Source organism: Coregonus lavaretus (genome assembly GCF_964263955.1).
Source record: "Coregonus lavaretus genome assembly, contig: HAP1_SCAFFOLD_205, whole genome shotgun sequence".
NCBI classification, from domain to species: domain Eukaryota; kingdom Metazoa; phylum Chordata; class Actinopteri; order Salmoniformes; family Salmonidae; genus Coregonus; species Coregonus lavaretus.
In genome coordinates this window covers 88,866-160,954 of record NW_028164026.1, presented here as the reverse complement: position 1 = coordinate 160,954, position 72,089 = coordinate 88,866, and the positions used below count along the sequence as shown (strand labels likewise).

The following is a 72,089-nucleotide window of genomic DNA, read 5'->3' as shown; positions in this document are numbered from 1 at the left end:
GTTTTGAGCGATCTATTTAGTCCTGGGTTCAGTCTTGTAGCAAATGTGAGTGGGGGAATATTGAATGTGGATAACTTGGTTAAGTGTATAAACTTTAAATGCTTGTCTGTACTGTTTTCTTTCCTTGTCATATGAGCCTATAGAACGGAGCAAAGGAGAGAGAGGGGGGCTAACGTGTGCGTGACGTGACGTGACAAGGTGTGACGCAGGCAGAGGATCATTCAAAATCAGGCTAGTACTTTTTTGTCTACAAATCTTCCCATAGGATGTTGGATGCAATGACACTCTCTTAGACGCTTGGCAACGGACTGATCAGTTGAATAAAATTTGCAGTTTGGGGTCTCTGTGCATTACTGGGCTTGATTGGGGGTTCGGTTGGAAAGCAGGTACTGACATTATTCTGTGATATTAAAATACTTGGGTGCATATTAAACAATGGAATTTATTGGTGTGATAGTGTTGTAGATTGGAAGTCCTTGTTGTTTTGATTGCTGTGAAGTTGACTACTGGTATTCACTTTCCGGAGGGGTTAAGGTAAGTGGGCCACTAATTGATAAATTGGTAAAATAGGTGTAGAAATAAAAGATTGGTGTTAATTATTCATAATTATTCATAGTTTGTAATTAAAATTTTAATTGATTATTTAATTAATATTTTTGATTGATATTTTTATTTTTTTAAATTAAAAATAATTTTTGAATTTTTTTTATTTTTTTTAATTGATTCTTTTTTAGGGTTTTTATTTTTAATTTAGAAAAATTTTTGATAAAAATTTTTTGATTAAATTTTTAATATTCATATTATTTGTTTAAAAAAAAAAAAAATTAAAGGGGGGGGGAAGCCATAGGCTATATAGGCTAAAATAAAATAGTTCACAATAAAGGGATATAAAAGAGTAGTTACAATGGGGAGAAAGGATAGCAAGGCTATGAAAGTTATTACACCGGTTAATATAGTGGAACATAGTAATCCTTTAGTTAAGGGTATTGCAAGATTATCCGGCAAATGGAACAAACGTTGGCCTGACATTGAACAACCATGGCCAGTGGAAGGGACTCTGAACCCTGACGTCATCAACATCATGAAAGTGCTTCTGTCAATTTACAAGGCAGATCAGAAGAAGGGAAAACAAAAGGAACGACGTAAAGAGAAGAGACAAAGGGAGCTGGGTGTTCTTAAATTGTTTGAAGATGAAGGACAAAAACTGATGAAAGATACCAACGACAAGGGAAGCAAAGGTATGGAGAAAAGGCTAAAGGAAGAGACGTCGACAGAGAAACTAAGGGTAGAGGTCGGTATACCTTTCTCACATACGGATTCGGCGAAAAGACCCCCACCTTATGAGAAGGAAGTCGAGCTTAGGGATGCTTATCCTCAGCTTCCAGTGATCCTCCAGCAGGGTGATTATTACATCAGAGATGAAGATGAACAAATAATAGAGAGAGGACAAGCAGAAACGACCATAAAAATGCATCCAAGCTCCAAAGGTAAAAAGAAAACGAGAAGTCTGAAAACTAAGGGTGGTATGAGGTTAAGTAGGATGGAACTGGATGAGGACGATGATGATCAGAGTGATTTAGAGGGGATCATGGGTGGATATGATCCTGTCATCAAACGGAGGTTGGCCAGAACGGAGAGAAGGGGTAAGGAAGGTTTGAAGAAGAAGGATACAAGATATTACAGTGCTAAGGAAGGTTTGAAGAAGAAGGATACAAGATATTACAGTGCTGAGGAAGGTTCGAAGAAGAAGGATACAATATATTCGAGTGCTGAGGAAAGCAAAGATGAAGACAGCGATAAAGAGGAGACTGAAGGTGCTGTGTATTCGAAAGGAGTTTATCCTGCAAAGACTGGCACAGAAGAAATAGAAGGAGATATAGACCGATGCTTGTCAGAACTGGAGAGTGCAAGGACTGCAGGAGAGGTAAGAGAGTTAGAGGAAGAACTCCAGACGCTAACCATACAGAAGGAGAAACAGCTGAAAAGAGAATCCAAAAAAGGTGAGACAAAATATGCCTTAAGGTCAAGGAAAGATACCACGAGCAAAATGGTACCAGTTATCATTCGAGGTCAAAACTTTGAATATAAGCCGTTGCAAAATACCGATATGTCAAATATACTTGAGAAGTTGCCTATTCTTCAGAATGGGGCCTATCCTTGGATTTCGAAATTGGAAGAAATTACGGTGGGAACACAGTCCGCCATAGGAGACGTCAAGAGACTGTTGGCTAATCTCATTGGGATTCCAGATATGGAAGAAGTCTTTCAGAGAGCTGGACTCATTAGATATGTAGGGACTGCAGTGAACGATCCTGAATTGTTGGCTGCAAGTAGGAATCGTTTGTGGAGAGCATTGAAAGATACATTTCCAACAAATGTACATCCTGATAATATTCTGATTGACCCACTAGGACAACAAGAAAATCCGAGAGCCTATGTGTCAAGAGTTCATCAAGTGTGGAGAAATATTACTGGAAATGATCCAGATGTGAGTCAAATTGAGCAGTCAATTTTGAGAGCTAAACTGCAAATGGGACTGCCCGCACCAGTAAGAAGCAAACTGGCAGAAGTGGTTGGACTTGGAAGCATGACAAAAGGTGTCTATACAGATCACATAGCTCATCAAGTGGAGCTGTACAGGAAAAAGGAACTTAACCAGAAAGAGCAGGACGAAGAAACTCTCAGAAAACTCAATCAAATACAACTGGGGGAGAATAAAAAGGATAAGAAACAAGCTTTGGTTATGCAGAGTCAGTGTGCACCAAACCAACAATCACTGCCACAGTTTCAACCAGAACAGTTCCAACCGCAATTGTACCAGTCACCCATGGCGGGACCAGTTGATTCATATCCACAGCCAATTTCTGGACAGACACAGAGTTGGAGAGGAAGAGGACGAGAAGGCTTCGGAGAAAAACATAGAGTTAAGTCATCCTTCCAGCAACGTTCAGAAGCATGTTTTACTTGTGGACAGGTTGGTCACTTTGCCCGTGGGTGCAATTGGTCAGGAGGAGACAGAGGGAATTTTAGAGGAGGATACAGGGGCCAGTCAAGATCATCTGGAGGACCGGTGAACCCCTACAGGGGTCCGGAGCAAGGATTCTAGAGGTGCCTAGATGATCCGAAAGGGGGGTGTCAGCTGGTAGCGTCAGGACCGGAAAAAGATCCAACAATTGAGGTGAAAATAAACAACCGACCATTGGAAGTGATGGCGGATAGCGGAGCTGCGTTCACCTGTGTTCGACCTGAAGATGCTACACATCTCCCTATGTCCAATCAACTCGTTAGGACAATCGGATTTGAGGGAGTGAAACAGCTGATTCCTCTTACGGAACCAATTGAGCTATGCTATAAAGATCAGAAAATTACAATACCCATACTGGTATCAGAACATACACCTGTTGCATTATTGGGAAGAGATGCATTGTGTAAGTTGAACTGTACAATAAGATGTACACCAGATGGCTGTCTGATAGAAATGCCAAAGGAAAAGGTTTACCAATTGTCGATGATGACGGAGATGGATTCGTCTTCAGTATTCTGGATTGGAAATCTCAGTGAAGATTTTATGAAGCAGGCTAAGATATGGGAAAGATTTATTGTTGCAAATATGCCGGATGCGAAGCTTCCGGAATATCCATGTCATTGTACGCTCAAATATTTCAAGAATGCTGCTAAACCACACTCAGAGGAATGGTTGAGTCATCAACCGAAGAATGTTCAACTTAGCTCAAGTTGCATTATTTTAGGACCACAAGGAGCAGCTATGAAGATAAACACAGACGATTATCTGAATAGAGAATTTGATATTGAGAAGAGTGTGCCACATGTTACCTTGTTGGTTTCGGAAGGCTATGAGCAAAAGCAAATAGGAGAAATGATGACAGAAGCAGAGGAACTTTGTTTCAGACCAATGAAAGAGAATTTGGCGATCTGGAGAAGTGAAGATCAACAATTTCTTAAAATAATGATTTCGGCTCAAGGACAAGGAGAGCCACAGGCTGTAGGAATGACACATGAATCTATTTGCAATATGAAAATTGATTCAGACCCTATGAAAGAGGAGATGTTGCAACAAGTTCCAGAAGGGTTGTGGTCTCAACATAGTACTGATATTGGACTTGTGAAATCAGCCCAACCTGTGAAGGTTGAACTTCGACCAGGAGCCAGACCTCCATGGAAAAATCAGTATCCATTGAAAGAGGAAGCAATCAAAGGGATTGAACCACAAATTGAAGGACTTTCGACAGCAGGGGTTTTAAGGACAACAAAAAACCCTCGGAGTAACACGCCTTTGTGGCCTGTAAAAAAACCAGATGGAAGTTATCGTGTAGCTCATGATTTGAGAGCAGTAAATGAGGTAGTGATTGACTTTCCAGCAGAAGTGCCAGACCCTCATACCTTGTTAGCTCAAGTTCCTCCGGATGCGACACATTTTACAGTACTAGACTTATGTGGAGCATTTTTCAGTGTTCCACTTAGTGTAGAGAGTCAGGATTTATTTGGGTTCACCTATAAGGGACAGTTCTATGAGTACAATAGAATGCCACAGGGGTACCGGCATTCGCCGCATATCTTCAATAAAGTACTGAAGGAAGATTTGATAGGGATAGATCAGATATTACAGAGCACTGTCATTCAGTACGTGGATGATATAATGGTTTGCTCACAAAATAAGGAAACATGTCATAGGGACTCAATTAAATTACTACAGGTATTGGCAGAAAAGGGGCACAAGGCGTCACAGAAAAAGCTGCAATATTGTCAGGAGAAAGTTGTATATTTAGGTCAAAACATAACTCATGGCCACAGAAACATTTCGGAGAAGCAGGTGGAAACTATTCGTAAGGCTCCAAAACCTAGAACAGTCAGAGAAATGATGACATTTCTGGGTATTGCTGGTTATTCCTCAGCTTGGGTAGAGGATTATACTAGTTTGATGGCACCGTTGAGGGCTATGGTTAGGGGTACTGAGAGTGGTCAACTCCATAGCAATCTTTCCTGGACACAGGAAGGCCATGTGGCATTTGAAACGATCAAACAGAGGTTGCAGGAGGCACCTGCACTTGCACTACCAGATTACTCGAAGAACTTTTTGCTATATGTGTCTACTTCTACTGGAGGTAGATATGCGTGTGCGGTTCTTTGTCAACCGACAGGCACGGGGACGACTCCTCAGCCTATTTCCTACTACTCTACTGCTTATTCAGAGGTAGAACTAGGGTTACCACTGTGCTACAGAGCAATGGTGGGGGTATATTCAATGTATGACAAAGCATCATCGGTCACGATGGGTTACCCAGTGACAATTCTTACCCATCATAGTCTCAGAAATCTTCTGAACTATGGGAAATATACATTGACTATGCCTAGGCTCAGAGACTATCATAGGCTCTTAGAGCAGGAAGATGTCACCCTAGTGAGGTGTGATACAGTAAATCCAGCCGAGAGTTTACCAACTTCAGAGGATGGTGAGCCACATGATTGTGTCCAAGAAGCAGAGAGATATTCGAGGCTTCGATCAGATTTACAAGCCTTTCCATTACGTGAGGCAGACCTGGAGTATTGGACTGATGGGTCTTGCTATCGGGTGGGAGATAAATTATGTGCTGGGTATGCAGTGGTTAGAGGCAGAGGGACGGGATTTGTTGTGGAAAAGGCTGAAGTAATACCACAGCCTGCATCTGCACAACTTGCTGAACTTGTGGGGCTAACAGAAGCATGTTTGTTAGCAGAAGGAAAGCGAGTAACCATATACACTGATTCAGCATATGCACATAGTGTATGTCATCTGTTTGGGGCGGTATGGAAAGGTCGAGGGTTTAAGAAAACGGATGGTTCTCCGATACAACATCATGCACAAATAATGAAACTGTTGCATGCTATGATGAAGCCTACAGAGATAGCGATAGCTAAGTGTGCAGCTCACAAGACAGATAGGTCAAGAGTGACACAAGGGAACAAAGCTGCTGATGAAGCTGCAAAAGCCGTCGCAGGAGCGGATAAATTGGGAAAAGTTTTGCTGGTCACTCATGTAGTGGACTTGGAAGACAAAATTACGCTTCGAGATGTAATTTTGATGCAAGAAGCCGCTTCTATGATCGACAAACAACTATGGCTAGACCGAGGAGCGGTCAAAGATGCTACTGGTCTGTGGAGAAACCATGAGGGGTTGATAGTAGCGCCTCTAGACCTCTTAGGTCTGATGATTCAAGAAGCACATGGGTTAGCTCATGTTGCGAGGGGGGAGGTTAACAGAAAGATCACAAAGGAATATGGTTTTTGGGCTCCATATTTGTTTGAACAAATTGATTATTTGATAGGAAGGTGCACTATCTGTCTTAAAAATAATGTTCGAAGAGGGATACCTGTTCATCCAGGTTACATTCCTACACCAAGGGGTCCTATGCGTGAGTTGGTCATTGACTTTGTTGATATGATACAACCAGTTGATGGGAAAAGATACATGTTGGTGGTTGTAGATAGATTTTCACGATGGACGGAAGCTTGTCCAACCAAGCGTAAGGATGCTCAGTCGGTTGCCAAGTTCTTGTGTAAAGAAGTCATAAGCAGGTGGGGATTACCCGATCGAATATCCTCAGACAATGGAAGGGAATTTGTGGATAAATCAGTTAAATTGATGTTGCAAAAATTGGGAATTAAGCAACGTCTTGGAGCAGTTTATCACCCACAAAGTCAAGGGATGTGTGAAAGAATGAACGGTGTCTTGAAAAATCGCATTGTGAAGATTTGTCAACATACAGGTCTAAACTGGATAGCGGCGCTTCCTTTAGCACTAATGGTGTGTCGCTCAAGTGAGTTACGTGATCTACGTATGACACCCCATGAGTTGGTAACAGGAAGAAGGATGCCAACGCCTTGTTTGCGAACAAGCGGAAAGGGTCCAAGCTTGGCCCTGTTGGAAGATGAAATGAGAGCGTACGTTACATATATGGCCAATTTTCATAAAAAGTTGTCCACATATGTTTCTGACAGGCAAAGACAAGAAGAGGTGCAGAAGGCGCCTGAGGAGGATAAGAGGAATACAGTACAACCGGGAGACAAAGTATTCGTAAAGGTATTCAGAAGGAAGTGGTATAACGAACGTCGTGAAGGACCATTTGAAGTGGTTCGTAGTACTGGAACAGCTGTCCAGGTTAAGGGGTCTCCTACGTGGTATCATTTGTCACATTGTGTTAAAGCGCCTACAGAAGAGGTGCCACGCGTAGAGAGAGAGGATGGAGATAGGGGAGAACAGGAAGAGGGAGAGATTGTCAATGTTGGGGTTAACGTTGATAATGGTGACACTTCTGATGATGCCAGAGATGACTATGCAGGGGATGGAAAGGAAAGGGGATTTGGGGAAATTGATTTCCAATACGTCCCAGAAGCAACAGGGAATATTTCAGTGGGATGTGAAGCAGCAGAGACCACCAAGGGCAACTCTGTTACAGGAGAAGCTAGTGATTCAGTTAGACAAAGTAGGCCTAGACCAGTTAGGAGAAAAGTCAGACCAAAACGTTACGAAAACTAGGAATGTAGTAACAACAATAAAACCAACACGTCAGTCTGTTATAACAACAGTGGGAAACAATTTAACTCTTTCAACATTGATAGTTATTAAAGACATAAATATATCGCATTCGATTACAAGGGAATCAATAGTGCCAGCAACTAAATCAACTACTTTAATGGTAACTTTGGAAGGATTTAATGGTACGACGGCAATAACAAATGTAGGAGGTATGATACCGACACCGACAACAACTTTTCTAAAAGTAAACGATGTAACAGAAATGACTCAGCAAATAGTCATAGAGAACAATATAGGTTCATCTGAAATAGTACATGATAATATAATGGAAGTACAGGATGAGTTCTTTGGGTTCAACCTAACATCAGAAGATACATCTGATCAATACCGCTCGGTAGGGAAAAGAGACGCTAAATGGAAAGCATATGGATTTGATTCGGCTGTTTTGAAAATTAAAGATCAATGGGCAGGGAGAAATCTTTGGTTTCAGCAGTTAACTCATGCTGTAAGATCAGTGAGGAATCTTGAGGGTCCATGTCTGTTGAGAATTCCAGCACCAGAGACGTGGGGTTCAATTTTACAGACGGTCGCTCAACCGTTGTCGGGTGGGTGTCAGGCCTATGCGATGAGATGGCTGTTGTATCATCAACGAGCATTGACAGATAAAGAAATGTCGTTGTCACAACATTTGTTTAAGCCTAGGTATAAGTGTTCTTGGTTAAATGAATTTCCTTATGTGAATATGTTGGATGGTAAAGACAGTCAGGTAACAGCGATCCCTGAAGCATTTGAGGTGAGAGCAGTGAGGGCTAAAAGTTGTTTTTGTTCTAATAATACAGATGAGGTAAATGGTATGTTCATGGGAATATCAGATTGTGATGATTATATGATGACTTTGGATAAACACGGACAAAAGGTTAGAGTGGACCAATATAATGTAACTTTTTATGTACCAGGTAGTAAGAAGGGCAGGACTTTGATGGTGAGAGATCACTTTTTCCCTGTCAATGTAACTATTGGGAATTTTAGAGATATTTGGTGGGTGTGTGGTGATAAAGCATATATATTTTTACCCTATGGATGGAAAGGATGTTGTTACATGTCAACGTTGAAGCTGCCATATGAGGTTTTTACAATTAGAAGAGGAGTAGCACCGAACACAGATCAATCTGAAACTACTGTTGAAAATAGGGTTAAAAGAGACATGGCTAAATTTAATAATATTGAAGCCTACCATTGGAGAATAAGTCTGGGAGAGAAGTGGGGACTTGGTCTTTTTCCATGGTATGGTGTAACATTTTTAGCAGATCATATTGATAATATTACATATACGTTGCAGGGGTTTGCGAATGAAACAATAAGAGGGTTTCACCTTCTGTCAAATACTCAAAGAAGTCACAGACTGACGCTGTTGAAACATGACATGGCTCTTGATTATATTTTGGCAAAACAAGGTGGATTATGTTTGGCTATGAATCTGACGGGGGATGATTGTTATACTTTGATCCCAGATAGTTCCGATAATATCACGAGTGTTATAGATGCCTTGAAGAATATAAGGGATGCATTTGGGAGATCTGAGAAAGCTGGATGGTCAGCGAAGTCTTGGTTGCAAGATCAGTTAGGCCCAATAGGAGCAGTGATGGTTCAGATTTTAGTCGCAGCTCTGATAGCGTTGTGTGTCATGTTTTGCTTTTGTACTTTGTTACTGACCTTTGCAAAAGCTATGATATTAAGATGGGTTGGTGTTGTGATGCCTGGAGACAACACTCAGATGCCGTTGTTGATTGTTCCTGATCTGGACGAAGATGGATGAGGGGGTCTAGATGGACTACTGATGGATAAATATCCTTTTTGATTATTTGATCATTTTTCAATTTTTTCAATATTAGTGTGATTCTTAGTATGATTTTATGAATCAAAGGGGGGAGGAGATTAATGTGATTCATATATCATTTTATATTCTTAGTTGATATCATTTATATATCATTTTTATATTCTTAGTGGATATTGATGTTTAATTTGAAAATGTTGTTTTGCAAAAGATACTGTTGGGTTTTTTCTTTTCTTCCAGAAGCATTTGGGGGAACATGTGGAGATTGAAATACTCAAAACAGGGACAATATGAAGGGACAATATGACTGGAGGAGATGAAACAAGGAGGGTGTGGCCGATTCCATCAACAAATCCATTGGAAGTCGAGACTACGGGGAGATGAAGTGTAGTGGACTACATTCCAGTGTTTGCAATGAAATATAGACATGTGTAATACATAATTGTGTCATATTCTTAGGTATTAATTTTTGTAGAATGATGTTTGATGTTGTTGAATACATGTGAGGATCTTAGATGTTTTTGTTTATTTCGGTGATGTTTAGGGACAGGAGTTTAGGCAGGGAGAGGTTCACTGTAAGGTCCAATGGGTTGACCAGCCTTACAAGTGAATGTTTTTGGATAGGATTTTGTTTGCAGGGGCTTACATATGTATTGAATTGCATCATAGTTTCAAATGCATTTACATGGTTTATGAGTTTATCTGGAGTACCGAAGGTGGTTGCCTGGGGCAGAGGGACCGTGAGAGAATTTTACTGTCTTGATTGATGGATGGATATCTGAAAAGATGGCTGCCGGACAGTTTTTCGCTCTTACACTCCATAAAGATTTGTTCATATTTCATAATAATGTATTCACACTTCATAAACAGTTATTTCATAGAAAGGTATTTACACTCTAGAGAAGAATGTTTTTGGTTTAATGTTAAAGATACTCAATAAGATAAATTGTTACTAGTCATAATCCTATTCTGTTTGTTTTCGAGACGTTTAGTTCGTCTCGAAGGGGGGAAATGTGGTGTATTAACATTATGACTGTTTTGGAACAAAGAATGTTGTTTTATGATCTTAGTTCAAATGTGGCGTTTGGAGGGTGACGCCCCAGGGGAGACTGGTGATTGGCCAGAAGAGGGAGCCACCCACATCTTGGGAGGTTATATATAAGGGGGGAACAACGACGGAGGGGCAGATAGCATTGAGATTTATTTGGGACTGCTTCTCCGGATCTCCGCGGGTCTGTAAACTTATGCTGTAACCTCGTGGTTTTAATAAAGGCCTTTGAACACGATGCAGCCTAAGCAGACTCCTTGATTGACGGTAACAACTACGAATAACCGACACTACAGCAGCTATATATGTCACTGTCATGAGAACATTTCAAATTAACCCCAGAGGTTATTAGCTTTGTTTCATTAGGTTTTTCTTCCTTAATTGCCCAGATACAGCTTTGTATCCTCCTTAGTGTAGTTTTCCTAGTCAATGACTGCTTGGTAGAACAGTGGCAGCTCGTTACCTTCAGAATTGATTGAGTGACATTTGAGAGGCTGCGAACAGAACACCTCCAGGCGGCGATGCCCCAGTTTAAACAGGACAAAATAAGTTATGTCAAAGAAGAGGGGGAGAGAGGGAAAGATAGAGATGGAAAAGGAGAAGGAGAGAGATGGAGAGAGAGAGAGAGATATGAAGAAAAGGGGCTCGTCAGTCCCAGCTGACCGGTGGGTGTTGTTGCTGTGAGGAGGGCTACCTGTCCTGCCTGTTGACATCGCAGGATATGGAGTTTCTGTTTTGCTCGCTTACATAAAAGACCACCCTAGAGGCTGCTGGGTTTTAGAGAATCTTGTCTTCTTAGGTAGAAGCCTCTCCTCCAAGTGGAGGTAAAAGGCTGAGAGCCCCACTCCGTATATTTGTTTACAAGACAGGAACCTTCCCACTAGCCATGATTGGCTGAGATAATGGCTGGGCTGGACTTGCCGAGAGATTAGTTCAGATTGGTCTGCCATCACAGGAGGTTGGTGGCTCCTTAATTGGGGAGAACGGGCTTGTGTTAATGACTGGAGGGGAATCAGTGGAATGGTATCAAATACATCAAACACATGGTTTCCAGGTGTTTGATGCCATTCCATTTGCTCTGTTCCGGCCATTATTATGCGCCATTCTTCCCTTAGCAGCCTCCTGTGTCTGCCATGTAGCACGCTTCTGTCTATAACATGAGCTGCTCAGTATGTGTAGATAATCCTCGCTATCGCTGCATTTTTGAAAAACATAACGTTAGCCATGGAGATCTGCAAAAGTGTTGCTAATGCTCTCAACAACATTGCTGCCCATAATTTATGTGATGGACTACTTTATGCACACGGCCAGTGTGAACCGGAGTGACTTGACACAGCAATGGGCCAAACAATTTGTAGCTAGCTACAAACCAAACGGAAGCATTCATGCATGTATACGGGTAAAGGTCTAGCTACATTTTCAGACATTTCTAATTTTGTCAGAAAGCCATTTGCATTGCTAGTTATAGCCAAATGTGAGCTAGCTAGCTAACATTGAACCTAGTTGCTTAGCTTTAGCTACTTGCAGATTCATACACCAGCATAATGCATAGTGGCTAGCTATGACAATCCATTTCTACTGTAGCTATTGGTTGGGATTATGGTTAATTGTTTAGCTAGCTAGATAGCTAGCTACATGTCTAAACAAAAGACTCCACTTCACAAGATAATGATTACATGACCCATCAAGTTAGCCAGGTGTGTCTTGGGGTGATTACCTTACTCACTCTATTTAGCACATGGCCTCACATGTGAATCCTTAAAGAGATGGGTGAGGCTTAAGAGGGTGTGAATGATGCTGAATAGGTGTAGACAAAGAAGAGCTCTCCTGTAGGTGTACCAAAACATTCATGGGTCATTTTCTCAAATGTTGGGTGACAAGTTTATCAACTTTCAAAGCAGAATTACTTTCCCACTATTCCTCAACTGCACTGTATGATATACCATTTGTAGCTCTGAGTCTCTACTTAAATCACAATTTGAAATGTTGCTACATAACACCGAATCGAGGCCGTGGGTCACATACGTGATTATAAAAAATTACTGGAAAAAATGCAGATGTGTGTCTTTAACGCGTGTTTCTCAGAGGAAGGACCTGACTTGGCCATGGGAAATGATGTTCTAGGTTGGCAGGTGTATAGAGGGCGGCATGTAGCTTAGTGGTTAAGAGCATTGGGCCAGTAACTGAAAGGTCTGTGGTTCGAATCCCTGAGTCAACTAGGTGAAAAGTCTGTTGATGTGCCCTTGAGCAAGGCACTTAACCGTAATGACATAAATGTAGAGGGTGACTCTGTGTACAGTGCATCATAGTTGTGAGTGTGGTAATGAGGCTGCCCAGGAAGTGCTGAATGCTCAAACTCAATAAGGCCATGGCTGAGAAAGAGCCTTGATGCTGTCTCAACACAATAGCCCAATGTTGTGAGACATTATGTCACGTCCTGTCCTAAAGTGGTGCTATATATCTCTTTCTTTTCACTCAGTGTTCCTACTGGATGGATGGTGTGAGAAGGAGAGCTCAGTGGCGCAGCGTATATCAGTGGAGCCTGATCTGTCGCTGAACCGAGACAACAAAGGTGGAAGTGAGGGGGGCGCTGTCTCCTCGCGTTCCCCCAAACAAGTTGTTCCCTCTCAGGAGAAGACAGCAGAACACAGGCGACACAGAGCATCTCTCAGCTCCCACTAATGCTGAATTATTCACCGGAGATGTCGAGTTTTGCAGAATAAGACTTCTCCATTTCACAGGATTCAGAGAGCGAGACACTAACTCAGCTTATCAGAGTGAGAAAAGGGGGCACTCATGTAATATTGAGAATTTTACAGCAAAACATTTTTGATCACATTTTTGGATCTTTGACATCATTGTTCCTGCTCTAAGAGGGGGGCCTCCACTTCCAGAGGTTTCCAGAGTGAACAGCTCAACAAAGGTTCAAACAGGTCACTGAGAGAGCTTCTGTTCTGCTTCCAGCTTTCCTTCACTTTAGTCATGAGATTAAAATGGGATGTTTGTGAGAGAGAGAAGAGAGAGAGGTGGGGAGGATCTGAGATTTGTAGATCTACTAGTTTAATAGTCAGCACTTCCCATCCTTATTTTTTCCGACAATAGTAAGTATTTCAATCCACGTCTGCTTGGCTGCGGTGCATGCATGGCTTATGGGATAATGCAGCACACCGAATGGATTGTGTGTGTCATAAAATAATAAATAATTTTATTGCATTTATTTAGCGCCTTTCCAGATGCTCAAAGCGCTCTAAACTCACCTCTTCCACCACCAATGTGTGTGTTGTATGTATAGGCCTTATGTACCAGGTCTCTCTTGAAAAATTGATTCCTATCTCAACGAGACTAACCTGGTTAAATAAATAAAGAAGGCCTAAATGTGGATGGTTACACATGACAAAATGTTTTATGTATAGGCCTAAATGTGGATGTTATTTGTTTTGTCATGGAGTCAGGGGGTTAGAGTACGGTGGGTTAGAGTGTGGCCGTTGTAGATGCATGCGATGGGTATCCATCATGTGTTGCTTTCATGTACCAAAGCGGATGGATCTGCGAGCCCAGTGGGTTTGTTCATAATAGTCATGGTTACCTGTGTGAGTCAGTGAGGTCACATGGAGGTGCCTGCCTTCATTCATCAGAGTCACACAGTCACCTGCCACCTGCTCCCACTTTGTGCAAGGTGAAAGAAAGAAAGATATCGAGCTACGGATGGACAAACAGATGTGGCTTGTGGGGGACTAGAGACGCATACAGGTCTAGATCAGTGGAAAAGGACATGCTGGTTAGAGTCAATGATGTATGTCCATGGTAAGAGTGTGTGTGAACTGATGACAATGCTACCTAGTCAAGTTGTGGTCAGAGTACTGTCTGGTCTTCTCTCACTTTTCATGAGTGGGGAAGGTTCCAGCACAGTCAGGAGGGAGCTCTGGAACACCATACTGACAGTCCGCATCACAAACACCCGCCTCATCAGAGAGCCAATACTGTGGAGACACACAAGACGGACAACCAGTCATTTGACACACACACAGGCAAAGAATAGTATGTAGTATGTGTATGCTAACAAAAACAAACACCATGTTTCCTTCTACAGTAGCAAACACCACCATACATCCAGTACACACACACACACACACACACACACACAAATCAGTTCATCTGTAGTTTTAGTCGTTTAGACGGCAAAATGCTAAACGTCCTCAGATAACGTAAGCCTCAATCATAGAGCTTTCGGTTGAAATAAAAGTTTGTCAGTCAGACAATAGTCTCTCTGTCGCTGTGTGGTGTCGAAGGCGGGATAATGTTCTGCCGAACGACGGTGTAAAATATTCAGCGCTGCCGCCATTATTAATGGAGAGTGACAGTGACTTCACAAAGACATGGAGACAGAGCGTTGAGTGACAGCTCAGAGTAGAGGTCTTCTCGGATCCTGAAATTGAGATCCAAATCAAATTGGATCCGTGAAATTCCCATCCGACACCAACAGGAAAGTCAATACCCGATCCGTTTCGGATCCGAGATGGACCAGATAGGTCCTAAAATATGTCTGGGATGAGGGAGAATCAAAGAACGTGATCTATCCATTAAACCCCTACAACCTATCCAGAACGCTGCAGCCCGTCTGGTGTTCGACCTTCCCAAGTTCTCTCATGTCACCCCGCTCCTCCGCACACTCCACTGGCTTCCAGTTGAGGCTCGCATCTACTACAAGACCATGGTGCTTGCCTACAGAGCTGTGAGGGGAACGGCACCTCCTTACCTTCAGGCTCTGATCAGACCCTACACCCAAACGAGGCCACTACGTTCATCCACCTCTGGCCTGCTAGCTCCCCTACCTCTACGGAAGCACAGTTCCCGCTCAGCCCAGTCAAAGCTATTCGCTGCTCTGGCACCCCAATGGTGGAACAAGCTTCCCCACGACGCCAGGACAGCGGAGTCACTGACCACCTTCCCGGAGACACTTGAAAACCTACCTCTTTAAGGAATACCTGGAATAGTATAAAGTAATCCTTCTATCCCCCCGCCCCCCCCCCCATAAAAAAAGAAAAAGAAAAAATATTCATAAGTTGAATGCACCAATTTGTAAGTCGCTCTGGATAAGAGCGTCTGCTAAATGATGTAAATGTAAATGTAAATCTATGAGAGAGCCCGCTTTAACATGTGGAGACGGGGAAAATGAAAAGAGTGGATTATTTTGTCACAGCCTTATATGCCCTAGCAGGGCATTGCCACTATGGACTTTTGCATGATGAGCTAATTATAGACAGGCTAGTCGTTGGGTTAGCAGACATGCGTCTGTCAGAATGGATGCAGTTAGATAAAGATCTCATGCTAGAGAGAGCCATTGAGATGGTGTGGCAAACAGAAGAAGTGAAAAAGCAGCAAAGATGCCTGCAAGGTGACACAGTGACAACAAAAAAGGCATGCTCAGTTGATAGAGTTATGCAGAAAGGAAGGCTGTATCAGTGGAAACAGAAATTCCAGCATGAGAAAGCTAGCCATGGAAATGCTAAAGCTAATGACAAAAAGTTGTGAAAGTGTCAACTGTGGCAAAAGCTCTGCACATCCAAGAGCACAGTGTGCAGCTAATGAAGTAGTGTGTCACTCCTGTGGGAAAAAGGGACATTACCAACGTGTGTGTATGTCATTAAGAGCCGTAAACGAGGTTCAAGAAGAGGATGATAGCATTTTCCTAGGAACAATAACAGCAGGAGGTGACCCATGGATGATTGATATTCAAGTGATGGACAGTAATGTGAAATTCAAAATAGACACTGGTGCCGATGTGAATGTTATCCCAGACAATGTGTTCAATCACATTTTTGCAAGAACCAGCAAGCCAGCTCTGCAAAAATCAACAAAACCTCTGCTAGGACCAGGAAGAGCGCCGCTGGACGTGATTGGCATCGCAAGTGTGGTTCTACGAAAGGGAGAAAAGGAGACACCCGAGGACGTGTACGTCATCAGAGATCTACACACAGCTTTACTAGGCAGACCAGCTTTCACAAAGCTTGAGCTAGTTGCTCGACTCGATTTACAAACACTGAAAGAAAGCTATCCAAAGCTGTGCAGTGGTCTTGGCACAGTACAACAACCATATACCATCAAGCTGAAACCCGGCACAGAGCCCTACTCACTCCACACTCCACAGCAGATTCAAAAGTCAAGAAAGAGCTAGAGCGCATGCAAGGGTTCAAGGTTGTCAAAGTTGTCACCAGAGTGGAGGAGCTAACGGACTGGTGCGCCGGCATGGTGGTTGTTCCAAAGAATTACGGGGACGTGCGGGCATGTGTCGATTTCACCAGTCTCAACGAGTCGGTGTGTAGAGAAAAATACATACTCTCCACTGTCGAACAGACCCTTGGCTCACTAGCCGGGGTGAAAATCTTCAGCAAGCTCGACGCGGATGTGGGCTTCTGGCAGATCCCACTAGCTGAGAAGTCAGTTAAGCTAACAACCTTCATCATACCTTTCGGACGTTACTACTTCAACTGACTGCCTTTCGGCATCGCTTCAGCGCATGAACACTTCCAGAACAGAATGGTGACAGGGGTCACTGAAGGCCTGGAAGGTGTAGTCTGTCACATGGATGATGTGTTAGTCTGGGGCCAAACACAGGAGGAGCATGATGCAAGACTTCATGCCGCATTGCAGAAGATGGAAAAAGCCGGATTAACTCCGAACATAGACAAATGTGACCTGTCAAAGCAGGAAGTGAGTACAGCCCGACCCGACAAAAACAGAGGTTGTCAAGGAGATGGCGGAGCCATCCAACATCAGCGAGCTGCAGAGTTTCCTAGGAATGGTGAACCAGCTGGGAAAGTTCATTCCCCAGTTAGCTGAAAAGGACAAACCTCTCAGAGACCTACTCTCAAAGAAAAACCACTGGTACTGGGGGGCCGACCAAGTCAGAGCCTTCAAAGAGCGGAAGGAGGAGCTGACATCCACACCCGTGTTAGATCTGTACGACCCAAACAAAGAGCTCAAGGTGTCAGCTGATGCGTCTTCGTACGGACTAGGAGGAGTGCTGCTGCAGAAGTGGAGTGAGGAATGGAGACCTGTCGCCTACGCTTCCCAGTCTCTCACACCGACCGAGCCAAGATACGCTCAAGTGGAAAAATAAGCTCTGGGGCTGACATGGGCACGTGAATGATTCAGAGACATTCTCATTGCTCAACAATTTCAGTTGGAAACAGATCACAAACCTCTCCTGAGCCTTCTGAAGAACCAACACTTGGACATCCTTCCCCCACGAATCCAGCGCTTCAGGATGAGACTTATGAGATACTCCTACACTATTGCTCATGTCCCTGGAAAGAGTCTGTGGACTGCAGATGTGCTGTCATATGTGCCAGTCAAAGCCAAAGCTACTGCTGCAGAAAAGGAGCTCATGGAGAGCACAAATATCTATGTGGACGCCATCATGGAACAGCTTCCAGTGAGTGTTTCCTACATGGACAATCTGAGAGAACCACTCAAAGCTGACAGTGTGTGCTCAAAAGTCATGACAATGTGTCAAGAAGGATGACCTGAGTTCAGCGGATGTGAAGGACCACTGAAACTGTACAGGGCAGAACATGCTTTTCTCACAGTGCACAATGGTCTCCTGTTGAAAGGAACAAGACTTGTTATTCCATCAGCCTTACAAAATGATGTCCTCACCAAGCTGCACGAGGGTAATCAAGGTGTGGTAAAGTGCAGAGAACATGCACAACAAGCTGTGTTGTGGCCTGGCCTCTGCCAGCAACTGAATTAACTTAACTGGAGGACATGCATCAAAGCGCTCACAAACCACACAGAACCACTCATACCATCACAACTTCCAGAGAGACCCTGGCAAAGACTGGGAGCGGACTTGTTCACTCTGAAAAGCACCACCTATCTGCTAGTAGTGGACTATTTCTCAAGGCATGTGGAAATCGCAAACTTGTCACTAACAAAGTCTGCGGACGTCGTAGTCCATCTGAAGCCTATCTTTGCTCTCATTGGGGTACCTGAGGTCCTGGTTACGGACAACGGGCCTCAGTTCTCCGGAAGACCCCTTTCCGACTTCGCTGCAGAGTATGGATTTTTCCATGTCACTAGCAGTCCAAAGTTCCCGCAAAGCAATGGAGAGGCGGGACGCACCACTCAGATGGTGAATAACCTCCTCAAGAAAGCAGCCAACCCTTACCTTGCTTTGATGGCCTATCGGTCAACTCCACTTCAGAATGGCTTCAGCCTGGCACAACTGCTGATGGGACGACAGCTTCGTACCACAGTGCCAAAACTCCCATTGCTGCTAGACCCATCACTCCCAAACACAGCAGTGATCAGCTCAAAGGAAAAGGAGAGAAGGAGTGCGGATCAGCAATGCTTCAACAAGCGTCACAGAGTCAGCAACCTCAGCAAACTCCAACTTGGTGACTGACTCAAAAGTCACAGGAACAGTGCTGAGGCAACATGCAGCACCACGATCCTAAATGCTGGAAGTTCCCCACGGGACTGTCTGCAGGAACAAACATCACCTCATCCCTATGGATGAGAACAACAGTGTTACGCATGAGAAGATTCAAGTGTCTTCACCGCATCGCCAGAACCACCAACACCCAAGGTCTTCACGGATGTACCTGCTACACCCAGAACAAGGTCTTGGCGAGCAATTGTTAAACCTCAAAGACTGGACTTATAAGTCAAAGCAAACAACAACAAAAGACTGAGCTCTATAAAAAAAGAGAAAACAACAGTTGTCAAGTTGTTACAGTTCTAGCTTACATGTGAGGTAGATTTGTGTTAAAATAAATGAGAGATGCATTTTGGTTTAAAGTTTACAGGAAATATTTTAAGTTCATGACTATGTTGAAATGTTCCCAGAAGAACTAGTCAGGAACAGACCTACCGACATAATGGCAGAATAATCCCTTGAGGTCTATTGAGACAAAGGCAGTCTACCCTTTGTTCTCTGAAAAGGGGAGATGTGGTTTTATTTGGATATTGCATCCTGATTGGCCAAATGCTAATGAGGGCCTGTGGGAATTTAGGGGTTCATGAGGAAAGCATCTCTCGCTCTCTCATGTTAAGCAACGTCAAGCTAGCAATACATTTGCCTTCATAAAGATACATTTTTTATTTATTTTAGTAATTTAGCAGACTTCCAGTAGTGAGTGCATACATTTTTCATACTTTTTGTCTGTACTGGTCCCCTGTGTGAATCAAATCCACAACCCTCGCGTTGCCAGCGCCATGCTCTACCAACTGAGCCACACAGGAGTATTTTTTTTTTACACTGTTAGAAGTTATTTTACTCATGTATAGACAAGTCTGATTACACGACAATAGTTACTTACTGTATTTGAAAAATAAGTAGGCTAAGCACCGCGCCTCGATGTGAAATAGTAACATATTGCTGAACAGTGCTTGACTTGGGCAGGAGCTCACTGGAGCTGAGTACCGGCACCTAAAATCTTGTTCCTCTTATAGAATATTAGCTCAAAACTATTGTGGAGCTTCTGCACCTAAATATAAACAGTACCGCCACCCAAAATGAGTGCCGGCACCTATTTCAGTCCAAGTCAAGCACTGTTGCTGATCCCATATCTCCAGTGGAAACGTCATAAAATAGGCTACCTGAACACTTCTCTCTTGCTCAAATACAGCTGTGTCTGTTCTGAGCTCATTGGTGGGGGAAACAGTGAGGGCCCAGTTGAAACAATGTTGCAAGTTCACTATAGGGACAGCTCAAGCCAGACAGAGAGAGAGAGGCAGACAGGTGGAGGAGAGATTAATGTTTTTGACTGAACCAACTGCCATGCGTAGCAAATGTGATTATTTTCATCAGGATAATGATTTTCATCAGGATATTTTATTCTTCAAATATCATTTAGGATTTGGTCGATATTTCCCATATTTTCAGACAGATCCGAGGTCCGTGGACACCGAGCGTGATCCGACCCCCAGATCTCGGGTAATCGGGTTAGGGTATATCTGTGAATACCTCTAGCTCAGAGACTGCTGTCAAAGAGACGACACACACACACACACACACACACATACACACTTGGCCAGAAGAAAAACAAAAATAGAGGGAGAGATAAAAAGAGAGAGAGAGAAAAAGAGAGAGAGAATCTTTCACATGAAACAGAGAAGGAAATCAAAAATAATTATCAGAAAAGACGCTGAAAACCTCCTGGCGCACAGGAACGCTATGACAACGTACACGTAAACGTTCTGACAACGCTATGTGACAGCCAAACTAAATGTGTGGCAGGAGAATGACAGGGATAAACAGGTTGCTATGATGTCATATTCATCATATTCAGCATCTATATTCTATATTCCAAGGCAGCGCTAACATCAACAGCTATCAGCTACTCTGCTACTCACTATTCCCCACCATCACCAGTTTAAATTGTCATACCGCATCAAAACCCAAAATATACGCTTGTTTGACTCCTTTGTTTGTAAACAGTGTAGGCCTTATTGTAAATAAACACTGTATAGCCTCAAAATATGGTAATAACCATACATTTTGATCTCATGGACGGTCAGTCCTTGCATCCATAGAGCTGTCTATGAATTTGAGAGTGGTTACATTCCTCCAACCCCCATTCCTCAGCTATTTACCAAAACACTGGATAGGGTGACCGCTTTGTTGTTGTTTGAACAACAGATTGACCTTTTAAAGCCTGCAGGTATAATGTGTTATTACATGTTATAAGCACTATAAGCCTTTATAACGTCTAATAAACTGCAGGCTACTGTTGCAGTTCATCATATTTCCTACACCCATGTCTTGATTCTTTACCAATGGTTCTGTGTCTCTAGAGCATTCAGTGCTCCCACTGATTCAAACTAATTAATTCTTTAAAAGGGGAGTGCAGACAAATACAACAAGGCTGATTATTCATTTCTATAAATATTCTCAAAGCAACAATTGTCCATTTCAGTGGGGATTTCATTAGGCATCCACAAAGAAGATACTAGTAGAGAGGGGGGTATGGGAGAAAGATATAGAGACAGAGAGAAAGACAGAGAGAAAGAGAGGGAGAATGACAGAAAGAGAGAGAGAGAGAGAGAGAGAGAGAGAGAGAGAGAGAGAGAGAGAGAGAGAGAGAGAGAGAGAGAGAGAGAGAGAGAGAGAGAGAGAGAGAGAGAAAGAGAGAAAGACAGAGAAAGACAGAGAGAGAGAGAGAAAGACGGAGAGAGAGAATGACAGAGACAGAGAGAGGGAGAAAGATAGAGAGAGGGGTAAGGGAGAAAGATAGAGAGATGGAGAGATGGTTAATAAAGGCATCAGCATGCTTCGGTTCGGCTGACGACTAGCCGAACTCGACTAGGCGAACCGAACGAGTGTACTCCCTTAAAAGACCTTCACTTGAAAAATTAGAAAAAAGCGGCAATAGTACTGTTTGTTCATCTTGAGATGCCGTAGCCTCAAGATAGTCCCAATTAATCTAAGATAACTCAAGAAATCTGTCATTAATTCTGAAGTTTTTGCAGAGGAGATCTTAGTCGCGCAATTTTACATCTAAATAAGATGTTTGGTGCAGTGTTTCTCAAGTGAAAAAATGTGCATGAAAATGATTAATCCCTACTGTTGACCAATCACCAACGAAGTGGCCTAGACTTCGGCTACCGACTTCAGCTACCGACTTCAGCTTCTGCACAAACAGCCGAAAAAAACCTTGCCAAAGACCAAAAACGAACAAAAATGTCACAAAATGTAATCATAATATATGCACAAACTGTTAAAAACTTTTTCAGATGGAAAGCATGCGGACCTAAGGTAGCTAGAGGGAGAGACAAAAATAATAGATAAGAGAGAAAGACAGAGAGGTGTAAGGGAGAAACATGAACAGACAGAGATAGAGGGGTAAGGGAGAATCATGAACAGACAGAGATAGAGGGGTAAGGGAGAATCATGAACAGACAGAGATAGAGGGGTAAGGGAGAATCATGAACAGACAGAGATAGAAGGGTAAGGGAGAAACATGAACAGACAGAGATAGAGGGGTAAGGGAGAATCATGAACAGACAGAGATAGAGGGGTAAGGGAGAATCATGAACAGACAGAGATAGAGGGGTAAGGGAGAGAGACAGTGAGAATGATTTATGGAGAGAGACAGAGACAGGGTTTGAGAAAGAAAAGGGACAAATACATAGGAAGAGGGATGTGGAAAGAGAGGGAAAATGTAGAAGAGTGAGAGGGTGAGGAATTTGGTGCAGGGGGTGTGGGGGGGAGAGGAGGGCTGACAGGTTGCTGATGGGAAACGAGAAGTGTTTGTGTACAAGTGAGAAAGAAAGACAGAAAGAAAGAGTGAGTGAGAGAGGGAAGAGGAGGAGGGATCAGCATGAGAGGGTAGGTGGGGTGAAGGGTGAATTAGGACACAGAATGGTCAGGTCACAGAGTGGTCACATGAAGCTCAGACACTACAGGCCAGGATCAGAGGGGATCACAAGGACACTTAGGAGAAAACAAGACACAACACACCCTGGGGACACGACAAAGAGAGATGTCTAGTAAATCAGTAAGCTACAGGTCTACGTACACCTTCCATAGAAAGTAGAGACCCCACACATTCACATGACCAGCCCTATTGACACACTCACACATTAATAGCAATCCCTACAGGTGTGCACTTTGCAGGGTGTCACAGAGTTTGTTGAACCCCTAAGGAACTAGGCTGAAGCACGGGAAAAAACACTATCTTGCTATTGGCAAAGGGTAAAGCAAGGCAACTTGAACCCCACCCACCCTACTCAGATGGGTCACTTTGATAAAATGCTTTTATGTTACCAACTACGTTTTACTCCCATTACCACATGAACTATAACTGTCCTCTCTATCCTGTCTACATAAATCTGTAGAAATCTGCTGCACTACAGAGCTCCATAGCACCAGGAGACCCACAACACCCCATCAATCAGGGATCCTGTTGGGCTGGGCGATATGGCCAAAATAATGTTATTTATTTATTTAACCTTTATTTTATCAGGGAGTCATACTGAGACCAAGGTCTCTTTTACAGATGAGCCCTGAATTACATAAATTACAGAAAATATAAATTATCAATATAAATACAAAATGCAAGCAGAAAGAAAGAAAAACACGGTCATAAAAAAAAAAAATACATTCATCATTAATGAGGTCCTCAATCAGCCTTCTGAATTGCCCTAGAGGCACCAGAACATCAAATAAGAACATTTTGAAGATTGTTCCACAAATAAGGTGCAAGATAACAACTAAAAGCTGATTTACCTAACTCAGTAGAGAGACCAAAGGAATTTCCAGAGTTAGCCATCCCTGAGACTGGGTGTGGTAACTCGTATGTCTAAAGGTTAGAAATGATGTTAGGTACAGTGGGATCTTTTGTAAAAGGGCTTTATAAATGAAAACATAGCAATATATTAACCTAGATATCAACATATCACAACATTTTTCAAATGTTTCGACTGTATGGCAGTATTTGTCGGTATTATATGTTTCTGAATAATACAAGTTCTAAATATGTTTTATGAGTAATGCATAACTCTAGGATGGCAACAGATAAATTCTAATTGGTTTAATGGGCTTTCTCCTTTCTGATTGTTTTATACTCAACCAAACTTGGACAAAACTGACTTTTCATTTATTTAGCACTGTATCAACATATCGTTATAGACGGTATTATAAAAAATCCATATCGGTATACCTTCAAATATGATATATCACCCAGCCCTAACTTAATGTCACCAGTGTATTGACCAATGATTTATATCTATGCAGTTGACAGAGCAAACAAACACTGACTATGCAATCCAGGGGAGCAGTGTTATGGACAACCAAACAGGGTCACTGGTTGGTTTGCTTTCAGTATTGAAAAAGTAATATTATACCATCCCAATGTAACCGGTGTGAAATGGCTAGCTAGTTAGCGGTGCGCACTAGTAGCGTTTCAATCGGTGACGTCACTCGCTCTGAGACCTTGTAGTAGTTGTTTTCCTTACTCTGCAAGGGCCGCAGCTTTTGTGGAGCGATGGGTAACGGTGCTTCGAGGGTGACTGTTGTCGATGTGTGCAGAGGGTCCCTGGTTCGAGCCCAGGTAGGGGCGAGGAGAGGGACGGAAGCAACACTGTTACACCAATACTGTCCTCTCTCTTTAGGCCTCTTTGCCTTTATCCATCGCTGTCTCTGTCTCGCTCTGGGCACCATGTGGTGGTTCTTCATTAATTCATCCCCCCTTCAGCCTCCCTGCCGTCCTCCTTTTTCCCTCTGGAAAATTAACCCACATCCCCCCACACCGCTCTCTCCCTCCACTTCCCAAGCCCCCCCCTCTCTCACCCATGCTCGCCATCATCTCTCCCGTGTCTCACAGTCTATCCTCCCAGTACGGCTGTGCATGGTGGGGGGGGGGGGGGGGGGGGTTAATTTTCCAGAGGGAAAAAGGAGGACGGCAGGGACGCTGAAGGGGGGATGAATTAATGAAGAACCACCACATGGTGCCCAGAGCGAGACAGTTTTGTCCAAGTTTGGTTGAGTATAAAACAATCAGAAAAATAAGCACATATGCAAATATATATAGAACATGTTTTCCCACCACCCAAACAAACACACACACCAGTCTGATGCTGCGTCTTCCATTTCAGTTTCCATGAAAAAAACACCACAGACACAAAGACACTAATCCTTACATAATCCCCTTCTGCAGCCAAACACCAAATTCTGTCCATATCAACTCTCGCTCGCTCACACACACACACACACACACACACACACACACACACACACACACACACACACACACACACACACACACACACACACACACACACACACACACACACACACTGCTTAACACCAAACTGTGTTCATCATAAATCTTTTTTTCTTGGAAATATAAACCTATGTACCTGTTTCTTTGTACATAAATGCCATTCACACAGCTCAACATTTCGTATTTTCCAATAACGGGACTTTAAGTAGGCTAGGTAATAGTCCCTGGTAATAACCCACTCATTCCCTTTATTCATCAACAAATTAGTTGATCAGTCTAGATCAGGATCGTCACTACCACAGCCACAATGCCATAAACCCCACTTATTTTTACAATTTCTCTTCTTAAAATGTGATTTTAACACTAACCTTTACCACACTGCTAACCTTATGCCTAACCCTAACCGTAAATTAACACCAAAAAGCAAATGTATGTTTTCATACATGTTTATGATATAGCCCATTTTCTACTGTGGCTGTGGTAACTAGTGGGAAACCTAGCTCAGGGCCCTCTTAGATAGGGCAACATTGACATCTACTGGTAAGAAATGAGACCACAGCTGAATGGAGAAAAGAAGACAGTCTTGCTTACCTCACAAATGAGGCTACAAGTCATTTGAGTTCTGTTCATTTAGGCACCAAACGGAAGAAAAATGACTGAAACAGCGAGGGTATTACTTGGATTGAACCAATATGAAACGCTTAATTTTGTTCACCATAGCAAACCGTTTTAAAATGTGTTCTGTTGCATGCCCTAGTGAACATGACCCTGAGAAAGAGATGTTTAGAATGGCGGCATCAGGGTTGTTTTCATTATTACCAAACGGAAGAAAGACTGAAACAGGGAGGGACTATAAGAGCTTGTCCAATAAATAAATGCTTGTTTTCATTTTCCGTTGCTACATTGTGCACTAATGAATATAACCCAAAGAGGTTTTGTCATGTTTTCTCATAAGAGTCAAACAGACACTACCTGTCACTAAAACTCGATGATCCAAACCCCACTTACATAGAGAATGAGTAGAGAACTCGTTAAAGGCCATTTTAATGAAAAACGATGTGTTCAAATGCTGGGAAAGTACTGATGCCAGTCTATATGGTAAAGCTGTTCAACTTGGAGATCAATTATGAAGTGATGGAGGGGTTTTCAACATAGATATAATATATCAATATGGATGTATCTCTGTGCTTTCCAACACAGGCACAGCACATTGATGGAGTAGTCACCTAGACCTGTAGGACTACTATTAGAAGAAAACATGTTTTGTCTAAGTAATTTATGTACTAGTAGGTTTCTTATGTAGTAGCCTTGTAGTGGATCAGGTTTAGTGTACAGTAGGTGAGAGTGGAGGTTAGTGTTAGGACTTTTAGCTACTTCTCCAGTTGGTACAGTAGGTGAGTGTGCATGGTTGTCAGACTGACTAGCAGACTTACCCAGTTTGTATGTGAGAACGTAGGGCGGCAGTTAGCTTAGTGGTTAAGAGCGTAGTGCCAGTAACCGAAAGGTCGCTGGTTCTAATCCCCGAGCCGACTAGGTGAAAAATCTGTCGATGTGCCCTTGAGCAAGGCACTTAACCCTAATTGCTCCTGTAAGTCGCTCTGGATAAGAGCGTCTGCTAAATGACTAAAATGTAGATCGTGGTCCAGGGCGTCCCAGGTACTGACAGCAGCTTCCGCCACACCCTCCAAGGATGCACAGCGTCCGACCAGACCCCCTTCCTCCCCTCTGCCTGGCCCCTCAACAGCTCATTGTACAACATGGGGTCCCCCTACACAACCAGCTCTGAATAATACTGAGTGTTGCTGGCCTATTACTGTCAAACCACTTAAAATGGGGTGACTGGACACTATACGGTACAAATATAGCACTGTACAGGAAAAACAAATATTTGTTCCGATGTAAAAGTGGGGTGGGGAGCATTTAGTAGGGTCTGAGATCTATTTAAAATGTGTCAGTTAAAAAACAAACAAACTCTATTATACTTTCATTCACTTCAGTCCTCCATTTCATAAAATGTTTCGGCATAAAACGTATGGTCTAACATCCTTTATGATACATTCATTCATTGCAATCCCTCATCGAATAAATCCATTGAATTAGTGATGGGCACCGATATGGAAAATCTACACTGAGTATACAAAACATTAAGAACACCTGCTCCTTCCATGACATGGACTGACCAGGTGAAAGCTATGATCCCTTATTGATTTCACTTGTTAAATCCACTTCAATCAGTGTAGATAAAGAGGAGGTGACAGGTTAAAGAAGGATTTGTAAGCCTTGAGACAATTGTGACATGGATTGTGTATGTGTGCCATTCAGACGGTGAATGGGCAAGAAAAATATGTAAGGGTCTTTGAACGGGGTATGGTAGTAGGTGCCAGGCACACCGGTTTGTGTCAAGAACGGCAACGCTGCTGGGCTTTTCATGCTCAACAGTTTCCCCGTGTGTATCAAGAATGGTCCACCACCCAAAGGACATCCAGCCAACTTGACACAACTGTGGGAAGCATTGGAGTTAACATTGGCCAGCATCCCTGTGGAAAGCATTCGACACCTTGTAGAGTCCATGCCCCGACAAATTGAGGCTGTTCTGAGGGCAAAAGGTGTTCCTAATGTTTGGTATACTCAATGTATATCGATATCAGTTGCATTTTTCGATTTGATATTGATGTTATATCGGTTTGTAGAAAATACATCGCAAATGTGTGAATATGCACTTTTCTATGAAGTCTAGATAACTGACAGCGGATTGCCCATTGGGCCAGATGTGTTCTGGTGGTATAAACCTACCTAACCAGTTTTAATTGAATGAGAAGCCCATCCACAATTGATGGCCCATCAGTAGGCAATTCTTTATTATAAGCAGCCTGTTTTGTTTTAGTGTTCGTTTTTTAAAGTATGCTATGCAGCCTGTTAGGTCTGTGAGAGGACTTTGTGCATGCAGGAACAGTCATGTATGCTTTTTTACAGAATAGTGTAGGTTAACAGGAAGATTAAACCAATATCACAATATGCCTTGTTCATATCAATATCAAACGGTATCGATATCATATCAAATTATCGATAAGGGTGCCCACCACTAAATGAAATAAATAACACATTTATATTGAAATATAATATAATTGTTAAGCATATAGCTTCATTTCATCAGTCTGCTGTATCATTCAAGCTTAAAACCATAACTTCTTTCAACTAAGTACATTTACATTTTACATTTAAGTCATTTAGCAGACGCTCTTATCCAGAGCGACTTACAAATTGGTGCATTGAACTTAGGATAGCCAGTGGGACAACAACCCAATATTTATTTATTTATTTTTTAATGGGGGGGTGGGGGAGGGGGGGTAGAAGGATTACTGTTATACTATTCCAGGTATTCCTTAAAGAGGTAGGGTTTCAAGTGTCTCCGGAAGGTGGTCAGTGACTCCGCTGTCCTGGCGCCGTGGGGGAGCTTGTTCCACCATTGGGGTGCCAGAGCAGCGAATAGCTTTGACTGGGCTGAGCGGGAACTGTGCTTCCATAGAGGTAGGGGGGCTAGCAGGCCAGAGGTGGATGAACGTAGTGCCCTCGTTTGGGTGTAGGGTCTGATCAGAGCCTGAAGGTAAGGAGGTGCCATTCCCCTCACAGCTCCGTAGGCAAGCACCATGGTTTTGTAGTAGATGCGAGATTCAACTGGAAGCCAGTGGAGTGTGCGGAGGAGTGGGGTGACATGAGAGAACTTGGGATGGTTGAACACCAGACGGGCTGCAGCGTTCTGGATAAGTTGTAGTGGTTTAATGGCACAGGCAGGAAGCCCAGCCAACAGCGAGTTGCAGTAATCCAGACGGGAGATGACAAGTGCCTGGATTAGGACCTGTGCCGCTTTCTGTGTAAGGTAGGGTCGTACTCTGCGAATGTTGTAGAGCATGAACCTGCAGGATCGGGTCACCGCTTTGATGTTAGAGGAGAACGACAGGGTGTTGTCCAGGGTCACACCAAGGTTTTTTGCACTCTGGGAGGAGGACACAACAGAGTTGTCAACCGTGATGGCAAGATCATGGAACGGGCAGTCCTTCTCCGGGAGGAAGAGCAGCTCCGTCTTGCCGAGGTTCAGCTTGAGGTGGTGATCCGATATCCACACTGATATGTCTGCCAGACATGCAGAGATGCGATTCGCCACCTGGTTATCAGAAGGGGGAAAGGAGAAAATTAATTGTGTGTCGTCTTCGTAGTAATGATAGGAGAGACCATGTGAGGATATGACAGAGCCAAGTGACTTGGTGTATAGAGAGAATAGGAGAGGGCCTAGAACTGAGCCCTGGGGGACAGCAGTGGTGAGAGCACGTGGTGCGGAGACAGATTCTCGCCACGCCACCTGGTAGGAGCGACCTGTCAGGTAGGACGCAATCCAAGAGTGAGCAGCGCCGGAGATGCCCAACTCGGAGAGGGTGGAGAGGAGGATCTGATGGTTCACAGTATCAAAGGCAGCAGATAGGTATAGAAGGAAAAGAGCCGAGGAGAGAGAGTTAGCTTTAGCAGTGCGGAGAACCTCCGTGACACAGAGAAGAGCAGTCTCAGTTGAATGACCAGTCTTGAAACCTGACTGGTTTGGATCAAAAAGGACATTCTGAGAGAGATAGCAGGAGAGTTGGCTAGAGACGGCACGCTCAAGAGTTTTGGAGAGAAAAGAAAGAAGGGATACTGGTCTGTAGTTGTTGACATCGGAGGGATCGAGTGTAGGTTTTTTGAGGAGGGGTGCAACTCTCACTCTCTTGAAGATGGAAGGGACATAGCCAGCGGTCAAGGATGAGTTGATGAGCGAGGTGAGGTAAGGGAGAAGGTCTCCGTAAATGGTCTGGAGAAGAGAGGAGGGGATAGGGTCAAGCGGGCAGGTTGTTGGGCGGCCGGCCGTCACAAGTTGCAAGATTTCATCTGGAGAGAGAGGGGAGAAAGAAGTCAAAGCATAGGGTAGGGCAGTGTGAGCAGGACCAGCGGTGTCATTTGACTTAATAAATGAGGATCGGATGTCGTCAAACTTATTTTCAAAATGGTTGACGAAGTCATCCACAGAGAGGAAGGATGGAGGGGGATTCAGCAGGAAGGCGAAGCTGACAAAGAGCTTCCTAGGGTTAGAGGTAGAGGCTTGAAATTTAGAGTAGTAGAAAGTGGCTTTAGCAGCAGAAACAGAGGAAGAAAATGTAGAGAGGAGGGAGTGAAAAGATGACAGGTCCGCAGGGAGTCTAGTTTTCCTCCATTTCCGCTCGGCTGCCCTGAGCCCTGTTCTGTGAGCTTGTAATGAGTCGTCAAGCCACGGAGCAGGAGGGGAGGACCGAGCCGGCCGGGAGGATAGGGGACATAGAGAGTCAAAAGATGCAGAAAGGGAGGAGAGGAGGGTTGAGGAGGCAGAATCAGGAGATCTGAGGGAGAAGGATTTAGCAGAGGATGATAGGATGGAAGAGGAGAGAGTAGCGGGAGAGAGAGAGTGAAGGTTGCGACGGCACATTACCATCTGAGTAGGGGCAGAGTGAGTAGTGTTGGAGGAGAGCGAGAGAGAAAAGGATACAAAGTAGTGGTCGGAGACTTGGAGGGGAGTTGCAGTGAGATTAGTAAAAGAACAGCATCTAGTAAAGATGAGGTCAAGCGTATTGCCTGCGTTGTGAGTAGGGGGGGACGGTAGTTTCCTTTCCGATAACTCATGTAAAACATAGTATTGCATGCCATTGTGAAAAAGTGTATTCACATTGCCCTCTCATAAGACTGCTTTAGAGAACAAGCACACATAAACACCACAACTGCTACTGTTTTTTAAAAGGCATTCATCATGAGTCGACGTAAACACTATTATTTGAAATGGTAAGAATGAACCCTCAAAATTGTGCCTCATCTGACAAAACACACTTCAGCATATCCTCTCTTATTTTGACATCAACCACTCCAGTTACATGCTGCTCATCTGATTCAGTTGTCATAGAGCTTACAATATCCTCATCTGATAAACCTCTACCACAACTTTCTGTCTCTAAGTGGTAGTATTCATTCCCAATATCTTGGGTGTCTGAGATTTGATTGGGCTGCACCACTGACACCATCATGTCAACACTTGCCTACATCAGGATGAAGATCAGAAGCAGGATCTTTATCCTCAAAAGTGTGTATATTTACATATTATTTTGGCAGTATGAGGGTATTCTCTGAGCAGTTGACATTCCTTAATTTAAACTCTCCACAGGCAATAGGTTTTGTACCTGAGCTTCATTTACATTTTCTGTTTGTACCATTTAGTTTGATTTCACCTTGTTGTCACAAGTAATATAATGTATAAATGTTCTCTCTATTCTTGTCCCACATATTCCTAAGATTTTTGAAACTATGTTTAGTGACAATGGGTTTTCCAATTGGCCATTGCAAAGTTTTGGCAACTTACTCCCAAAATGTGAAATCTAATTTTTGATTATGTTGCAAAACTGAATGTATTATTATATTATTATGGTGGGGGATTGTAATACTGTTTTAAATAGCTCAATGGACCGTAAAATAAATCACGCCACAAACAATCACCCACATGCTCTTAAGGAAATTGTGAATGTCATGGATACATTAGAACTAGTAGATATATGGAGGCTTAAATATACTGATCTAGTGAGATATACATGGCGGAGACTGAATCAAGCTAGTCGTCTTGACTTCTTTCTTATCTCATTCTCATTGGCACCAAAAGTAAAAAAAGTGTTGATAGGGGACAGAATGCGGTCGGACCATCATATAATAGGCATATACATTACTCTTACTGAATTTCCACGTGGGCGAGGATATTGGAAATTTAATCAAAGCCTACTGGATGATAATTTATTTATAATTAGAACAAAGGAATTTATAACTGACTTTTTCCAACATAACATAGGTACAGCGAATCCCCTTATTGTATGGGACACCTTTAAATATGCCTTTAGAGGCCATGCAATTCAGTACTCATCTCGAAAACAAAAGCAATTTAGGTCAAAAGAGTTTATACTAAGAAAGGAAATAGAAAGTCTAACAGAACAGATAGATGGCAATAAAAACTGTAACATAGAGGCTCAGAATAAATTAGAGGAAAAACAAAAAGAAATGGAGAAACTTATTCAAGAAAGATCAAGTGTAATATATTATAAAAATAAAGCAAACTGGATGGAATATGGGGAAAAATGCACAAAATTCTTTTTTAATCTTCAACATAGGAATGCTACCAAAAAGAACTTATGAAACTGGTTACAATTGACGGAGTCACCCATAATTCACGAAATGATATTTTGAAGGAAGAAACAAAGTACTTTAAGCATATGTTTTCTTTTCAGTCGCCTCCATCTCCTCTAACTGAAGCTAATTGTAGAGATTTTTTTTCTATTGATAATGTCAAATTAACAGCCACAATAGAAAGACTCATGTGAAGGTGAAATTACAGAGGAGGAACTTCTGGATGCAATTAAAGACTTTAAGTATGGGAAAACTCCAGGGTTGGATGGCATACCAGTCGAGGTATACCAAACCTTTTTTGATATACTAAGAGGACCGTTATTAGCATGTTTTAACCACTCCTATGTAAATGGTAGATTATCTGACACTCAAGAAGAAGGTCTGATCTCATTATTACTGAAACAGGATACAAGTGGAAAATATAAAGATCCAATCCATTTACAAAATTGGAGGCCCCTTACACTTCAGTGTTGTGATGCAAAAATCCTAGCAAAATGTATAGCGCATAGAATTAAAAAGGTATTGTCGGATATTATTCATTCTAATCAGACAGGTTTTTTACATGGAAGATACATTGGAGATAATATAAGGCAAGTATTGGAAACAATAGAACACTATGGAAAATATGGGAAACCAGGCCTGCTATTCATAGCAGACTTCGAAAAGGCATTTAATAAAGTTCGACTGGGGTTTATATATAAATGCCTGGAGCATTTCAATTTTGGAGAATCTCTTATAAAATGGGTCAAAATCATGTATAGTAACCCTATGTGTAAAATAGTAAATAATGGCTATTTCTCAGAAAGTTTTAAACTGTCCAGAGGAGTGAAACAAGGTTGTCCACTTTCGGCATATCTATTTATTGTGGCCATTGAGATGTTAGCTATTAAAATCAGATCCAATAATAATATCAGAGGATTAGAAATACAGGGCTTAAAAACAAAGGTGTCATTGTACGCTGATGATTCATGTTTTCTTTTAAATCCACAACTAGAATCCCTCCACAGCCTCATAGAGGATCTAGATACATTTTCTAACCTCTCTGGATTACAACCAAATTATGACAAATGTACTATATTACGTATTGGATCACTAAAAAATACAATTTTTACATTACCATGTAGTTTACCAATAAAATGGTCTGATGGTGATGTGGATATACTCGGAATACATATCCCAAAGGAAATAAATGATCTCACTTCAATAAATTTTAATAGAAAGTTAGCAAAAATAGATAAGATCTTACTACCATGGAAAGGAAAATACCTGTCAATGTGTGGAAAAATCACCCTGATTAACTCTTTAGTATTATCCCAGTTTACCTATTTGCTTATGGTCTTGCCTACGCCTAGCGAACAGTTTTTTAAATTATATGAGAAAATAATATTCAATTTTATTTGGAACGGCAAGCCAGACAATATTAAAAGAGCATATTTATATAATGAATATGAATTCGAAGGACAGAAATTATTAAATATTAAAGCATTAGACCTATCACTAAAAGCTTCAGTCATACAAAAGTTATACTTAAATCCGAACTGGTTCTCAAGCAAATTAGTAAGATTGTCTCACCCAATGTTCAAGAAAGGCCTTTTTCCCTTTATTCAGATTACAACCTCTCACTTTCAGTTATTTGAAAAGGAAATAATCTCCCAAATGTCACTATTTCTAAAACAAGCCATAGAAAGTTGGTTGCAATTTCAATTTTTTCCTCCAGAAACGACAGAACAAATAATGCAACAAATATTGTGGTTAAATTCAAATATACTAATTGACAAAAAACCTTTCTTTTTTGACAGAATGTTTAAAAAAGGTATAATCTTCGTAAATGATATCATCGGTAGGACTGGTGGAGTTATGTCGCACATGCAGCTGACAAAAACATATGGAAATGTCTGCTCTACCCAAAATTACAACCAAATAATTGCAGCCTTACCGCAAAAGTGGAAGAGGAAAGTGGAAGGGGGAGAAAGTAAGGAACTTGTCTGTCGGCCTTGCATTAAAGAACATAATTGGTTAAGGAAAACTGTGATAAATAAAAAAGTATATCAGTTTCACTTAAGGACCAAAGGATTGACAGCCGTCCCATATAGATTGCAAAATAGTTGGGAAGAGATCTTTGACGTACCGATCCCATGGCATAGTGTTTATGAACTGACACACAAAACGACACCGGATTCAAAAATTAGAATCTTTCAATTTAAATTATTATATAAAATTCTTGCTACCAATAGAATGTTATTTATATGGGGGATACAATCTTCCCAGCTCTGCAGATTTTGAATCATTAGATCATTTGTTTTGGTTCTGTCCATTTGTAGCTTGTTTTTGGACACAGGTCCAGGAATGGCTAAAGGATTGCAATATTTACCTGGAACTAACCTTGCAGATAGCATTACTGGGTGATCTGAAAAGTCATAGTCAATCAATCAATAATATAATAATACTTTTAGCAAAAATGTTTATTTTTAATTCACAATCTGTAGAAGCAATGAGAATAGAAAGGTTCAGAACTTTTGTAAAACATCACAGTACGGTTGAAATATATATGGCAAATAGAAATCCTATATGGATGGTGTTAAGAGATAGATGGAAGGTATTGAATAGAGTTGAAGGATGGGACTAATAACAAATAACAACAAATAATAACAAAGATAGCTAATAATGTAAGCATACTGTGTCCATAATAAGTATATAGGTTGTATGTTGGGAGCTTTTGGGAAAGAGCACAGTTAGAAAGATATGGCATATAGAAGCAAACCGGATGGACATCATGAAAATGATCGGAGAGGTTAAGAGTAGAAGAAGTTCAGGAGCAATAAAAAAACAAAATATATATATATATATATATATATATATATATATAATAGAATTATTGTAAAATTAACTCTGTCCATAAGGTGTAGATAGTAAGTATAGACCGGAAGTAGAGGCCTGGGCATTGTTGTTCACTAATTTACTCCAAGTAAAAGGGAGTATATATATATATAAAAAAAAAACTAAAAAAACATGGGGGATTGGAAGTGATGCAGACAATTACATTGATAGAAGATACAGTCTATCTGCAATATTAAGCTGATCCATTCCCCCCCCCCCCCAAAAAAAAAAAAAAAAAAAAAAAAACTGAATATATTACCATTGAAATAGCATGGTAATCCAAAAATGTATTTTCCCAAAAAAATGTTATGTGATTCTTAACTTTCGGATCTTCCCCAACATCCCTGCCACTCCCATACAATTTATGTTTTAGATTTGATGGTTCAACAGCATTATTTTAGTTCATAATATGTTGTGTGAAATTACTCTGCTCTATGCATTTATAAGTACGGTCAACTCCACAGTTAACTCTATCACCACAGACAACAGCGTCACTATCAGTCCACCCTTTATCAGTCCCTCCACAGATAAATTGCATTTTCTGGACAAATCAAAAATGATTTTCAAAAAAAGCCTTTGACTCACCTCCTGAAGTGTGACTGTACACAGCACAACCATTAGTTAGCCAGCACAAAAAGGTTTGCATCAGCAAGAGCAGGGCAGGCCAGGGCTCATGATTGGGATATCCATTGCAGTGTGTAATGCATTGTAACCTAGTTTTATTTACACCATCCCAGCAGCACAAAAACTCAGCAATGAAGTAATTAAAAATATATAGAAAACTTTGCCCTGTGCTTGTCTGAGCATGCTCTTCGTATAGCCTAGGCCTGTAGCCCATTCAAAACGGGGTTGTTCGAGCCCTGAATGCTGATTGTCTGAATGCTGTGGTGTGTCATACCGTATGACAAAATAGTTATTTTTACAGCTCTAATTACGTTGGTAACCAGATTATAATAGCAATAAGGCACCTCTTGGTTTGTAGTATATTGCCAATATACCACGGCTAAGAGCTGTATCCAGGCACTCCATGTTACGTCGTGCCTAAGAACAGCCCTTAGCCGTGGTATATTGGCCATATACCACACCCCCTCGGGCCTTATTGCTTAATTATAGGCTATGGATCATTTTAATTGAGACCATACTAAATATAGGTGCACCAGCAGAGAATCAGGGATAAGGCACAGCACATACATCGGCATACATACATTTTACTTCGACACCTAGAATAGTTTTCTCTATTTAAGCAAATATGTAATTTATTGACCTATAGTGTATTGAGACCAATGGAGTGGGTGGTGTAAAAAGTGTTGCTGGGCATATAGATCTCAGTCCACCATGACATAACACCATATATATATTCTACAGACTTTACTGAGTATTCCCTACAATACTTTTACTGTGGCATTCATTTGACCTTGGAACATGTTTTAAAACCCACATTTAATGCAAATGTCACTTAAATATGAACAAATATGAATCATTGTTAATGTTTAGACAAGTATTTTTTCATATATCATGAATAACTACAGTTTATTGACACGTTTCTACTATTACTTGGGGGACTTTTATTGTGAAAAGTTCCGATATTCCGTGACCCGGAAGTACAATTTTAGTGTTGCTGACGAAGCGCCGATAACAGGTTTTCCCTTTCCAGTATGTAGATAGCTAGCAAACAACACAACTATCAAAACTGATTGCACTCAGATTAATGTTTTATGATATAATATTTATACAAATTCACCACCGAATTTGCTAGCTATTGGCAAGCGCTGATACTTGTTCTGAATTGGTAGTATGACAGCGTTAGCTTGAGTACTAGCTATTTGACCATGCATGTTTATTGTTTTTTGCTAGTGCTATAACTAGCCAAGTTACCGATACAGTATTATCAGTTTAGCCTGCTACTATCTAAAGGTCAAGTTTGGGGCGTAAAATGATATCTACACTATCACATATGTTATACATTTAATTAAAAGGAAAATGAACATTCTTGCTTGTGAATAAAGCATGACAGCTGTCTGATGCATCAGTATGCAAGAATCTATACTGAACAAAAATATAAACGCAACATGCAACAATTTGAACGATTTTACTGAGTTACAGTTCATATAAGGAAATAAGTCAATTGAAATAAATTCATTAGGCCCTAATCTATGGATTTTACATGACTGGGCAGGGGTGCAGCCATGGGTGGGCCTGGGAGCCAGGCCTGCCCACTGGGGAGCCAGGCCTAGCCAATCAGAATGAGTTTTTCCCCACAAAAGGGCTTTATTACAGACATAAATACTCCTCAGTTTCATCAGCTGTCCGGGTGGCTGGTCTCAGACGATCCCGCAAGGGAAGAAGCCAGATGTGGAGCTCCTGGGCAGGTGTGGTTACACGTGGTCTGCGGTTGTGAGGCCGGTTGGATGTACTACCAAATTCTCTAAAACGACGTTGGAGGCGGCTTATGGTAGAGAAATGAACATTAAATTCTCTGGCAACAGCTCTGGTGGACATTCCTGCAATCAGCATGCCAATTGCACATTCCCTCAAAACTTGAGACATCTGTGGCATTGTGTTGTGTGACAAAACTGCACATTTTAGAGTGGCCTTTTATTTCAGCTCATGGAACATGGGACCAACACTTTACATGTTGCATTTATATTTTTGTTCAGTGTATAATGTGCTTCTACCACTGAGTGTCCTTCATTTAATACATATACTAAAACCCCAAACTATTTATATTGAGGACTATTCCATTTGCTCATTATTTAATATTTATGTACAGTACCAGTCAAAAGTTTGGACACACCTACTCATTCTTTATTTTTTACTATTTTCTACATTGTAGAATAATAGTGAAGAAATCAAAACTATAAAATAACACATATGGAATCATGTAGTAACCATTTTTCTTTGAAACAAATCAAAATATATTTTATATTTGAGATTCTTCAAAGTAGCCACCCTTTGCCTTGATGACAGCTTTGCACACTCTTGGCATTCTCTCAACCAGCTTCACCTGGAATGCTTTTCCAACAGTCTTGAAGGACTGAGCACTTGTTGGCTGCTTTTCCTTCACTCTGCGGTCCAACTCATCCCAAACCATCTCAATTGGGTTGAGGTTGGGTGATTGTGGAGGCCAGGTCATCTGATGCAGCACTCCATCACTCTCCTTCTTGGTCAAATAGCCCTTACACAGCCTGGAGGTGTGTTGGGTCATTGTCCTGTTGAAAAACAAATGATAGTCCCACTAAGCGCAAACCAGATGGGATGGCGTATCGCTGCAGAATGCTGTGGTAGCCATGCTGGTTAAGTGTGCCTTGAATTCTGAATAAATCACTGACAGTGTCACCAGCAAAGCACCATAACACCTCTTCCTCCATGCTTCACCGTGGGAACTACACATGCGGAGATCATCCGTTCACCTACTCTGCGTCTCACAAAGACACGGCGGTTGTAACCAAAAATCTCAAATTTGGACTCATCAGACCAAAGGACAGATTTCCACCGGTCTAATGTCCATTGCTCGTGTTTCTTGGCCCAAGCAAGTCTCTTCTTCTTATTAGTGTCCTTTAGTAGTGGTTTCTTTGCAGCAATTCGACCATGAAGGCCTGATTCACAGTCTCCTCTGAACAGTTGATGTTGAGATGTAGCTGTTACTTGAACTCTGTGAAGCATTTATTTGGGCTGCAATCTGAGGTGCCGTTAACTCCAATGTACTTATCCTTTGCAGCAGAGGTAACTCTGGGTCTTCCTTTCCAGTGGCGGTCCTCATGAGAGCCAGTTTCATTATAGCGCTTGATTGTTTTTGCGACTGCACTTGAAGAAACTTTAAACGTTCTTGAAATGTTCCGTATTGACTGACCTGCATGTCTTAAAGTAATGATGAACTGTCGTTTCTCTTTGCTTATTTGAGCTGTTCTTGCCATAATATGGACTTGGTCTTTTACCAAATAGGGCTATCTTCTGTATACTACCCCTACCTATTCACAACACAACTGATTGGCTCAAACGCATTAATAAGGAAAGAAATTCCACAAATTAACTTTTAACAAAGCACACCTGTTCACTGAAATGCATTCCAGTTGACTACCTCATGAAGCTGGTTGAGATAATGCCAAGAGTGTGCAAAGCTGTCATCAAGGCAAAGGGTGGCTACTTTGAAGAATCTCAAATATAAAATATATTTTGATTTGTTTAACACTTGTTTGGTTACTACATGATTCCATATGTGTTATTTCGTAGTTTTGATGTCTTCACTATTATTCTACAATGTAGAAAATAGTAAAAATAAAGAAAAACCCTTGAATGAGTAGGTGTGTCCAAACTTTTGACTGGTACTGTATGTTTTAATATTTATTGTTTTATGTACAGTGGCAGTCGGAAGGTAGACAAGGTGACAGATACAGAGGGACCATGGTGGAATTTGGAACCCCGTCACCAGCTTGCATGTGTGGTCTGGACTCTGCAGGACTAACACGAGACCAGACTCCGGCACTAATTTGCTCATGTTTTCCGTCAGTGAAATGATCCCCTCTCTCTCTTCCCCATCTCTCCTAGGCTGATCGACCCATTTGATCAGCTCCTGGCGGACCATCGTCATGACCTGACGAATTGTCAGTCTCCTATTGAATCATGAATGACAAGCTGGTTTTCCTGGGCCTCCTGTACTTTGTGCAGGGAATCCCCTATGGGTTGCAGTCCTTGTTGCTCCCAGTCTACCTCCGTGGGGCGGGCCACTCCCTCACCCACATCGGCTTGACCAAAATCCTCTACTTTCCCTGGGTGCTCAAGGTTCTCTGGGCACCCCTGGTGGACCGTGTGGGCACCAAGCGGCGCTGGCTGGTGGCCACGGTCTCTGGCCTGGCGCTTACCTGTCTCTCCAGTGCCGCTCTGGCCCCAGAGGCCCACTTCTGGGGTGTGGCGGGGACTCTGCTGGCCATGAACGCCCTGGCGTCGGTTCAGGACATCACAGTGGACGGGGCCGCCGTGGGCCTGCTGAAGGGCCGCAGTGAGCTGGGCCTGGGCAACATGGCTCAGGTAGTGGGCTACAAGGCCGGCTCGGTGTTCGCCGGGGGCGGGCTCCTTGCTGTGATTGACGTGGCAGGGTGGGGCCCTATGTTCATGCTGTTGGCCTTTGTGTACTTCGGGGTGGCACTGTTTGTGTGGGGGGCCCCCGTGCTGGACAATGAGCTGTTGAGGGGCCAGGCAGAGGGGAGGAAGGGGGTCCAGTCGGACGCTTTGCATCCTTGGAGGGTGTGGCGGAAGCTGCTGTCAGTACCTGGGACGCCCTGGACCATGATCTACGTTCTCACATACAAACTGGGTAAGTCTGCTAGTCAGTCTGACAACCATGCACACTCACCTACTGTACCAACTGGAGAAGTAGCTAAAAGTCCTAACACTAACCTCCACTCTCACCTACTGTACACTAAACCTGATCCACTACAAGGCTACTACATAAGAAACCTACTAGTACATAAATTACTTAGACAAAACATGTTTTCTTCTAATAGTAGTCCTACAGGTCTAGGTGACTACTCCATCAATGTGCTGTGCCTGTGTTGGAAAGCACAGAGATACATCCATATTGATATATTATATCTATGTAGAAAACCCCTCCACCACTTCATAAGACTATCTCCACTTTGAAAATCTTTACCGTATAGACTGTCCAAAGTTGTCCTGAGTTGCGTCAGTACATTCCCAGCATTTGAACACATAGTTTTTCATTAAAATGGCCTTTAACGAGTTCTCTACTCATTCTCTATGTAAGTGGGGTTTGGATCATCGAGTTTAAGTGACAGAAGAGTTTTCAATACAGGCAAAGCTCATCAATGTGGTAGTGTCTGTTTGACTCCTATGAGAAAACCTCCTTGGGTTATACTCATTAATGCACAACGTAGCAAAACATTTTGCAACAGAAAACGAAAACAAGCGTTTCTTATTGGACAAGTCCTCATAGTCCCGCCCTGTTTCAGTCAGTTTTCATCCATTTGGTGCCTATTGAATACAAGCCTGATGACCTGTAGCCTCATTTCTGAAGTGGGTGGCAGGTAGCCGAGTGGTTAAGAGCGTTGGGCCAGTAACCGAAAGGTTGCTGGTTTGAGTCCCTGAGCTGACTAGGTGAAAAAAAAATCTGTCTGTTCCCTTGTGCAAGGTACTTAACCCTAATTGCTCCTGTAAGTCGCTCTGAATTATACCGTCTGCTAAATGACTAAAATGTAAAAATGAAGTAAGCAAGACAGAATCGTCTTTTCTCCATTCAGCTGTGGTCTTATTTCTTACCACTGTTCTTACCAGAGCTACAAAGTAAAAAATGGGCTATATCGTAAAAATGTATGAACTTAATTTAAGGTTAGGCATAAGGTTAGCAGTGTGGTTAAAGTTAGGACTAGGTTTAAAATCACATTTTAAGAAGATAAATTGTAGAAATAGGCGGGGTTTATGACTTTGTGGCTGTGGTAACTAGTGTTGACCCTGATCTCGACTGATCATCTAGTCTGTTTTTATGGAATGAGTGGGTTATTATCAGGGACTTGGTAGTGAGTCAAGAACCTAGCCTACTTAAAGTTCCGTTGTTGGAAAATATGACATTTTGAACTCTGTGAATAGCATTTATGTACAAAGCAACAGGTACATATTAGGTCTAGTGAGATGTTAGAGAAAAGGTTTTATGATAAACACAGTTTGGTGTTAAGCAGCGTGTGTGTGTGTGTGTGTGTGTGTGAGCGAGCGAGAGTTGATATGGACAGAGTTTGGTGTTTGGCTGCAGAAGGGGATTATGTAAGGATTAGTGTCTTTGTGTCTGTGGTGTTTTTTTCATGGAAACTGAAATGGAAGACGCAGCATCAGACTGGTGTGTGTGTTTGTTTGGGTGGTGGGAAAACATGTTCTATATACATTTGCATACATGTGCTTGTTTGTGAATGTGTGTGCCATTGTTTTTCCTGTATGTGTTTGAGAGAGAGTGTGTTAGGGGTGGCACAGTAATTGGATGATCCCAGGCAGACACTAGACAGGACAGTAAGACTGGCTGCCCCCCCCAATCCGTTTGAGGGGTTCACCAGCATCATCATCATCACTGTCACCATCTCCATAGAATTCATTGTCATCATCGCCATTATCGTTAACATCCTCATCCTCATGATGTTATCAATATTAACATAATAATCATATCTAATATAATCAGCATTTACAAATAACCAGCTTAGTTGTCCGCTCTTTAATTCAGAATAAAAAGGTCAGACTGTTTGTGTTTGTGTGCAACTGTTGGGTGAAACTCAACAATCCGTGTGAATATGAGACTGTATTATGTATGTGCAAGGGTGTGTGTTTGTGTGTGAGATTTTGGAGTGAAAGGTCTGCCTTAACCCCCCCCCCCCCCCAACACACAAACACACTCCTCTCATCTCAGACCCCTCTCTCCCACACACTCTTAATGAACACAGTGAGTTTGCTCTGTGTAGAACTGCACAACCAATGAGAGGGAGCCGTTTGGATGACCCCTGTGGCATCTGATGTCACGGCCATGGGACTTGCTGTCTGGGCAGAATCCCAGAGAGAGAGACGGGGGCAAAAGGGATAGAAGGAGAATGAACCTGTGTATTGTAGTCCAGGGAACACTGATGGGGGGATAGGCTGGTATTGGTAGATGGGAAAGTGATAGGATTGCTCTTATTGGGTTTAGTACCCACTGATCTAGGATCAAATTAACCTACCCTACAATAATAACCTTAACCACTAGTCAAACAGAGAAAAACTGACTGTATTGGTCAGTGGTTCATTTAGGACCAACATCTACAGATGTAGGATCTTAATTTGATCACACTGTTGTTGCAGATAATTTCCAAACTTGTATTGTATTCAAGGTTTCAAAAGGCTTCTAAAGTTGGTAATTTCCACATTAAATGTCAGACTTGATTTTCCCTAATGAAAAATGTATCAACCCCTACAAAAATGTTCATTAATTATAATCCACACAATAATTCAAATGTCCTGTTGTTGCAGGATTATTTTCCTGCTGTGGGAAACTGGTCTCCCCCCCCCCCCCCCCACCATGCACAGCCGTACTGGGAGGATAGACAGTGAGACACGGGAGAGATGATGGCGAGCATGGGTGAGAGAGGGGGGGGGGGCTTGGGAAGTGGAGGGAGAGAGCGGTGTGGGGGGATGTGGGTTAATTTTCCAGAGGGAAAAAGGAGGACGGCAGGGAGGCTGAAGGGGGGATGAATTAATGAAGAACCACCACATGGTGCCCAGAGCGAGACAGAGACAGCGATGGATAAAGGCAAAGAGGCCTAAAGAGAGAGGACAGTATTGGGATGGTGCATAGATATAAATCACTGGTGACATGAAGTTAAGGCTGGGTGATATGTCATATTTGAAGGTATACCGATATGGATTTTTTATAATACCGTCTATAACGATATGTTGATACAGTGCTAAATAAATGAAAAGTCTGTTTTATACTCAACCAAACTTGGACAAAACTATCAGAAAGGAGAAAGCCCATTAAACCAATTAGAATGAATATGTTGCCATCCTAGAGTTATGCATTACTCATAAAACATATTTAGAACTTGTAGTATTCAGAAATATATAATACCGTCAAATACTGCCAAACCATTAAAAAAAAAGAGAAAAATGTTGTGATATGTTATTTTGGCCATATCGCCCCCAGCCCAACAGGATCCCTGATTGATGGGGTGGTGTGGTTCTCCTGGTGCTATGGAGCTCTGTAGTGCAGCAGATTTCTACAGATTTATGTAGACAGGTTAGAGAGGACAGTTATAGTTAATGTGGTAATGGGAGTAAAACGTAGTTGGTAACATAAAAGCATTTTATCAAAGTGACCCATCTGGGTAGGGTGGGTGGGGTTCAAGTTGCCTTGCTTTACCCTTTGCCAATAGCAAGATAGTGTTTTTTCCCGTGCTTCGGCCTAGTTCCTTAGGGCTTCAACAAACTCTGTGACACCCTGCAAAGTGCACACCTGTAGGGATTGCTATTAATGTGTGAGTGTGTCAATAGGGCTGGTCATGTGAGTGTGTGGGGTCTCTACTTTCTATGGAAGGTGTACGTAGACCTGTAGCTTACTGATTTACTAGACATCTCTCTTTGTCGTGTCCCCAGGGTGTGTTGTGTCTTGTTTTCTCCTAAGTGTCCTTGTGATCCCCTCTGATCCTGGCCTGTAGTGTCTGAGCTTCATGTGACCACTCTGTGACCCGACCATTCTGTGTCCTAATTTACCCTTCACCCCACCTACCCTCTCATGCTGATCCCTCCTCCTCTTCCCTCTCTCACTCACTCTTTCTTTCTGTCTTTCTTTCTCACTTGTACACAAACACTTCTCGTTTCCCATCAGCAACCTGTCAGCCCTCCTCTCCCCCCCACACCCCCTGCACCAAATTCCTCACCCTCTCACTCTTCCACATTTTCCCTCTCTTTCCACATCCCTCCTCCTCTGTATTTGTCCCTTTTCTTTCTCAAACCCTGTCTCTGTCTCTCTCCATAAATCATTCTCACTGTCTCTCTCCCTTACCCCTCTATCTCTGTCTGTTCATGATTCTCCCTTACCCCTCTATCTCTGTCTGTTCATGTTTCTCCCTTACCCCTCTATCTCTGTCTGTTCATGTTTCTCCCTTACCCCTCTATCTCTGTCTGTTCATGTTTCTCCCTTACCCCTCTATCTCTGTCTGTTCATGATTCTCCCTTACCCCTCTATCTCTGTCTGTTCATGTTTCTCCCTTACCCCTTTCTCTCTGTCTTTCTCTCTGTCTCTATATCTTTCTCCCATACCCCCCTCTCTACTAGTTTCTTCTTTGTGGATGCCTAATGAAATCCCCACTGAAATGGACAATTGTTGCTTTGAGAATATTTATAGAAATGAATAATCAGCCTTGTTGTGTTTGTCTGCACTCCCCTTTTAAAGAATTAATGAGTTTGAAGCAGTGGGAGCACTGAATGCTGTAGAGACATATAACCACTGGTAAAGAATCAAGCATAGGAGGTTGGTGGCACCTTAATTGGGCAGGACAGGGCTCGTGGTAATGGCTGGAGCAGAATGAGTGGATTGGTATCAAATACATAAAACACATGGTTTCCATGTGCGACAGTAGCCTGCGGTTTATTAGACATTATAAAGGCTTTAAAAGGACAATCTGTTGTTCAAACAACAACAAAGCGGTCACCCTATCCAGTGTTTTGGTAAATAGCTGAGGGATGGGGTTGGAGGAATGTAACCACTCTCAAATTCAAAAACAGAGCTATGGATGACAATCCATGAGTGACCTACACCCCAACCCGAGCACTCCGTTCTGCCACCTCTGGTCTCTTGGCCCTCCCACCCCTACGGGAGGGCAGCTCCCGCTCAGCCCAGTCCAAGCTCTTCTCTGTCCTGGCACCCCAATGGTGGAACCGGCTTCCCTCTAAAGCTAGGACAGCAGAGTCCCTGCCCATCTTCCGAAAACATCTGCATTTTCTGAACTAACACTCGCACTTAACTTTTCCCCCTCTTACTAACTCTGACTTTGCTGATAGCTACCTTATGTACTGACTATGACTGTGATATGTGGTTGTCCCACCTAGCTATCTTAAGATGAATGCACTAACTGTAAGTCACTCTGGATAAGAGCGTCTGCTATATGACTAAAATGAAAAAAAAAAAAAAAAAAGAATGACATCAAAATTATAGTTAATATCATATTTTGAGGCTATTTTGATGCAGTGTTTGTTTACAATAAGGCCTACACTGTTTACAAACAAAGGAGTAAAACAAGTTTATATTTGGGGTTTTGATGGAGTAAAACAATTGAACTAAGCTCATGAGGCATTTATGAATTACACTGAGAGTACAAAACATTAGCAACACAAGGTAGCTCTTTCCATGACAGACTGACCAGGTGAATCCAGGTGAAATGTATGATCCCTTATTGATGTCACTTAAATCCATTTCAATCAGTGTAGATGAAAGGGGAGGAGACAGGTTAAAGAAGGATTTTAAAGCCTTGAGACAATTGAGACATGGATTGTGTATATGCAATTCAGAGGGTGAATGGGCAAAACAAGAGATTTAAGTGCATTTGAACGGGGTATGGTAGTAGGTGCCAGGCACACTGGTTTGAGTGTGTCAAGAACTGCAACACTGCTGGGTTTTTCACGCTCCCGTGTGTATCAAGAATGGTCCACCACCCAAAGGACATCCAGCCAACTTGACACAATTGTGGGAAGCATTGTAGTCAACATGGGCCAGCATCCCTGTGAAGCGCTTTCGACAGCTTGTAGAGTCCATGCCCTGACGAATTGAGGCTGTTCTGAAGGCAAAATGGGGTGCAACTCAATATTAGGAAGGTGTTCCTAATGTTTTGTACACTCAGTATATATTCTTCAAGAATCAACGGGTGTATATCGATCATTTAAAAGTCAAAAAATTGATGTAGCAATCGCAGATTGCCCATTTAAGTAATGTCTTGCCGTAATGACAAATGCTCAAACTACCTACACTGTTGGATGATAAAAGGTTCCCCAGGTTTCAACTGGTGATGGTGGGGAATAGTGAGTAGCAGAGTAGCTGATAGCTGTTGATGTTAGCGCTGCCTTGGAATATAGAATATAGATGCTGAATGTGATGAATATGTCATCATAGCAACCTGTTTATCCCTGTCATTCTCCTGCCATACATTTAGCTTGGCTGTCACATAGCGTTGTCAGAACGTTTACGTGTACGTTGTCGTAGTGTTCCCGTGCGCCAGGAGGTTTTCAGCATCTTCTCTGAGAACTCTTTTTGATTTTCTTCTCCGTTTCATGTGAAATATTCTCTCTCTATTTTTGTTTTTCTTCTGGCCAAGTGTGTGTGTGTGTGTGTGTGTGTGTGTGTGTGTGTGTGTCGTCTCTTTGACAGCAGTCTCTGAGCTGTCACTCAACGCTCCGTCTCCCTGTCTTTGTGAAGTCACTCTCCATTAATAATGGCGGCAGCGCTGAATATTTTACACCGTCGTTCGGCAGAACATTATCCCGCCTTCGACGCCACACAGCGACAGAGAGACTATTGTCTGACTGACAAACTTTTATTTCAACCAAAAGCTCTATGATTGAGGCTTACGTTATCTGAGGACGTTTTGCATTAGGCCGTTTTGAAAAATGACGGATATGAGGATATTCTTTTTTTGTTTGACATCTATTATAGCCACTATCTAGGAATATTGTGTGTTGTGTTGTTAGATTTAGAAAAGACGTCAGCACCACTATATCATTGTCCAGTCTATTAAGCAGGTAACTGCTTTGTGCACTGTCACAGAGTTGTCGTTTGTGTTAAGCATCTAACCTTCTCTCTTGTCTAACCTGAACTCCAACTGGTTTGTCCTGTCTCTCTCTCTGTCCACAGGCGAGCAGGGTGCGGTGACCATGTTCCCTCTCTTCCTGTTGGACCATCACATGACAGCGCGGGAGCTGGGGTTCTGGAACGGAGTGATCGCCATGGGCTTCTCCATCTGTGGCTCCTCCCTTGGTGGCGTGCTGCTCTCCCAGTTCAGGTAGCATTCAGAAGCAGCACTCTCCTGGTAGCGTTCAAAGGCAACACTCTCCTGGTAGCATTCAGAAGCAACACTCCTGATAGCGTTAAGAAGCAACACTCTCCTGGTAGCATTCAGAAGCAACACTCTCCTGGTAGCGTTCAGATGCAACACTCTCCTGGTAGCATTCAGAGGCAACACTCTCCTGGTAGCGTTCAAAGGCAACACTCTCCTGGTAGCGTTCAGAAGCAACACTCCTGATAGCGTTAAGAAGCAACACTCTCCTGGTAGCGTTCAGAGGCAACACTCTCCTGGTAGCATTCAGAAGCAACACTCTCCTGGTAGCGTTCAGATGCAACACTCTCCTGGTAGCATTCAGAGGCAACACTCTCCTGGTAGCGTTCAGAGGCAACACTCTCCTGGTAGCGTTCAGTGGCAACACTCTCCTGGTAGCATTTAGAAGCAACACTCTCCTGGTAGCGTTAAGAAGCAACACTCTCCTGGTAGCGTTCAGAGGCAACACTCTCCTGGTAGCATTCAGAAGCAACACTCTCCTGGTAGCGTTCAGATGCAACACTCTCCTGGTAGCATTCAGAGGCAACACTCTCCTGGTAGCGTTCAGATGCAACACTCTCCTGGTAGCATTCAGAGGCAACACTCTCCTGGTAGCGTTCAGTGGCAACACTCTCCTGGTAGCATTTAGAAGCAACACTCTCCTGGTAGCGTTCAGAGGCAACACTCTCCTGGTAGCGTTCAGAGGCAACACTTTATTCCTGCTCTCCCAGTTCAGGTAGCGTCCATAGGCAACACTCTGATTTCAGTTTTACATTTACATTTTAGTCATTTACCTAACTCGCATGCTTCCATGACTTGTTTTGTAACTCATTTGTAATACTCACCATCTGTTTATTTGTTTTTAGTTTTTTAGTCTATAGTGCCCATTTTAGCGTCCCTTTCTGTTGCACAGATATCACATCACCCCATCACCTCCACTCCCCACACTGGGGTGTGTGTGTCTATAGCCCTCTGTGTGTGGTAGGAGAGCAGCAGGGGGAGATGCTTTGAAGCCTCCAGTGAGGCAAGGAGACAGGCCTCAACAGCAACACTAGGTCTTCTGTCTTCTACAGCTGATAATTCAAAGCATCCACCAATAATCAACCGTTTCTATTGACCTAACCTGAAGTGAACTGAAACTATCTTATTTTTGAGAGAGATCACAGAGCACAGACTTTAGCCTAAAAGTCATTATAATCTGCAGCAGGGCCATTTGGTCATAGAAAATGTCACTCCTAGTGTAAATTCTTATAGACTCTCCTTGGCATCATCTTATTTTCTACCAATCATCTGAAGTTCCTAGCAAGCCGTAGTAGAACATACGTTTTGAAAGGCAGCACCTGCACAAAAAAGCAGGGCAGCCTCAGCTCTAGAGATTAAAGTTCTCCTTTCAATTGCTAGTTAACCTTACATTTTCACCAACTGCCATTACAACACATACACTACCCTAACTCAACCTCCATTGCATAAGACAATAGATGTGATGTAATGCAATCTATAAATAACAACAATGCGTATGTATTTTCCCACACATGGCGTTAGCATGAAACATACAGTGAGGAAAAAAAATATTTAGTCAGCCACCAATTGTGCAAGTTCTCCCACTTAAAAAGATGAGAGAGGCCTGTAATTTTCATCATAGGTACACGTCAACTATGACAGACAAAATGAGGAAAAAAAATCCAGAAAATCACATTGTAGGATTTTGAATGAATTTATTTGCAAATTATGGTGGAAAATAAGTATTTGGTCAATAACAAAAGTTTCTCAATACTTTGTTATATACCCTTTGTTGGCAATGACACAGGTCAAACGTTTTCTGTAAGTCTTCACAAGGTTTTCACACACTGTTGCTGGTATTTTGGCCCATTCCTCCATGCAGATCTCCTCTAGAGCAGTGATGTTTTGGGGCTGTCGCTGGGCAACACGGACTTTCAACTCCCTCCAAAGATTTTCTATGGGGTTGAGATCTGGAGACTGGCTAGGCCACTCCAGGACCTTGAAATGCTTCTTACGAAGCCACTCCTTCGTTGCCCGGGCGGTGTGTTTGGGATCATTGTCATGCTGAAAGACCCAGCCACGTTTCATCTTCAATGCCCTTGCTGATGGAAGGAGGTTTTCACTCAAAATCTCACGATACATGGCCCCATTCATTCTTTCCTTTACACGGATCAGTCGTCCTGGTCCCTTTGCAGAAAAACAGCCCCAAAGCATGATGTTTCCACCCCCATGCTTCACAGTAGGTATGGTGTTCTTTGGATGCAACTCAGCATTATTTGTCCTCCAAACACGACGAGTTGAGTTTTTACCAAAAAGTTCTATTTTGGTTTCATCTGACCATATGACATTCTCCCAATCCTCTTCTGGATCATCCAAATGCACTCTAGCAAACTTCAGACGGGCCTGGACATGTACTGGCTTAAGCAGGGGAACACGTCTGGCACTGCAGGATTTGAGTCCCTGGCGGCGTAGTGTGTTACTGATGGTAGGCTTTGTTACTTTGGTCCCAGCTCTCTGCAGGTCATTCACTAGGTCCCCCCGTGTGGTTCTGGGATTTTTGCTCACCGTTCTTGTGATCATTTTGACCTCTTTGAGATCTTGCGTGGAGCCCCAGATCGAGGGAGATTATCAGTGGTCTTGTATGTCTTCCATTTCCTAATAATTGCTCCCACAGTTGATTTCTTCAAACCAAGCTGCTTACCTATTGCAGATTCAGTCTTCCCAGCCTGGTGCAGGTCTACAATTTTGTTTCTGGTGTCCTTTGACAGCTCTTTGGTCTTGGCCATAGTGGAGTTTGGAGTGTGACTGTTTGAGGTTGTGGACAGGTGTCTTTTATACTGATAACAAGTTCAAACAGGTGCCATTAATACAGGTAACGAGTGGAGGACAGAGGAGCCTCTTAAAGAAGAAGTTACAGGTCTGTGAGAGCCAGAAATCTTGTTTGTTTGTAGGTGACCAAATACTTATTTTCCACCATAATTTGCAAATAAATTCATTAAAAATCCTACAATGTGATTTTTTGGATTTTTTTTTCTCAATTTGTCTGTCATAGTTGACGTGTACCTATGATGAAAATTACAGGCCTCTCTCATCTTTTTAAGTGGGAGAACTTGCACAATTGGTGGCTGACTAAATACTTTTTTTCCCCACTGTATTTTTTTATTCTGAAAGATTACAGAGGTCCAGACCTTGGTGTCCTCATATGTAGCTATGGCCCTGAGTATGGGCACCCTGTCACACCCCTGGGATTATGTTCAATAAGACTTGTGCTTCCGCAGGGCCGTCAAGCTGCTGCTGCATCTTCAGTTTACTCCTCTGTTCAATTTGGATCTTCATTTGTTTACTTTTCTGTTTGTTTGGAGTTTTCTTACTGATAACTCATTTTGGTTACTAGCAGAAGGCTGACCTTGGGTCTCTTAAGGGTGATAAATTGGGGACTCAAGGACTCAAGGTTTAATGGTCTGACTGACTCCATGACTTAGTGGGGAAGATAGTAGTGTAAATATACTGAAAATAATACTGAAAATACAAACAGGTGCCATTAATACAGGTAACGAGTGGAGGACAGAGGAGCCTCTTAAAGAAGAAGTTACAGGTCTGTGAGAGCCAGAAATCTTGCTTGTTTGTAGGTGACCAAATACTTATTTTCCACCATAATTTGCAAATAAATACATCATTTTGTCTGTCATAGTTGACGTGTACCTATGATGAAAATTACAGGCCTCTCTCATCTTTTTAAGTGGGAGAACTTGCACAATTGGTGGCTGACTAAATACTTTTTTTCCCCACTGTACACTACATATACAAACGTATGTGGACACCCCTTCAAATTAGTGGATTTGTCTATTTCAGCCACACCCATTGCTGACAGGTGTATAAAATTGAGCACACAGTCTTGCAATCTCCATAGACAAAACATTGGCAGTAGAATGGCCTTACTGAAGAGCTCAGTGACTTTCAATGTGGCACCGTCATAGGATGCCACCTTTCCAACAAGTCAGTTCATCAAATTTCTGCCCTGCTAGAGCTGCCCCGGTCAACTGTAAAAGCTGTTATTGTGAAGTGGAAACGTCTAGGAGCAACAACGGCTCAGCCGCGAAGTGGTAGGCCACACAAGCTCATAGAATGGGACCGCTGAGTGTTGTAGCGCGTAAAAATAATCTGTCCTCGGTTGCAACACTCACTACCGAGGTCCAAACTGACTCTGGAAGCAACGTCAGCACAATAACTGTTCGTCGGGAGCTTCAGGAAATGGGTTTCCATGGCCGATCAGCCACACACAAGCCTAAGATCACCATGCGCAATGCCAAGCATTGGCTGGAGTGGTGTAAAGCTTGCCGCCATTGGACTCTGGGGCAGTGGAAAAGCGTTCTCTGGAGTGATGAATCATGCTTCACCATCTGGCAGTCCGACGGACGAATCTGGGTTTGGCGGATGCCAGGAGAACGCTACCTGCCCCCAATGTATAATGCCAACTGTAAAGTTTGGTGGAGGAGGAATAATGGTCTTGGGCAGTTTTTCATGGTTCGTGCTAGGCCCCTTAGTTCCAGTGAAGGGAAATCTTAATGCTACAGCATACAATGACATTCTAGACGATTCTGTGCTTCCAACTTTGTGGCAACAGTTTGGGGAAGGCCCTTTCCTGTTTCAGCATCACAATGCCCCCATGCACAAAGCGAGGTCGATACAGAAATGGTTTGTCGAGATTTGTGTGGAAGAACTTGACTGGCCTGCACAGAGCCCTGACCTCAACCCCATCGAACACCTTTGGGATGAATTAGAATGCAGACTGCGAGCCAGGCCTAATCGCCCAACATCAGTGCCCGACCTCACTAATTATCTTGTGGCTGAATGGAAGCAAGTCCCCGCAGCAATGTTCCAACATCTAGTGGAAAGCCTTCCCAGAAAGAGTGGAGGCTGTTATAGCAGCAAAGGGGGACCAATTCCATATTAATGCCCATGATTTTGAAATGAGATGTTCGACGAGCAGGTGTCCACATACTTTTAGTCATGTAGTTTACATCACCTTATCCATCACTAGCACTCACAAAGCTAGATTGGTTAATGATAATACTACCATTAGCATCGAGCTGAAATAGGCCCTATATGAAGAGAATACCAGTATCTTGTCTTTGTATAAAACGTCTGCAGAAGACTGTGGTCTGTCCTGTTTGAATTACATCTCCATATGGTCTCTGATGCTCCCAGGTGTTTGTCACACTACCCATAAACTAATACAACCAAATACAATGTAAGCCTCCAAAGGCAAACCTTTTGTTTGGAATCTCTTTCACAAAAGCGCTGTCATATTTTTGCGGTACTTCTACTCTTTCGTTCTACCTTGTCACATTTTCACACACAGAGGTGCGTTTACCTGACACTGTACACCCAGTCCAGATTCCCACAGAATGACCTCCCGCCACTCTCCCCCACTTCCCAACACGCATGCACGCAAGCACACACACTAAACAAAGCCCATCCACCAGGCCGTCTCAATGCTCTCAAATCTAATTTGGACGTTTATCCCGGGCCCCATCAGAAACGCCTGAGTGGCCAGAGACTGACCCCCTCACACAGATCGCCATCGGCAACCCAAGAGCCTAAATGGTATCGGAGCCTGGCCCGTGTGAAGTGTCAGTAGCGAGGCAGGTTCTCCTCTCACCCCATCACTACGGCAACTCCCCAGAGAGCCAGATTTGAAAGAGTGTCATTGTGAAGGGAGTAAATAAAGAATGAGAGAAAGAATGTCTTTAGCATATGAATGATAGCAGATTGGTTTTCAGGTGGAAAGGGTAAAGAAGGAGAAATTAGAGAGGTGTTATAGATCCTGTAGACGTACAGACTGACAGAATGGACAGAAACGAGACAGATACTATTTGGTATCAGATTTGAGTATAGTTGGTATATTGCTCATGTCAGAGTTAAATCAAACTAAGCTGTGGTAATGTCCATGTGGTAATGTCCATGTCAGATGGTATAGATTTCAGATATCAGACAGTGGCACGCGTCTGGTTTGTCTGATTGACAGGATCCTTTGGGGACTGATTGGCACAGTGGTAATCCCTGGGAGGCACACATACACACACACAACACAATGCTTTAAGGGGGTGAGACGACTGATGGTCATTAATTTACCACACTGGGGAGCTCCTTAAGTTATTGATTACCCCATGAGCCATGCCTACCGGCTCTCTGACTAACAAGGATTAGTGTCTGGGGACACGTCGCGTGTGCATGGGTGTGTAGGGGTGTGTGTGTGTGTGTGTGTGTGTGTCAGGGTTTCCGTTACCCGGTAATAGCCGGCTTATGGCCAATATATATGTTTTTATGCTGATAAATCAAATTTGTACCGGCCAACTGTCTGGGAGAAGAAAAAAATCCCATTGCAAAATAATGCCTTTTAGCCTTTTAATTTATGAAAATACCAGTCGATGTAAGTACATTTGACCGGTCATGCTTATCGGTCTATGGGTTCATTTGCATAATTTAGTGGAATTAAATTGGCACGTGTGTATTTTCGTTAGTCGTTATGACTCTTATTTATCACACGCGCACAGCATACAGGTACAGAGCCTAGTTTAAGCTGAAAATCTTTGACAGCACGAGAGTTGCTGCTACAGCTCCTGGGGCTGCTGGAGTGAACCTTGCTTTTATAAGCCCAATCATTGTGCAACAATTCTAAATGAAATCGCATGTTAAAAACAGTTTTGAGCACGATAAAAAATAGCTACTATTTTTATTTCTCAACTGGTATTTGAAGCGCACTTCCCATTCGCCATTTAAGTGCATATAATGGTAGGTAGGCTTCAGCGCATCACACACCACTTTGCAATGAGCTGGAGGCAGTATGCATTTGGAAAACATATACTAAATAGTTTGAAATCTGAACATTTTACTACATATTATGAGGCATGTTTACCTTGCCTTAAAGTACCCTAGCCAAAATGAGACCAAATGTGGAGGCAATTATTTACAGTGAGCTGCAAAAGTATCGGGACAGTGGCAAAAAAAGAAATTATTGGCTCTGTAATCGAGCACTTTGGATTTGAAATAATACAATGAATGAGGTTAAAGTGCAGACTGTCAGCTTTAATTTCAGGGTATTTTCATCCATATCGGGTGAACCGTTTAGAAATTACAGCACTTTTTGTACATGGTCCCCCCATTTTAAGGGACAAAAAAGTATTGGGACAAATTCACTTATGTGTATTAAAGTAGTCCCATATTCCTAGCACGCAATTATTACATTATTTACCATTCATTTCTAAACAGTTCACCCGATATGGATGAAAATACACTCAAATTAAAGCTGTCTGCACTTTAACTTCATAGTCATTATATCATTTCACTCATTATATCATTTCAAATTCAAAGTGCTGAAGTACAGTGCCAAAACAACAAACAAATTGGGGATAGTAGATTGACATAGGCTAGTGGTTTGGCTGTTCATTACTCGTCTTGTTGGCTGAGGAAAAGTACATGTGGCAGTTATTCTAACATCTTTAAATGCACATCGGAATTTGGTAAGAAGGACCCACACCGTTTCATCCTCGAGGTTCATGATTTGTTAAGATGAATTACTATAATCTAAATGTGATTTCTGTCATTCTGAGCACCGTGGGTGGACGCCCTGATCAGGTTACGCAACCAATGGCGTATGGGTCCGGTACATTTCTCAAATGTCCGGTAAATTAAAATGCTGCCAGTCAAATGTCCGGTGCCACATTTTCCTAACAGAAACCCTGGAGTGTGGGTGTGTTTGCTACTGTAGAGGGAAATATGGTGTTTGTTTTTGTTAGCATACACATACTACATACTATTATTTGCCTGTGTGTGTGTCAAATGACTGGTTGTCCGTCTTGTGTGTCTCCACAGTATTGGCTCTCTGATGAGGCGGGTGTTTGTGATGCGGACTGTCAGTATGGTGTTCCAGAGCTCCCTCCTGACTGTGCTGGAACCTTCCCCACTCATGAAAGGTGAGAGAAGACCAGACTGCACTCTGACTTATGCATTTCTTGCAGTGAAATTATACAACAAATGTTAATTTTGTCTCTGGAACAGGAGTGGAGAAATTTGATTTATTTATTTCAGCATCACTTGAGAAAATGTGAATGCGCGTATAATGTGTTATCTTTGACACTGTTATGCAAGCAGACAGTATTTCAACCACATAAAATATGCAGCCAAGACGAACTGAAGTCTTATCAGAAACTTGTTTCGTCGTTTTCTCAGCTTTTCCTTTCCTTAAAACCAGTCAAACTGATGGCATTTGGACATTTTGCACAGGACCAATCTTTCCACTGTTTTGGAGTTATTGCGTTTTCTTCCCGGTTCCTAAACGAAACAGACAACTTTTCTGGGGTTAACTAGATTAATGCATTCATTCTATTGATGTAAGACATTATTCTGGTGAGCACTACTTTATTTAGTCTTCTGGGGCAACAAGTTATGACAGAATAGAAGCTTATGTAGTCTATCAAACTACAGTTAACAAACAAATGACCTACCAAATGTCGGAAATTATAAGCAGAATCTTAAATTATAGTAAATTAATTATAGTAGGCAAAATTATTATGGAATTATTATGGTGGATCGAACTGTGCAGGTAGCCTACTTTTTTAAGTGATTTGTTTGATAATCAGATGAAAATATCATCACACAACACCATAGACTGCACAACACCCATGATATGTGCAACTGAGCCTGCCTACGCGGACCGTGAAAAACAACAGTAAACGGGATAAGATGTTTACATGCCACAGTATCCCATCTTAGATCAGCATATCCCAGGCATCTTATCTGGGTTTCTTATAACCGAGATACAAGCTTTTTCAGGTTATTGTAAACGGGATATGATGTTTATATGCATCAACTCAAAAATAGAACACTTGAGTAGTAATAACGGGATATTGGTGTGCAGGTACAGTGAGGGAAAAAAGTATTTGATCCCCTGCTGATTTTGTACGTTTGCCCACTGACAAAGACATGATCAGTCTATAATTTTAATGGTAGGTTTATTTGAACAGTGAGAGACAGAATAACAAAACAAAAATCCAGAAAAACGCATGTCAAAAATGTTATAAATTGATTTGCATTTTAATGAGGGAAATAAGTATTTGACCCCTCTGCAAAACATGACTTAGTACTTGGTGGCAAAAACCTTGTTGGCAATCACAGAGGTCAGACGTTTTTGTAGTTGGCCACCAGGTTTGCACACAGCTCAGGAGGGATTTTGTTCCACTCCTCTTTGCAGATCTTCTCCAAGTCATTAAGGTTTCGAGACTGACGTTTAGCAACTCGAACCTTCAGCTCTCTCCACAGATTTTCTATGGGATTAAAAGGTCTGGAGACTGGCTAGGCCACTCCAGGACCTTAATGTGCTTCTTCTTGAGCCACTCCTTTGTTGCCTTGGCCGTGTGTTTTGGGTCATTGTCATGCTGGAATACCCATCCACGACCCATTTTCAATGCCCTGGCTGAGGGAAGGAGGTTCCCACCCAAGATTTGACGGTACATGGCCCTGTCCATCGTCCCTTTGATGCGGTGAAGTTGTCCTGTCCCCTTAGCAGAAAAACACCCCCAAAGCCTAATGTTTCCACCTCCATTTTTGACGGTGGGGATGGTGTTTTTGGGGTCATATGCAGCATTCCTCCAAACACGGCGAGTTGAGTTGATGCCAAAGCGCTCGATTTTGGTCTCATCTGACCACAACACTTTCACCCAGTTCTCCTCTGAATCATTCAGATGTTCATTGGCAAACTTCAGACGGCCCTGTATATGTGCTTTCTTGAGCAGGGGGACCTTGCGGGCGCTGCAGGATTTCAGTCCTTCACGGCATAGTGTGTTACCAATTGTTTTCTTGGTGACTATGGTCCCAGCTGCCTTGAGATCATTGACAAGATCCTCCCGTGTAGTTCTGGGCTGATTCCTCACCGTTCTCATGATCATTGCAGCTCCACGAGGTGAGATCTTGCATGGAGCCCCAGGTCGAGGGAGATTGACTGTTCCTTTGTGTTTCTTCCATTTGCGTATAATCGCAGCAACTGTTGTCACCTTCTCACCAAGCTGCTTGGCGATGGTCTTGTAGCCCATTCCAGCCTTGTGTAGGTCTACAATCTTGTCCCTGACATCCTTGGAGAGCTCTTTGGTCTTGGCCATGGTGGAGAGTTTGGAATCTGAACCTCAAGCTGAACCTTGGCAAGACGGAGCTGCTCTTCCTCCCGGGGAAGGACTGCCTGTTCCATGATCTCGCCATCACGGTTGACAACTCCGTTGTGTCCTCCTCCCAGAGTGCGAAGAGCCTTGGCGTGACCCTGGACAACACCCTGTCGTTCTCCGCTAACATCAAGGCGGTGACCCGATCCTGTAGGTTCATGCTCTACAACATTCGGAGAGTACGACCCTGCCTTACACAGGAAGAGGCTCAGGTCCTAATCCAGGCACTTGTCATCTCCCGTCTGGATTACTGCTACTCGCTGTTGGCTGGGCTCCCTGCCTGTGCCATTAAACCCCTACAACTCATCCAGAATGCCGCAGCCCGTCTGGTGTTCAACCTTCCCAAGTTCTCTCACGTCACCCCGCTCCTCCGCACACTCCACTGGCTTCCAGTTGAAGCTCGCATCTGCTACAAGACCATGGTGCTTGCCTACGGAGCTGTGAGGGGAACGGCACCTCCGTACCTTCAGGCTCTGATCAGTCCCTACACCCAAACGAGGGCATTGCGTTTATCCACCTCTGGCCTGCTGGCTCCCCTACCTCTGCGGAAGCATAGTTCCCGCTCAGCCCAGTCAAAACTGTTCGCTGCTCTGGCACCCCAATGGTGGAACAAGCTCCCTCACGACGCCAGGACAGCGGAGTCACTCACCACCTTCCGGAGACATTTGAAACCCCACCTCTTTAAGGAATACCTGGGATAGGATAAAGTAATCTTTCTACCCCAACCCACCCCCCCCCCCAAAAAAAAATATAAAAAAATATAAAAATAAACATTGTAAAGTGGTTATCCCACTGGCTATAAGATGAATGCACCTATTTGTAAGTCGCTCTGGATAAGAGCGTCTGCTAAATGACGTAAATGTAAATGTAATGATTGATTGCTTCTGTGGACAGGTGTCTTTTATACAGGTAACAAGCTGAGATTAGGAGCACCTAATCTCAGCTCGTTACCTGTATAAAAGACACCTGGGAGCCAGAAATCTTTCTGATTGAGAGGGGGTCAAATACTTATTTCCCTCATTAAAATGCAAACAATTTATAACATTTTTGACATGCGTTTTCCTGGATTTTTTTGTTGTTATTCTGTCTCTCACTGTTCAAATAAACCTACCATTAAAATTATAGACTGATAATTTCTTTGTCAGTGGCCAAACGTACAACATCAGCAGGGGATCAAATACTTTTTTCCCTCACTGTAAACGTGGTCAATATCATCAGTTCACACACACTCTAACAATGGACATACATCATTTACTCTAACCAGCCTGTCCTTTTCCACTGATCTAGACCTGTATGCGTCTCTAGTCCCCCACAAGCCACATCTGTTTGTCCATCCGTAGCTCGATATCTTTCTTTCTTTCACCTTGCACAAAATGGGAGCAGGTGGCAGGTGACAGTGTGACTCTGATGAATGAAGGCAGGCACCTCCATGTGACCTCACTGACTCACACAGGTAACCATGACTATAATGAACAAACCCACTGGGCTCGCAGATCCATCCGCTTTGGTACATGAAAGCAACACATGATGGACTTTACCGGATACCCATCGCATGCATCTACAACGGCCACACTCTAACCCACCGTACTCTAACCCCCTGACCCCATGGCAAAACAAATAACACGTTGTTGTGTCATGTGTAACCCATTCACATTTAGGCTTATACATAAAACATTTTGTCATGTGAACCCATCCACATTTAGGCCTATGCAGTGCCTTCGGAAAGTATTAAGACCCCTTGACTTTTTCCACATTTTGTTACGTTACAGCCTTATTCTAAAATTGATTAAATAAAATATTTTCCTCAGCAATCTACACACAATACCCCATAATGACAAAGTGAACATTTTTGCAAATTTCTAACAAATTAAAAACTGAAATACCTTATTTACATAAGTATTCTGACCCTTTGCTATGAGACTCGAAATTGAGCTCAGGTGCATCCTGTTCCCATTGATCATCCTTGAGATGTTTCTACAACTTGATTGGAGTACACCTGTGGTAAATTCAATTGATTGGACATGATTTGGAAAGTCACACACCTGTCTATATAAGGTCCCACAGCTGACAGTGCATGTCAGAGCAAAAACCAAGCCATGAGGTCGAAGGAATTGTCTGTAGAGCTCCGAGACAGGATTGTGTCGAGGCACAGATCTGGGGAATGGTACCAACAAATGTCTGCTGCATTGAAGGTCCAAAAGAACACAGTGGCCTCCATCATTCTTAAATGGAAGAAGTTTGGAACCACCAAGACTCATCCTAGAGCTAGCCGCCCAGCCAAACTGAGCAATCGGTGGAGAACGGCCTTGGTCAGGGAGGTGACCAAGAACCCGATGGTCACTCTGACAGAGCTCTAGAGCTCCTCTGCAGAGATGGGAGAACCTTCCCAAATACAGGTGTGCCAAGCTTGTAGCGTCATACCCAAGAAGACTCTATGCTGTAATCGCTGCCAAAGGTGGTTCAACAAATTACTGAGTAAAGGGTCTGAATACTTATGTAAATGTGTTATTTCAAATTAGCAAAATTCTTTAAAAAAAAAACCTGTTTTTGCTTTGTCATTATGGGGTATTGTGTGTAGATTGATGGGGGAAACGTAACATAATGTGGAAACATGTTGTCATGTGTAACCATCCACATTTAGACCTATACATAAAACATGTTGTCATGTGTAACCATCCACATTTAGGCCTATACATAAAACATGTTGTCATGTGTAACCATCCACATTTAGGCCTATACATAAAACATGTTGTCATGTGTAACCATCCACATTTAGACCTATACATAAAACATGTTGTCATGTGTAACCATCCACATTTAGGCCTATACATAAAACATGTTGTCATGTGTAACCATCCACATTTAGGCCTATACATAAAACATGTTGTCATGTGTAACCATCCACATTTAGGCCTATACATAAAACATTTTGTCATGTGTAACCATCCACATTTAGGCCTATACATAAAACATGTTGTCATGTGTAACCATCCACATTTAGGCCTATACATAAAACATTTTGTCATGTGTAACCATCCACATTTAGGCCTATACATAAAACATTTTGTCATGTGTAACCATCCACATTTAGGCCTATACATAAAACATTTTGTCATGTGTAACCATCTACATTTAGGCCTTCTTTATTTATTTAACCAGGTTAGTCTCGTTGAGATAGGAATCTATTTAGTAGAGACCTGGTACATAAGGCCTATACATACAACACACATACAGTGCTTTCAGAAAGTATTCATACCCCTTGACTTATTTCACATTTAGTTGTGTTACAGCCTGAATTCAAAATGGATTCAGTATTATTTTTCTCACCCATCTACACACAATACCCCATAATGACAAAGCAAAAACATGTTTTTAGAAATCTTTGCACATTTATTGAAAATGAAATACAGAAATATCTTATTTACATAAGTATTCACACCCATGAGTCAATACATGTTTGAATCACCTTTGGCAGTGATTACAGCAGTGAGTCTTTCTGGGTAAGTCTCTAAAAGCTTTGCACACTTGGATTGTACAATATTTGCACAATATTCTTTTTAAAATTCTTCAAGCTGTGTCAAGTTGGTTGTTGATCATTTCTAGACAGCAATTTTCAAGTCTTGCCATAGATGTTTAAGCCGATTTAAGTCAAACCTTTAACTAGGCCACTCAGCAACATTCAATGTCATCTTGGTAAGCAACTCCAGTGTATGTTTGGCCTTGTGTTTTAGGCTATTGTCCTGCTGAAAGGTGAATTTGTCTCCCAGTGTCTGTTGGAAAGCAGACTGAACCACATTTTCCTCTAGGCTGTTGTATCCTAAAAAAAACTATAGTCCAGGCCGATGACAAGCATACCCATAACATGATGCAGCCACCACCATGCTTGAAAATATGAAGAGTGGTACTCAGTGATGTGTTGTTGGATATGCCACAAACATATCACTTTGTATTCAGGACTTAAAGTTCATTACTTTGCCAATTTTCTTTGCAGTTTTACTTTAGTGTCTTATTGCAAACAGGATACATGTTTTGAAATATTTTTATTCCTTCTGTCATTTAGGTTAGTATTGTGGAGTAACTACAATGTTGTTGATCCATCCTCAGTTTTCTCCTATCACAGCCATTAAACTCTGTAACTGTTTTAAAGTCACCATTGGCCTCCATGGTGAAATCCCTGAGCAGTTTCCTTCCTCTCCAGCAACTGAGTTAAGAAGGACGCCTGTATCTTTGTAGTGACTGGGTGTATTGATACACCATCCAAAGTGTAATGAATAACTTCACCATGCTCAAAGCGATATCCAATGTCGGCTTTTTTTCTACCAATAGGTGCCCTTCTTTGTGAGGCATTGGAAAACCTCCCTAGTCTTTGATGTTGAATCTGTGTTTGAAATTCACTGCTCGACTGAGGGACCTTACAGATAATTGTATGTGTGGGGTACAGAGATGAGGTAGCCATTAAAAAATCATGTTAAGCACTATTATTGCATACAGAGGGAGTCCATGCAACTTATTATGTGACTTGTTGAGCACATTTTTACTCCTGAACTTATTTAGGCTTGCCATAACAAAGGGGTTGAAAACTTATTGACTCAAGACATTTCAGCTTTTAATTTTTAATTAATTTGTTAACATTTCTAAAAACATAATTCCACTATGACATTATTGGGTATTGTGTGTAAGCCAGTGACACAAAATCTAAATTTAAATCAATTAAAATGTGGAAAAAGTCAAGGGGTGTGAATACTTTCTGAAGGCACTGTATGTGGTGGAAGAAGAGGTGCGTGAAGAGGTCAGTTTACAGCGCTTTGAGCATCTCACAAACATCCCATTTTAATCTCATGACTAAAGTGAAGGAAATCTGAAAGCAGAATAGAAGCTCTCTCAGTGACCTGTTTGAACCTTTGTTGAGCTGTTCACTCTGGAAACCGCTGGAAGTGGAGCCCCCCCCCCCCTCTTAGAGCAGGAACAATGATGTCAAAGATCCCAAAAAATGTTGCTGTAAAATTCTCAATATTACATGAGTGCCCCCTTTTCTCACTCTGATAAGCTGAGTTAGTGTCTCGCTCTCTGAATCCTGTGAAATGGAGAAGTCTTATTCTGCAAAACTCGACATCTCCGGTGAATAATTCAGTGTCAGTGGGAGCTGAGAGACGCTCTGTGTCGCCTGTGTTCTGCTGTCTCCTGAGAGGGAACAACTTGTTTGGGGGAACGCGAGGAGACAGCACCCCCTTACTTCCACCTTTGTTGTCTCGGTTCAGCGACAGATCAGGCTCCACTGATATACGCTGCGCCACTGAGCTCTCCTTCTCACACCATCCATCCAGTAGGAACTCTGAGTGAAACGAAAGAGGCAGATTTAGATAACACCACTTTAGGACAGAACACAGCAGGTAGCCTAGCGGTTAGAGCATTGGGCCAGTAACCGAAAGTTCACTAGTTCGAATACCCGAGCCGATAAGGTGAAAGATCTGTCGATGTGCCCTTGAGCAACGCACTTAACCTCTAATTGTTCCAGGGTCGCTGTTGGTAATGGCAGACACTGGCCTTGACCCCTCTCTCGAACTGTCTCAGGGAGGGTGGGATATGTAAAAAACACATGTCCAATTCACACGTGTGAAACAGGACAAATATAAGCACCCATAATGTCTGGCAACATTGGGTTGAGTTTGAGACAGTGTCATGGCTGTTATTGTGTTTGCCCCTCAGGTATGGCCGTGTTGAGTTTGAGCATTCAGCACTTCCTGGGCGGCCTCATCACCACGCTCACCTTCACGACCATGATGCACTGCACACAGAGAGCGGAGGAGAGTGTACAGGTAAGAGTCAACCTCTACACACCTGTCAACCTAGAATATAATTTCCCATGGCCAAGTCAGGTCCTTCATGTGAGAAACACATGAATAATTTTAAATAATCACATATATCCCTTGATTTTGGTGAATATGACTGAGATAAGTACAAATGTCTAACATCATCAGTACATTATCTTTACCAAAAAAACAAAGAATCTAGAACTCAATTTTTGTCGTCATCTGACAATTTCCAAACAAATTATGTTCAACTTCAAATCACGTTTTAAAAGATAAAGTAATTCCTTGAAATGTGTCATAGAAATCAAGTGCTATTTGCATGTGCAAATGTCATGCATTTGCTAAATTGTTTACACTTTTGCCTGTGGCCCACTCTTTGAGGATATGCACACATTTACGGAGTGAGGCACTCAGCTTTTTACCTCCACTTGGAGGAGAGGATTTTTATCTAAGAAGACGAGATTCTCTGGAAACCCAGCGGCCTCTGGAATGGAGTTAGATTATATCCTATGATGTCAACAGGCAGGACAGGTAGCCCTCCTCACAGCAACAACACCCACCGGTCAGCTGGGACTGACGAGCCCCTTTTCTTCTCCTAGCTCTCTCCCTTTCTCTCTCTGTCTCCTTTTACATATCTATATTTCCCTCTCGCTCTCTCCCCCTCTTTTTTGACATAACTTATTTTGGCCCTTTTAAACTGGGGCATCGCCGCCTGGAGGTGTTCTGTTCGCAGCCTCTCAAATGTCACTCAATCAATTTTGAAGGTGACGAGTTGCCGCGGTTCTACCTAGGAGTCGTTGACTAGGAAAACTACACTAAGGAGGATACAAAGCTGTATCTGGGCAATTAAGGAAGAAAAACCTAATGAAACAAAGCTAATAACCTCTGGGGTTAATTTGAAATGTTCTCATGACAGTGACACATATAGCTACCCTTTTAAGGTCATATCCAGTGACGGAAAGCTGATACCGTGAGTGAGTGCTTGTCGATGGCCCAGGAGAGAGAAACGGAATCTCTTAAGCAAGTTAGCCCGAATAAAAGCACTTCACTTAACTCGGGTCTACAGGCACTCCGACTGTGTGAATCTGGCTCAACCCAGCACTGTACTCAATACTGAGACCCAGCAAAGATGCCTGGGTAATGTCTCCTTTACAGCTTGCTCATTTTATGGCCGGTGACATTTGTCTGAGTTAGGTAACTGGCTAAGTTACTCTTAGCCACACGGGAGCTATGTTACACGGTGTAAAAGGTACAACGAACAAAGGCCTTGTCGCCTTTTCACCGCCCAAAGTTCTAATAATCGAAGTCATCTGCTCACCATAATCATTCAATGATGTTTTCCCCCGGCAACCTACTTCTGCCCATCCCTCCCCTTACTGATTAAGATCCATCTCACTTTGATCATGTGGATTTAGGCATAGCCAGAGCTGTACTGATAACTATGCATGCCACAGCGGATGTCTTAGTGGTTTGTGCTGAAATAAATCTGTTCAGTTAAGCGGTTAGCAGTTTACATGGTTTCATTTGTAGAGGTGTTCAGTGGTTTAACACACTTGAAGTCTTTATGTCTGGTGGTGTATACACCTGAGTGTATGGAATAGGGTTGCCATCGTGTGAACATTTAGGTGTCAGTGGAGGGTGGAGACCTACGGAGATGCGTTGGCTATGTTGCCTTGTTGTGTTGCTATGGGCATGAGAGGTGGAGTCTGGGATGTTAGGTAATCTGTGTTGGTGTGGTGTGGCCTCGCTCTCTACATTCTCTCTCTCATGTCCTGTTGTTTATTTTATTTTTTTATCTCTGAGCTCACCTTTACCTAACCCTCTCCTCTTCTCCCTACAGGCCACCCACTACAGTTTCCTGTCCACTCTGGAGGTGCTGGGGAAGCTGATGTTCAGTGCCCTGGCGGGGGGCCTGGTGGACTGGGTGGGCTTCCCCACCGCCTTCCTCCTTTTCCTGGTCCTCTCGGCCGGGACAGCCCTCCACATCTGGAAAGCCACAGACACAGGGGCCCTCAGGGAACAGCCCAAGTGATCAGCTTTTTGTTCTTGACCTTACTAACACGTCAAGCTACTCAAGGGGTCAATGATCAGTTGAGTCGTTGAACAAGGTGTGTGAGTGTAGGGTTGGAACAAAAATCTCCACACCCTATAGGTGTCCAGGACTAGGGATGGTGATCACTGAGCTTGAGGAGGAGGAAGGAGTGTGTTGCATGAGGGTGAAGCGAATTCTGCCGTACGTCGGCGTCCTAGAAAAACCCTGTATCTCACTTTTTTAAACATAAATTGAAAGTTTCACAGAACAATCCCTTCCATGTTCTGTGAAAGTGTAATGAAACTAGGACTAATATAAGTAATTCAAAAAGCCTTTTGAATTTCCATTAATATATGGCAACAACAACGTTGTTTTAGATTCCTGAAAAGTGAACTTATTTTTTTTTATACACGATTTTTCCAGGACACTGATGAGTAGTTATATTGATTATGGGGATTGGATCAGTAGCATAAGGGATAGGGAGGACAATAAAGAGGAAAGCTGTTAAGGGGTTGTTGGAGGACATACAGTTCCATCTGAGCCATTTTCACATTTGCCAAGCCAGCAGTAAAATTTAAGCCAGCAGTTATACTTAGCCAGGGATTAGCCAGCGATGAAAGTTCTATGTCATATCAGTTTGGCATTGTACTAGTTTTGTGGCGACGATTACGAATAAATCCCTACTACCAATTATCAACACTGTAAGATACTCAGAAGAGGCTAGTGAGCAGTGAAGTACAACATTTGCTAGCTAGCGTACGATTTTGATTAGAGGTAGCTAGCTTGAACCTGCTAGCCTAGGTTAGCTGTTAGCGCAATTAGAGAACCAGGTCAGACTTTATTTGGATAGTTCGGATTACTATCAACAAACTATCTGTTGATAAGTAACTGCTTGCTATGGTTACGGTTAGGTTTAGGTTTAGAATAAGGGTTAAGGTTAGGGTAAGGTCTAAGTTTAGGGATATGATAACAGTTAAGGTTAGGGTTACAGCTAGGGTTAGGGTTAGTAGTAGTTGAAATGTTACTGATAGTCTGTAAAGCATCTACAGATGGACTATCCAAAAAAGGTGTTATCGAGAACCGTACTGTAGCCATACATTTTGTATGGTGGTTAGTTATCCAGGATTGGCAACAAAAAACAACAAAAATAACAATTGGACATTTTCAGGAAATGTTTTTATGAATTCTGGGGGAAAAATGAATTATATGTAATGTTACATAGATGTTGGTTGTTTAACTACCTGCTGATATTACTTGTTTGAGTTGTTAAATAATGTGTAAAGTTCTTAAGAATAACACACACACCTCATCTTGAAACACAGCAGTTGAAGCAACTTAGATTGTGGTGCGGTTAATTCGACCGGCAAGAGGCGTCTACTGGCAAAATGACTGAAATATTCAACCAATGTCTCACACCGATTGAATACCATCTGTCTTTTGTTTACCGTATCACTCATTGTGATGACTGAATGACAATATAACAGATAGTCACAGGGATGACAGTTCACGGAGGTGACATAGTGACACAGGGCCTAGACAGTTTCAGATAGGGACAGCCATGGGGAGATAGAACCAGAGCAGCCATGTTATGAATTGTCATGATCAGCGGGGTCACTGTGACCAAGTCCATGCTAATGTAAAGCACCTGTTGCAAAGCACACCCCTGTCTCTGACACGTGCTGAGAGATTGTCACAAAATAAAGCTGTTATCCAAATGTCTATGTGCCATGCATGTTACTGCAGTAATGTCATATCCTGTAATAATCCTCTACCTGAACTTACCCATTTTTAATACCGTCACTTTGGCATCAGTCTAAAAAAGAATAATAGTAAACACCTGTACATTTGAAAGAGATAGAAGCATAAAGTTAATATATCATACCCATTATATCCAGCGGACTGAAGAAGATTTAGTCTAGCCATTGTTGGGGACATTCCACCATGCCAAATCTTGGGACACAATTATGAATCCCTCACACACGCCTCTCATATATCCACACCCTATATTACTCTGGATCAAGATCTCATTACATCAGGGTCCTCCTGATAACCATAGCTCTGTGTGTGTGTGTGTGTGTGTGTGTGTGTGTGTGTGTGTGTGTGTGTGTGTGTGTGTGTGTGTGTGTGTGTGTGTGTGTGTGTGTGTGTGTGTGTGTGTGTGTGTGTGTGTGTGTGTGTGTGTGTGTGTGTGTGTGTGTGTGTGTGTGTGTGTGTGTGTGTGTGTGTGTGTGTGTGTGTGTGTGTGTGTGTGTGTGTGTGTGTGTGTGTGTGAGAGAAAAAGAGACTCAGTTTCTCTCCTATACCCTTCCCCTTCCTCCATGCAACACACCCATCACATTCTAGCTACAGCATTGGTATTTCTCAGAAATCACATGTGGTATAGGCATTTTCAACACACATTGATCATGTTTGGCTCTCTGTCGGAGAATCAAAACAAAGGTGTTTGGAAGAATGACTACATGAATGACCATGTAATCAATAGACCCATTTAAATTCTAACATAACATTGAGCGATGATATCACTACACATGCAGTGTTCAGCTTTCCTGCAGTACAGCACTGTTGAGTATTACATTGCCTAATTTGTCTGTTTCAAGTCAGTTGTAATCCTTGTATTTCCTACAGGTGTTATTTACCAGATTAGGGAAAACCCAACACTCGTCTGCCTCTGTACAATAGGTAACCTGGCAGAAAATCCAGACAGAAGACCCATACCAGCCCCCCAAAAATGGTTTCCTTGCCAGTGAAAAGGGCATGGCTTAACACAATCAAATATTACATTATCTGGGAAGAATTGAAAATGATACAGATACAACAAAAGATACATGACAAAGATACATATTCATTCGACTCCCTTGAGCTTTATCAATGTGAGACAGAGTATCCTGATGAATCACTTCAGTTCAATCACTATTACAAAGGCAGTTAACCCCTTCAAATCCCTGGCCCCTTGTCTTCTCAGAGTTGTGGATTTGCTACAGCACTGGCTGATGGACAGACATGTAATCATGGCATCGTTAGAGAGGGCTTTTCATAACACACCCTAAACACTGTGACGCAGTGCAGTTAACCCTCAGCCAACGTGTCATGACAGGTTGTCTATGAGACACAGAGGGGGTGATGGGATGGAGTTGTAGTAGAGGGCAGAGGAATGAAGGGATGGGGGGGGGTTGAAACATGGGGCGTCTTCTGCTATGGCCCTAATGGCTCAAACGAGGTTGTGAGAGAATGGGGTTGAGGCCAGGGATGGGGGCGAGAGGGGCCCGCGACCCACTGTGAAGTGACTCAACCACAAACACCACATGAGCTGGCAGCTTGTCACATCTCCACCCATCAGAAAGGACTCTATAGGCCCCTCTTTATTGGACGTTTCCCTACAGACCAGCTTCTTTATACAGTAGTACATCACTATACGAACTGGCTCCCATTACCAAACACATCACCATAGACAGCAAAGATAACTAGGCATTTGGTTTTATGTACACCATAGACCTGAGATGACATAACCCTCTTGGCCAGGTAGGCTCGAGCAGATCAGTGGACAGTGTCTGCTGATTGCCTGCTACAGGTGTGGATGGACAGTCATTCATCATGTGCAGGAATGTGAGGTGTTTTCAATGAGGCAAAGCAGTGTCCGCAAAGAGCAGTGAAAAATGGTTTCCTCTCACTAACGTAAGGAGATTGATCAAAACAAACAAATATGTAGGTAACTCTTAAAAAAACATTGACACAGGCAATACTCGTTACCTGGATACCTACTTTTACTAAAATAAACAGTGTTAATTTGGACGCAGTAATTGCAGTATGTACTGCACTGTAACTGCAAAATAACTACAGTTGAACTGCAGTTGAACAACAAAATGACTGCACAACTGCAGTTACAAAAGTGAGGATGTAGTGATTATAAAATGTTAATTGAGCTTCTGCTTCTGGGCGTGGGACTGTGTGCCCCTTATTCTGTCCAATGAGGTGTTTTCAGAAAATATATCTGTCCATTAAAGGGTCAATCTGGGATTCAAACAACAACAAAGCGGTTACCCCACCACTTTTTGGTAAACAGCTGAGGGGGTGGAGAAATGTATCCACTTTCCAATTCATAGACAGCGCAATGGATGCAAGGACTGACCATCCACACCTGTGGAATGTTGCATTTGGCGAGCCATCATCGGCCTGACTGCCTCTGCAATCTCAGTCATATCCTCTTTGATTGTAACTGCCAGTGAAAGTTATTTCACTTTATCTCTGATGCAGTCTTGTTACTCAGAGCGACAGAGCTTCTCACAACAACCCTGCTGAGATAAATGATCATTACAAGTGATCATTGATCAGTAATGATTTTTACAACACTCAAGCGGCATATTCTTTCATAGGTTATTAATAGATTTGGTTTACATGGAGTCGATTAAGCCATGACACAAGTGACCGAGTTATTTTGATAATGAAATAGGTAGACTACAGTGCATTCGGAAAGTATTCAGACCCCTTGAGTTTTTCCAAATGTTGTTACGTTAAAGCCTTATTCTAAAATTGAGTCTACACACAATACCCCATAATGACAAAGCAAAAACATGTTTTTTGAATTTGTTTGCAAATGGAGCAGGTTTTCATCAAGGATCTCACTGTACTTTGCTCCGTTCAGCTTTGCCTCAATCCTGACTAGTCTCCCTGCCGTTGAAAAACATCCCCACAGTATGATGCTGCCACCACCATGCTTCACCGTAGGGATGGTGCCAGGTTTCCTCCAGATGTGATGCTTGGCATTCAGGCCTAAGAGTTCAATCTTGGTTTCATCAGACCAGAGAATCTTGTTTCTCATGGTCTGAGAGTCCTTTAGGTGCCTTTTGGCTAACTCCAAGCGGGCTGTCATGTGCCTTTTACTGAGGAGTGGCTTCCGTCTGGCCACTCTACCATAAAGGCCTGATTGGTGGAGTGCTGCAGAGATGGTTGTCCTTCTGGAAGGTTCTCCCATCACCACAGACAAACTCTGGAGCTCTGTCAGAGTGACCATCAGGTTCTTGGTCTCACCCGATTGCTCAGTTTGGGCAGGCGGCCAGCTCTAGGAAGAGTCTTGGTGGTTCCAAACTTCTTCCATTTAAGAATGATGGAGGCCACTATGATTTTGGGGACCTTCAATGCTGCAGAAATTTGTTGGTACCCTTCCCCAGATCTGTGCCTCAACACAATTCTGTCTCGGAGCTCTACGGACAATTCCTTCTACCTCATGGCTTGGGTTTTGCTCTGACATGCACTGTCAACTGTGGGACCTTATATAGACAGGTGTGTGCCTTTCCAAATCATGTCCAATCAATTTAATTTACCACAGGTGGACTCCAATCAAGTTGTAGAAACATTTCAAGGATGATCAATGGAAACAGGATGCACCAGAGCTCAATTTCGAGTCTCATAGCAAAGGGTCTGAATACTTATGTAAATAAGGTATTTCAGTTTTTTATTCTTAATAAATTAACAAATTAGCAATCTGTTTTCACTGTGTAGATTGATGAGGAAAATGTTAATTAAATCCATTTTAGAATAAGGCTGTAACGTAACAAAATGTGGAAAAAGGGAAGGGGTCTGAATACTTTCCGAATGCACTGTATATTGAGCATTATTTTTGTAGTAATTATTTTATATTATAGCTTAAATTGAAATGAACGGATTGTTGTGTCAATTGTTTTATATATCAGTTCATAGACCCGAAGCCAAGGTATTGGGACATCTAAAACCTGTTCCCAACTGATTTGAAATGTATACGGTATTGCAGTGAAATGTTTTGGCTTGAAGTGAAACTGAAACATTTCTCAATTTATACTAATTATTTTAAGCCATTTATATTTTTTTTATGGGTGACAGACAAATTCTTTCATAAATTTTTTAAGTAATTGTCTCTTCCAATTTTGTAGCAGAGCCATGATGAGTTGGTTATCATTTTGTATTGCGCATACACCTCCATACACTGTTGTTAGTTGCTTGTGTGACATAATTTTACCGTTCTTGTTTACAATGTCCTTCATAAATATTTATATATATATATATATATATATAACAGTCACTTATCAAATAATTACCTCTTATCAGTCTCATTCTGACCGTCGCATAATCCTTGAACCTGCAAGAACCCTAACCTTATTGATGAATCAGCAATACACAAATTGGCTTAATTACTTATTTACAATACAAACACACACACAAACACAGGTTATTGATTACTAACGTAAAACAATGAAGACAGGTCCCTAGTGGACTGG

At 42.5% G+C, this 72,089-nt stretch overlaps 1 protein-coding gene across 1 annotated transcript; it reads left to right on the top strand.

The window, feature by feature from the left end:
* The first annotated feature begins 36,848 nt into the window (after positions 1–36,848).
* Positions 36,849–67,560, top strand: LOC311117564 (major facilitator superfamily domain-containing protein 3-like). The gene is made up of 6 exons (XM_084192495.1): positions 36,849–36,890; positions 39,783–40,548; positions 47,605–47,752; positions 55,661–55,761; positions 63,706–63,815; positions 65,650–67,560. The coding sequence occupies exons 2-6, from the start codon at positions 39,858–39,860 to the stop codon at positions 65,839–65,841; spliced, it is 1,242 nt and encodes a 413-aa protein (XP_084048621.1). The 5' UTR covers positions 36,849–36,890; positions 39,783–39,857; the 3' UTR covers positions 65,842–67,560.
* The last annotated feature ends 4,529 nt before the right edge of the window (positions 67,561–72,089 follow it).

What these genes read in the sequence shown, in the direction of transcription:
- LOC311117564 (XM_084192495.1), top strand. Translation starts at nt 39,858, where the DNA reads ATGAATGACAAGCTGGTTTTCCTGGGCCTCCTGTACTTTGTGCAGGGA. An exon ending in GTGCTGCTCTCCCAGTTCAG is followed by an intron (nt 47,753 to 55,660) that starts GTAGCATTCAGA and finishes GTGTCTCCACAG; the next exon opens with TATTGGCTCTCTGATGAGGC. An exon ending in ACCTTCCCCACTCATGAAAG is followed by an intron (nt 55,762 to 63,705) that starts GTGAGAGAAGAC and finishes TTTGCCCCTCAG; the next exon opens with GTATGGCCGTGTTGAGTTTG.